This window comes from Terrapene carolina, unplaced genomic scaffold (assembly GCF_002925995.2).
Source record: "Terrapene carolina triunguis isolate 2854851 unplaced genomic scaffold, T_m_triunguis-2.0 Scaffold69, whole genome shotgun sequence".
NCBI lineage: Eukaryota > Metazoa > Chordata > Testudines > Emydidae > Terrapene > Terrapene triunguis.
Genome location: NW_020664420.1, coordinates 38,076,118 through 38,148,206, shown reverse-complemented (window position 1 = coordinate 38,148,206; position 72,089 = coordinate 38,076,118). Strand labels below are relative to the sequence as shown.

Here is a 72,089-nt window from a genome sequence, read left to right as displayed (position 1 = left end):
CAACAGAGATGACAAAGCACTTTGAGCATGTGAACAAGTTTGTGAACAGCATCAACAAGCCTATGGCATCTGAGGAAACCAACTCAAATGTAAGATAAGTCAGCTTGCTGTTCTGAAGGACTTTGATCTGTTTAAGCATCAAGCAAACATTTAAATGTTGTTTTCATTGACTTATATTTATTTGCACTGTGGCAATGCCCAACTGCCACAATCAACATCCTGACACTATGGTGCTAGATGCAGTACAAACACAGGAAAACATAGTGCCAGGCCCTGTCCCAAAGAGCTTAAATCATCTGATGTTGTAGGCCATACTTTCATAGAAGATTAGGGTTGGAAGAGGCCTCAGGAGGTCACCTAGTTCAACCCCCTGCTCAAAGCAGGACCAACCCCAACTAAATCATCCCAGCCAGGGCTTTGTCAAGCTGGGCCTTAAAAACCTCTAAGGATGGAGATTTCACCACCTCCCTAGGTAACCCATTCCAGTGCTTCACCACCCTCCTAGTGAAATAGTTTTTCCTAATATCCAACCTAGACCTCCCCCACTGCAACTTGAGACCATTGCTCCTTGTTTGGTAATCTGCCACCACTGAGAACAGCCTAGCTCCATCCTCTTTGGAACCCCCCTTCAGGTAGTTGAAGGCTGCTATCAAATCGCCCCTCACTCTTCTCTTCTGCAGACTAAATAAACCTAGTTCCCTCAGCCTTTCCTTATAAGTCATGTGCCCCAGCCTCCTAATCATTTTCGTTGCCCTTCGCTGGACTCTCTCCAATTTGTCGACATCCTTTCTGTAGTGGGAGACTCAAAACTGGACACACTACTCCAGATGTGGCCTCATCAGTGCCGAATAGAGGGGAATAATCACTTCCCTCAATCTGCTGGCAATGCTCCTACTAATGCAGCCCAATATGCCATTAGCCTTCTTGACAAATGTTGACTCATATCCAGCTTCTCGTCCACTGTAATCCCCAGGTCCTTTTCTGCAGAACTGCTGCTTAGCCAGTCAGTCCCCAGCCTGTAGCAGTGCATGGGATTCTTCCGTCCTAAGTGCAGGACTCTGCACTTGTCCTTGTTGAACCTCATCAGATTTCTTTTAGCCCAATCCTCCAATTTGTCTGTCACTCTGGACCCTATACCTACCATCCAGCATATCTACCTCTCCCCACAGCTTAGTGATCTTGCTGAGGGTGCAATCCATCCCATCATCCAGATCATTAATGAAGATGTTGAACAAAACTGGCCCCAGGACCGACCCCGGGGCACTCTGCTTGATACCGGCTGCCAACTAGACATTGAGCCGTTGATCATTACCCATTGAGCCCAACGATCTAGCCAGCTTTCTATCCACCTTATAGTCCATTCATCTAATCCATACTTTTTTAACTTGCTGGCAAGAATACTGTGGGAGACTGTATCAAAAACTTTGCTAAAGTCAAGATATATCACGTCCACCGCTTTCCCCATATCCACAGAGCCAGTTATCTCATCATAGAAGGCAATCAGGTTGGTCAGGCATGACTTGCCCTTGGTGAATCCATGTTGACTGTTCCTGATCATCTTCCTCTCTTTCAAGTGCTTCAAAATTGATTTCTTGAGGACCTGCTCCATGATTTTTCCAGGGACTGAGGTGAGGCTGACAGGTCTGTAGTTCTCCAGATTCTCCTTCTTTCCCTTTTTAAAGATGAGCACTATATTTGCCTTTTTCCAATCATCTGGGATCTCCCCCGATCGCCATGAGTTTTTAAAGATAATGGCCAATGGCTCTGCAATCACATCAGCCAACTCCCTCAGCACCCTCGGATGCATTAGACCCGGTCCCATGGACTTGTGCATGTCCAGCTTTTCTAAATAGTCCTTAGCCTGTTCTTTCACCACTGAGGGCTGCTCACCTACTCCCCATACTGTGCTGCCCAGCAATATTTTTATACCCCTAATCATCTGTCCAAGCTTCCACTTCTTGTAAGCTTCCTTTTTGTGTTTAAGCTCACTGAAGATTTCTCTGTTAAACCAAGCTGGTCACCTGCCATATTTGCTATTCTTTCTTCACATCGGGATGGTTTGTTCCTGTGCCCTCAATAAGGCTTTTTTAAAATACAGCCAGTTCTCCTGGACTCCTTTCCCCCCTCATATTAGCCTCCCAGGGAATCCTGCCCATCAGTTCCCAGAGGGAGTCAAAGTCTGCTTTTCTGAAGTCCATGGTTCAAAGTTCAAAGCCTTCCTAACTGTACCAACATTTGGGAATATATCCATATGTGCATGCAAAATTCTACATGCTGAGCAGAATCAGCATTTGTGTGTAGTTATCCAGGTCAGTTTGTGTCCCAAATGTGGATTTTTACATGCATTAATAAAGTCATCTTCAGACTTTACATGTGCAATTAGAAAAGCTTTTGACAATTTGGCCTTAACTATTTTAAAATGAAACCCGTTTCTGGAACCTTTAAGAAAGATTGAATAATTCTCACTTTTTCTTTTTATCATTCTGTTTTATCATTCTGCCAGAGCCCGCACCCCAACCCCCCTCCCTTTAATCATTCTGTCTTTGTTCCCCTCTTTTGTCGCTCCTAATGGTCACCCTGTGCTCCTTAAGCAGCTGCCGTCAGTTTCTTGACAACATCTCTTGGGATCAGTCTTATGCTCTGTGCTTTTTGACTGAGTGCTCCAGGTCTGGTGCCTCTTATCCCTGTTTGTCTCTCCTCAAAGGCAAATGTTTGGTTTGTGTCCCAATAATTAACTGCCACAAAGTTCCTCAAAACAGTCTTAGCCACTAAAAAAAATCTACTTAAGCCTCTGCTTAAAGAAAATAAGTGTATTAGGATTTTCTCAATTTTTCTATCAAATCAAAGGTAAATGACACAAAAAATACATACCTAGGTCTAAGACTCCCCTCACCTTACCTAGGTAAACACCAAATGCTCAGGAAATAAATGCTCACGTTTTAGGCTTCTGTGCTTCAAACAAGCTCATATCAAGATTTTTCTGTGTTCACATACGGGTATGTGAATTTACTTCTGGTATTAAGTGGCTCCTTTGTCTGCCGGTTATATTATTTATACCCTTTGAAGGGGCAGTTGTGAGAATGCATTAACACATTCGCTATGAGGTCATGGGATTTTGGACAGTGATTTAATCTCTCTCTCCCCTGAAAATGTGGTATTTTCCAAGTTTATTAAACTTTGTCTCTTTTGTTCGGGGAGGCAGTTGTCCTTCTCTGGTCTCTTCTTATTAATTTCAAAGTTCCTTTACTCTTGCAAATAAAATTACCACCAGCCTTTCCTACACACAGTGGCTTTCTCCCCAGGAAGGCATGGTCAGATACATGTAGTTTGATTGTTAGACAATAGGCAAATCTCTCTTTCAGAGTCTTAAAAATCCCCAGCTGCTCAATAACATGAGTAGATAGCAGATATGACTTTTCCATAGATAGTATCCCATCTGCAGTAAAGACCCTTACACTCCTGCAGTTAGGGAACTGACAGAACTGGGGGAGAGAGGTTTGTGGACCACCATTTTATTGCTGTTTACCACTAATCCTTCCCACTGTACTTTGCCATGTTTATAGGAAGAACAGAAACCCTTTGTATCTGTAAACTCAAGAGGAGAGAGGAGATTACACCTAACCTAGTGTTTCCGGAAGGATAGCACCCACCACTATACCTAGGCGGTTATGATAACCGTAATCCTTACACTCTTACCTGTATCTGGCTATTTCATATATTTAAACAAGGAACATCTGCTTCCTCCATTGTTTCATGGAGGTGTGGTGAATAGCTGGAATGGATTTTTTTCAGTTGAGGAGTGTCATTTTGTAGTAGAATTTGGATGACTGAATGCAATTTGACAAATTAAGACCATTCTTACATTTCACGTTTAGGAATAAACCTCTTTGCTTGCCATCTTCAGAGTTGCTGCATAGATTGCTAGGCATGGTATGCTGGGGCATGGGCTTTGGCCAGCTTCCCACTTGTAGAAACATGAAAGAAGTTCCACAGCCTGCATAGCTTCCTTAGAGATGAACCATAGTTCTGAATGCAAATCTTGAGGCTGTAGCTCTCTGTGCTGGCTATTCATTATTTAAGCTGGAATCATTCTGAAGTCTTTCAGGAGTAGATCCATTTTCATATATTTTTTTTCCCCATTTTTAAAGCTTTAATGTTTTCCAAAAATTGAGTGCCTCGTGAATTTGGATGCACAAGTCCCACTGAATGTCATTGTGCTCCTGAATCCCTGAGGTGTTTTTGAAAGTCTCACATTCCTGTACTAAAGGGATTTAGCACTTACTGATGTGCCACTAAATGTTTTTCATACATTCTTCTTCAATCAGCATTTTTAAGCTATAAAAAGCATTTCCTCTGATTGATTGACTCTCCTTTATTTTACCAGTTTATAGCAGAGACTATTGTAAAATATACAAAGACTTGGGGAGTAATAAAACTGCAACACAGAAAAGAGTGATATTATAGGCTTTTTTCCCCATAGCAGTAGTTTGTTGTAGGTATTGTTAATGGTGCCTCTTCCTATTTTTGATCTTTAACAACTTAGGAGGAAGCATTAATTTGGCAGCTCTTTGTTGGGAAACCTATGCTGAATAAAATTAACTGTTAAATATTGAGAGAAGAGTAATGCCCCAATTGGTAACAGTCACTGCAAAATATTTCCTCATAAACCACACAGACATTAATTTCAGCACTAGTGATAAAAAGTATTTATCTTCAATTTTTGACTGAGTTGAATGTAGTGGGAGAAGGGAGGACATAATTACACAAATATATTACTTTTGTGAGCAGCATTAATACCATGGAGAGCTCAGTTTTATTGCTCAATAAGGAGCCAAGCCACAATAACATGCCTGTGCTCAGAGGCGGATTAGGGGTTTGTGGGGCCCTGGGCCAGAGCAAGCGGGGGGCTCCTCCACACCTCTTCCGCCTGCAGTCCCCCTCCAGCGGTCCTGCTGGGGAAATGGGGTCGGGCACAGAGGCTTGCCCTGCTCCACCTCTTCCCGCCCTCCCTCCTCCTCCCCCCACCTCCCCCTGCCCAGGGATTCCCCCACTCCCCAGCAGGAGTGCCAGGTGGGTGGAGCAGGGCAAGCCCGTGACCTGTCCGTGACTTTTACTAAAAATATCCATGATAAAATGGAGCGCTGCGGGCCCACACCACCTGTTGGGGCTCAGAGCTCCAGGGTCCCCCCGTGGCTCAGAGCTGCAAGGCCCCAATGCCCCCCAACGGCTGGGAGCCAGGCAGAGGGGGACCCCACAGCTCCCAGTCACCGCAGGCTGAAGTCTCAGAGGTCTCTGGAAGTCATGGATTCCATGATTAAATCATAGCCTTAACTATGTATGTTATCTATCACTTAAATCAGCCTCTGTACCAGATGACTGGCAGATAGCTAATGTGATGCTGAGGTTGGTTTTTTTTTTAAGTCACCAGAGGCGATCCTGGCAATTACAGGCCAATAAGCCTAACTTCAGTACCAGGACAATTGGTTGAAACTATAATAAAGGACAGAATTATCATACACACGGAGTAACATGATATGTTGGCGAAAAGTCAGTATAGCTTTTGTAAAGTGAAATCATACCCCACCCGTCTGTTAGAATTCTTTGAGGAGGTTAACAACCGTGGACAAGGGTGATCCAATGGATAGTGTATTTGGACTTTCAGAAAGCCTCACCAAAGGCTCTTAAGCAAAATAAGCAGTCATGCGACAAGAGGGAAGGTCCTCTCATGGATCAGTTACTGGTTAAAAGACCGGAAACAAAGGGTAGGAATAAATGGTTGGTTTTCACAGTGGAGAGAGGTAAATAGCAGGGTTCCCCAAGGATCTGTACTGGGACTATACTCGGAAATTATCTGGAAAAGGGGGTAAACAGTGAGATATCAAAGTCTGCAGATGATACAAAATTACTCAAAATAGTTAAGTCCAAAGCAGAGTGTGAAGATTTACAAGGGGATCTCACAAAACTCGGTGACTGGGCAAAGAAAATGGCAGATAACATTCAATGTTAATAAATGCAAAGTAATGCACCTTTACTCCCAACTATATGTACAAAATGATGGGCCTAAATTAGCTATTACCACTCAAGAAAGAGATCTTGGAGTCATTGTGGCTAGTCCTCTGAAAACATCTTGAAGGATAAGTAATAAGGCAGAAAATATCATAATGCCACACTATAAATCCATGGTACACCCACACATTGAATATTGCATGCAGTTCTGGTCGCCTCATCTCAAAAAAGACCATTAGAATTGTAAAAAGTACAGAGAAGGGCAACAAAAATGATTAGGGGTATGGAACAGCTTCCATATGAAGAGAGAATAAAAAGACTGGGACTGTTCAGCTTGGAAAAGAGACTCTTGAGAGGGGATATGATAGAGGTCTATAAAATCATGACTGGTTTGGAGACAGTGACTAAGGAAGTGTTATTTACGCCTTCACATAACACAAGAACCAAGGACCACCCAATGAAATTAATAGGCAGCAGGTTTAAAACAAACATAAGGAAGTATTTCAACACACAGTCAACCTGTGGATCTTGTTTGCAGGGATGTTGTGAAGGCCAAAAGTATATCTGGGTTCAAAAAAGAATTAGATAAGTTCATGGAGCATAAGTCCATGAATGGCTATTAGCCAAGATGCTCAGGGATGCAACCCCATGCACTGGGTGTCCCTACACCTCTGACAGTTGGAAGCTGGGACTGGATGACAGGGGATGGATCATGGGATAAATTGCCCTGTTCTTTTAACTCCCTCTGAAGCATCTGGCTTTGGCCACTATCAGAAGACAGGATACTGGGCTAGATAGACAATTGGTCTGACCCAGTATGGCCGTTCTTCAGAATCTAGAGTACCATGTATCTAATTGGAGACGGTGCGCATCTATTAGAAGTGTTTCAGAGAGGATGAAACGATGTGTTTATACTTGTTAGTAATGATGTTGCCACCAAACTGTGACGGACTCCCTCTGTTACAGAGTGAGGGCAGTGACTGTGAATGTGCACCCAACGTAAAGAATTTTCCAGAGAACCAGACACTGATCAAGCGCATGATGATAAAATGTGCAGATGTAGCAAATCCTTGTCGCCCTTTAGAACTGTGTATTGAATGGGCTGGGAGGATTTCAGAGGAATATTTTGCACAGGTATGTCTCTTTTTATTATTATTTGAATACATCTTATTAGCTCACACACGAGTGCACGCATACCATCCACTCTGTGCTAGTCACTTTAGAGTCCATCTAATATTCCTATAGATTCAAAATAGAAATGTTTTTAATCTACTTTTCTTCCAGTACTAGGATCTCGCTGTTTCATACGAGAAAAGCATGCCCACATCTAAACCTTCAACTATTCATGACTAAGGCTCCGTGTTTGTCACGGAAGTCACGGATTCTGTGACTTCTGCAGCAGCCCCGTGTGGCTGGCCCAGGAGCTGCCTGAGGAGCTCAGGCAGCCCCCAGGTCAGTCGCACTGGCTGCTACTGGGCAGTCTTGGGGCCCCCCCAACCCCCAGCAGCAAGAATTTTGGGGGAGGTGGCTCAGGGTTGGGGCTGCTATTCACCTGGTGGCAGCTCCTCTCCCTCAGCTCCCCTAGCTCCACTTGCAGCCTCTGCCCGCAGCCAGGCACTGCCCCCACAGCTTCCATTGGCTGCAGTTCCCAGTCAATGGGAGCTGCAGAACTGGGGCTTGGGGCAGCATGTGGAGCTAGGGAGCTGGGGCCGCCGCTTCCCAGTAGCTGGGTAAGGAGCCTGCCCCAGCCCCACCAACCCCCTCTCAGCACCCCCCACCCCGGGCCGCAACTCGCCCCCGAGCACCTGCACCTCCTTCCCCAGCACCCGCAGCACTTCCCTGGGCTGCACCCCCTCCCCAGCACCTGTGGCACCTCCTGAGTCTCCCCCCTTCCCCTCCCCCCGTTTTAGCCATGGGTATTTTTAGTAAAAGTCATGGATAGGTCATGGGCCATGAATTTTTGTTTATTGCCCGTGACCTCTCCATGACTTTTACTAAAAATACCCGTGACTAAACGTAGCCTTATTCATGACCTGCCTGTAGCACCAGTCTGAGTTTAGTATTAGGTTTGCAATATGAAACTATTTGGAGAGCACTTTTATACTTCAATTGTTCTACTTTCCGTCTCAGTCCACCCAGTCCAAGAGATAATTACTCATCATGTTACAATCACCAATCCTGTTTCCACAGTCCAACCATTCTCCCAGATGAAGGTAGTAGAGTTGAATTCTGTGTCTGCAGGGACATCTTGGTGTGCAGTAGAGGATACTTTTCCCTCTGTCATACTTGAACTAATCTCAGCATGGGGTTATGCAGTACTATGTGATTGGAGGTGTTATTTTTCAGATATGATGCAAGACCAACCACATGTGATCACTAAAGTTTCCATGGTAACCTTCATAAGAATAGGGACATGAGCCCTGCTTTCCTTCCTAACTTTCAATGCCATTATGCCTCCTCCAGACATTTCCTGCAGTTTCCTAAAAATGAAATACTCTTCAGTTCCTCCTCCAAAGAACTGTGGACTATTAAAAAGCTGTTGGGTTCCACTCCACTAGTGGCAACATTTCAGCGGTGAGAGAAGTGATCTCTCATCCCAATCTCAGTGTTGGCTTTAGCGTAAAGCACTTAAATGACCGCTGTAGCATTGCAAAATATTATTTACCATGTGTGATTTCCCAAATAGTGTGCTCTAGGAAACTAAGAGCTGCACGGGAGACAGATGGTTGATACATTTCAGCTGTCAAAATCCAAATGGGAGATATGGCACGGTTATTAATGGAAACCATAGTGACAGTTCTCAGAATGTTTTGGCGTTCTGCTACCACTGAGTGAAGCCTCTGGATACTGTCTAACCCTAACTCTTAACATGGACTTGTGTTGATTTTAAAATATTATAAAAAAGTACCATGAAATAAAGATGTTGTTACAATTTAATTAGTACTTACTATCATTATGAGGTAGCAGCTGACTCTAGCTCTAGGTACTTGTCTGATTTGTCTTATTTTTATAATTATAAAAATAAATACTATTAAGTATAATTACACTTAAGGAAAAGGGCAAAAGAGAAGAGGGAAAAGATTTTCCTATTCGTATCTCTTCTGTGCACCATGGACGGAGCTCTGTAGTGGGTCTCTAGCTGGGACTATGGAATAGGGCATGGTGGCTAGGTCAATACAGCAATGACAGCGGGTCCACACAATGAAAGTGGCAGGGTTAGTAACTTTATTATAAGTAGATTTGTTTTGTTTTGTTTTTTCCCCCTACCAAAAAATAAACATGATCCTTGAACTAGTAGATTTTAATCCATTTTAACCAAGGACATGGCAATTCCTCCCCCCACCCCCAAGGAATCAGTCACATTAAACTACTAGTTAGCAATTTTTGTGTTCTGGTGATTGGCTAAAGAACCACTTATTGTTTTGGTCTACTTACAAATTCACCTAATCCTCCGCTTGTCTTCACCCTAGGACAGCAAAGGCAAAGCTTTAAAGGCTAATATTAGCTTTGTTTTCTACAGACAGATGAAGAGAAAAGACAGGGTCTACCAGTTGTAATGCCAGTATTTGATCGAAAGACCTGTAGTATCCCCAAGTCTCAGATATCCTTCATCGATTATTTTATAACAGACATGTTTGATGCCTGGGATGGTAAGAAGTTCTACATTTTCTTCCTTCTCTGTTGAAGAGCAAATCCCTGTTACAAACTCGATATTATTCTCTCACGAATTATCTCAAGCCCTGTTCCTTCTACTGTTTTCCATTTCAGTAACTGTGTTAATCCTGAGTATGCAGGAGGATCTAAATATTAGTTGTGTAAATTGCATTATTTATACTGAAATTGAACTTTATTGTAGATAATTTCAGAGAATCAAGTACTTTTAAAAATAAAACATTTTATTCACCTTGTTTAATGATTTAAGATGAAAATAGTTTTTTTTTTACCAACTTTTTCCTTTAACCGAATATTTCTTCTCGGCCAATGAAAATTAAGATAGCTCTTCCTGTTCATGCACCAGCATTACTGATAAATCAGCCCAGTCGTGCTGTTGTTGTTGTTGTGAAAACAGCGCAGAATCTTGCCCCTAATAACACTACTTAGTAGTAGTGCAACAAGTAGAAGGATGGCAAGGTTACACTCAAATCACCTGCCAGATTATAATAGTGTAAACATTAGGCCAAGTAAGGCTGGTGCGATCCTTCTGAACACTGCTGTACAAAGCTGAGCTATGCTCTTGTTCCTTCTGTCCATTGCAGCATTTGCACATCTACCTGTTTTGATGCAACACTTGGCTGTTAACTACAAACACTGGAAAACATTAGATGAGTTAAAATGCAAGAGTCTCAGGCTTCCAGCGGAGAACAACAACTGAAGCAAAGAGAAGAAAACCTCTTGATCTACCAGTCACACTGTGAATCATTTACTACATTAGATACAAGAGGCACTGTGTCTCCTTTAATATGAACTTACAAACTCTGCAGGAAGGAGAAAATATTTTACTCCTCACTTAAAATGCTCTAAATTCTACAAAAATGTTTTTCATCAAGGTATGTAACTGGAGATAAATAAATGGTCTTTGGAACTATCCTTTCGTGGCAGAACAGGTATTTCTAAAGCTAATTTGTAAAGTTTGTTTTAGTGCATTTGTTAAATCTTGTAACTGGTGCAATTTTATTTAGTGACTAAAATATACTATGTACAAATGGCTCTCATACAAAAGTGTAATCTATTCACCTGTGAAATGCAAACAGGTTAATCAAAATAGAGTAAAAACCACCACAATTTGGCATAAATTTGCCCCCCTTACCGTAAGTAAAACTTTTAAAGAACTTTATTTCTAAAGAGAAGCTCTAGAGTAGAAAAAGTGAGGCTTCATAAATAGTTTCAAAACCTACTGTTTTTAGAGAGGAACACTGGTCTAGACTGCCTACAAACTGTAACCGTTTGTTATTAATCAAACATAGAATATAATTTTACCTCTGGCATATTGCACAGATCAACCTGTTTCTCTCCTTTCCCATATAAACTCTTGATTGTTATAATTAAATCAGTCTAATTTAATTACATTTGTTATATAGAGGGGATTTATCATGGTTCATATAATTGGTGCGATTCACTCTTTTCTCTGACATCATACAGAGGTTACCAGGAGACATTTTGTCATATTTTACATATAAGCCAATACAGCGTGGGATTGATCAACAAACTTTTTAATAAAATGTTGTTTGTACACATGGTCACTAAGATTTTATTAAATCTAAATTTTATGGACACAAGGCCATATGTTATATATCTCACAAGTATGGACCTGTAGCTTTTTAAGAGTTTTCAGGTTATAAATTATAACAGCATTATAACTTGTGCTTTCCCCCCCCTCTAATAGAATATGCTGTTTTATTAGATGATGTAAAAAGTATTTCAAAAGATGTAAATAAGTTAGAAACTGAACATAGTATTTTCATTAGTTTTAAAATATGAAATTTATGGTAACGCTTCCAAAGCACAAATGCATATTTTTATACATCTCATTTTAATCACTACTTTGTGCAAACCCTGAGTTCAGATTTTAGACTTTAATACTAGCAAAACAGCTAACAGCAATTACTGATTTTTAACACTGTGCACTCCAAGCTGCAGTCAAGAGTTGCAAGCTGTGACTTTATATAAAGAGGTAGCGCATTGCTCATAGAAAATAAAGGACTTTGGACAAGCTCTATACCTCTGTTTTGTGCTGTATCAAGTAGTAAACCAGGTAAAAAGAAAACAGACCTACTGCTATGGAGGAAAAATGATAATGATTGTAGTTTACTGCAGGAAGCTTACATAATGTGCCAACATTTTTTCTATGTTTTGTACCAAGTTATGTAAACAAATGGAAACATCATACAATTTCCATGCAGAGAAATGTATATAAGCTATATTTTTGTTAGAATTGTAATAGAACCTTACTTTTGTCATAGCTGAGGCAATTTGCTGTGTATTATAATGCTGCATTGTGTATATTTGAAGAATGGTGTTTTTGGTGAACAGTCTATAGTCATTATCCCCATGATGTACGACTACACAAAGTTTTAGCTCTGATTACATTTTTTTCCAATGGATTTTTATTCAAATAAGTTGACTTCTAGGTTTTATACTGTAAAATGTTTGCTCTTCTCATTCTTTCATTTACGAGCAAGTGTTCTGGTAATGGTTATATCTTGAACCAATTATATGCTAAATGACTTGACTCTTGTTGTAGTTTCTGTTGGAAAGGGGGAAGATCTCCCATGAAACTTCAAAGTGTGTCACCTGAACTCAGTTTGTTAAATACAATATCAGTTTTCTGACTACAAATGTTCTGTATAAAGATTTACTTCAACTTCCTATTGTCAAATTTTATACCAATTTCAAACTCTTACACTAGTGTAGGAAATGTTAACTGTTGAAGAAATAAAGCTCAACTACAGTTCTGTTCATCTGAAACTTTAATCTGCAGTCAATATTAGTTGTAAAACTCTACACTCTTTTCCCAACACGTGAATAAACAAAAATTGGGGTTAGGCAAGGTAACTAGTAGTGGAATTATGACCTTGTGCAATAAAAGTTTTAGGCCGTGTCTATGCTACCACTTATGTCGACAAAACTTGTCACTCACCCTTGTTGGTTTTTTATTTCTTCTGTCAGAGCTTCCCCCCCTGCTGGTTTTACCCTAGGAACAAGTGGCTTGGCCCTTATGTTTTAATTGCACTTACTGCAGCCTCAACTCAGCTAAATCCAGAATTACAAACTTTAAACCTCTCTCTTGGCTATCATGCTCTGAAAATAGCTGCCCCTGATTCAAAAGGAAGAGATGATAATCGAAAAGCTATGGCTCTGTTACTGCTGAAAGATGCATGACCACGATGCCCTAAAGACCTGTTTTTAAAGCTGCTGGGTTTTCTTCTGTGCTTACTTCTACTCAAGGGCACTCTCAGTGTAAATGGATTTAAAACCAACTAAAAAAACTCCCCCAGATTTCTCTACTGCTGAACAAGCCATTTCCAGTCTCAGTTGAATATGGAGATTCTCACATTCTAAAGAGCCCAGAGGGATTGCCAGTGTTTTTATTCAAGTCAAATGAACTGAGATGAAGAAATGATGAAAAGACTAATCTAACTTGTAACTATACTTCATATTAAACACACACATGTTACATAAGCCATCTCAGGTGCCTTAATCCCCACTAAGGTCACAACTACTGTGAGCTACCAGCATCCTTGTACTACTCAGTTGGCAAAAAAGAAAAACAGTCACTGGCCATTTCTTCTCATCCCCTACTTTTGTGCATATTATAAAAACTTAAACTACTAAAAATCATCCTACCTCACAGCATTTGTGTTTATCAATTTCTGCACACATTTAAACCCAGACCACCAGTCAGAAAAGCCATCTACTTCTGCCTTTAAGTAAGGGATTATATAAATGAAACCTCTAATTATTCTTCTTTAGCCCTGCAGTGAGGTTGGCTCTGTGAGAAAGTGTAAATCCCAACGACAAACTGCTTCAGTTATGATTCAACCAAGAATTTTAGCCTCTATCATGCTGATCTCCATCCAAGTTTCTTTAAAAGAAAATTATGGATGCTAACAATCAATTATAATTAATACAATTACTTTCAATGGCTTAAAGAACAAACATGGCACTTCTGCTGAAGCAGCAGCCCACTGTTTCAAACATGCAACATTCTCTTTGGGTTGTATAGAGTAATAGCAACTAATAATTCAAAGAAAGGGAAAAGACATCATCTTTATTGTATGGCATTTAAAAGGGAAGGATAACGATACACGTTATTTTCAATATTTAAACTTTTCAAATAGCAAAATTTCCTTTACACACATACCTAACATACACACAGCTCAGGCACATCTACCTCTTATTCAACCAAGTTAGAACCTAAGCTGCAAATCATCATTTTGCTCTAATTTCTGAAATAACGTTAAACTGCGCAGTCTAGACTCTCTTTCTCCATCTTTCCACAAAATAATAAGGTGGTCAGCAGAGCATGTCACCAGGCCAAGTTCACTAAAGTACAGGAACATCTGCAATGAAAACCATTAACATGGTCATGCTGCACATGTAGATTTAGGCAAGTTGCTTATTTTCAGCTTTGTGAGAGACGGATCATCGGGGATCCCACAATATTTCTGTTTAAATGCAGAATAATGTTTTCCACATATGTGAGATTTCATACAAAGTTTTCCATATCATATGTAAACTCTTTGATACTAAAATGTGAGGCAGAGATAGCAGAAAAAACAAGCTGTGTCACAATAATAATCTCTGGTTCTTGTAGAACATTTTTCATCAGTAAATTTCAAAGCATTTTAACAAAGGTCATCCCCATTTTACAGATAGGGAAACTGAGGCCCAGCAATGAAGTGACTTGCCCAAGATCACCCAGCAGGCCAGTGGCAGAACCAGGAAAAGAACCTAGGTCGCTGGACAGTGCTCTAACCACTGGGCAACACTGTCTCCTGCATCACATCAGGGCCTATCTCAATGGGCTGGGGGACCTACACACCACTAGTGGTCATACAATAAGTGAGAAGATGGCAACTTCTTCAGGCAGCAAAGTGTGCCTAGCCAAGGCAAACACAGACTGACACAGGAAAGTGGCCCAGCCAGAAATGCTAAAGAATGGCAGAAAGGAAGTTGACAAGATAATTAGGGCTGACAAATGGTGCTACTGGCAAGTATACAGTGTGAAGAAAGGGAAGCCCCTGAAGACTTCTCTTCATGGACTATCAACAATCTGCCAACAGTCAAGAAGCAACAAACAGTAAAAGGAACCAGGAATGGCAAAGCAGCAGATGTCAAACTGTCATAATATGAAAACAATTCAGTTCAGCAGTCAGAGGAACGTGTCATGAGGCACAACTATCTCACAGTTGGAATATCCTGATTCCTCAACTGATTAGGAAGATTCTGTCCTGCGGAAGCATTCAGCCAAAGGAGTCTGTCACAGCCTGCCTCCTCCAGGAACAGCCATAGCAAAGTTACCAACAATGGGGACTCTCTCAGGTAGAAATACGTCAAACCCACAGCTTTGGATATCATGTTCCACTGGCAACTTTCATCATGCAGGCTAGTTTTCTATCTTAAACAGCTCCAGTCTGCTTGGAGTTAAAAATTTCCCCCATGCAAAATGCTGCAGCAAACAGATCCAGCAATCTGGATAAAGTCTATTGAAGACCAAACAGTTGCATAGTGGCATGGGGTATTTCAGTGATTGATTCACATGCACTCTCCGCAGGAAATGGCTGTGGCTTGCTGTGAATTGGATGTGGCTGGAGTTTTTAAGCAAATATGAATTTTTGCATGAAAATCAAATACAATCATAGGAAAACACTGTTTAGAGCACAGGATACATTTTATCCTTGGCTTTGTTTTGTTACAAAGATGCAAGTGGGACAGCAGCTCCTGGAGTTGCATGTTATGCCAGGAAAAACCTCACTTCCAGAATTAAAGGGCTAATAATATATTAATTGTCGTTACGTGTGGTTACACTAGACCTTCTCAACTATGGTGTAATAGTGACTCAAAAAAGAACGGTCTTCTACACAATGACTGCCCCTTCCTTATTCTCTACCTTCTTTCCTGTTTGTAAAGATAGCAGGGAACATAAGAACGGCCATACTGGGTCAGACCAAAGGTCCATCTAGCCCAGTATCCTGTCTTTCAACAGTGGTCAATGCCAGGTGCCCCTGAGGGAATGAACAGAACAGGTAATCATCAAGTGATCCATCCCCTGTCGCCCATTGCCAGACTCTCTCTTCTGGTTATAGAAAGGTCCATCCCATCAACTAGCAGGAAATTCCCCACCCCAGTGCTGACAATTATATATTTTAATTGTTTTATATTAAATCCGTGTTGGTGATTAGATGTGGGATTGAATAGGCCCTTTAACTAGGTTTTCTACCTCCCCAACCAACTCTTTCTTCCCCAGATACATAATGTTTCTTTCTTATGCTGAAATTCTATAACAAGAAATAGATACCCTTGTTGGTGGTCATCAGACTGCAGAACCATGAAGACACGGGAAGGTGCAGCTATTTAAAATTAAAATAAATCACTAACATTTTACTGGGCAGATAGCATGGAGTGATACCTGATTTAAAAAGGCAGATATAAAACATCACACTGTATACATGAGGGACATTTAACATTGCTTTCAATCAATAGCCAAAAGAAACATTTCTGTAAATGTTTATGGTTGATGAATGAAGAAAGGATTTTCATAAATCTTACAGCACAGAAGGCTGCTTAACGGGTTTTATGTATTACAGCCCCCTGGATTGGAGTTGGAGCCTGGAACCTGCATATCCAGGTTCCCAACGCCAGTTTCTGAGATCTTCTGAGGACTCAAGTAAAGGTTACTTAAGGAACCTGATAATGCAGAAAGTGATATTTTCTATGGCTTCTATTTCTACAGCTCTCCTCTTGGAGCTGTAATTGTTCTAATTCTTATCTAGATTTTGCACCAGTGGATTTGACTTCTCTCACATTGCACAATAAATCTAGACATTATTTTGCCCCAGACATCTTAGTGATGTTCTTGGGGTTTCTCTTTTTTGAGAAACTTGCTGTGAACCAAACAAGGCCAAAGCGCAGGCCTCATGCAGAGCTGCAGCATGACAATCAGATTCCCAATCTCCTGAGCCATCTAGTCATAAATTACAGATGTTTAAGAAGAAACATTACCAAAATTACAGCATTAAATAAGATTCACATTTTGTTTCTCTTACTAAATTCCACATACCTGCACGGCTGATGAATGCCCAATCAAATCACCAATAAGCTCCAAGGAATATGACGTAGTGCTTTCTTGCATCTTTTTAGCAGTTTGGCTTGCTTGTTTGTTGGCCCTTCCAAAGCCCCACATGTTGAGAAACCCTGGGACACGTATAAAGGAGAAAATCCTTCTTTCCATTTTGGCAAAGGCTTGTATTAATATTTGACTAATTAAACACTATACTTACTTAGAGGACTATGGGATAGTCACTTAACTCAAAAAAGACAACAGATGATGTGTAATAAAACATTTCTGCACCTGCATTAAGATCACACACTTCTTAAATCAGTGGGTAACAGAAACTTTAGATACTGTCCCCCTTAGTAGGCCTGTCATGGCAGACAAGTTAAATTACCCGCTTGGAATGTAACTGGGATGAGACAGTGAAGAAGGTTTAGCACAGAGAGAAGCTGCCCAAATGAACCCATGAGACAAAGGTGTATAGTGCAGTGCTATGAGGCTTACCTCTACTCTGTGCTGCCTAAATTCATTGGTTGTCCTTAAATGGAACGGAAAGGGAGGAATGAGGCACTGATCTCTCTCCTCAGTGACGTGCACAAACGCATCCATGTTTGTCAATAGCTAACAAGCTCAAGTTTCTGTTCCTGCACTATCCACCTATATATTCTCCTTCCTACAGAAAACTATCACCCAGAGGGACTTGAGGACCAAAAAGCTCTGTTAACTGCTCCTCCAGGACTGCTCTCACCAGCTGCTGCTGCTCCCAGATATCCAGAAGCAGCTGCAAATTCAACTTCCCTAGGTTATGAACTTAAGCAAGAAAGGGCAGGTAACTCCATAATTCACAACATGGACATAATCTCTAGCCTTGCTGCTGCTGTTTTCCCCACATCCTATATGCACTCTCTCTTATCCAGGCTGATTCTCTGTAGGCTAGTACTCATTTATGCCCCAGTCTCCAAAAGACACTGGGTAAATTGTGTAACTGTATTGACAGAATTGAAAAGATTGGGTGTCATCTATCTATAGACTGAAGACAGGGCTGGATTGAGGGGAAAGCAACCCAGGTGACCGCTGGGGTGCCAGGTGTGGGGGACGCCGGGCTCGGGGTGCGGGTTTTGTTGTTAGCGACAAAAGGGAAAATAGAATGTTTGAAGTCAAATGTTTCAGATATTCCGTATGTGAATTCATTTTTCACTAACTTCCTAAAATGTTCTGGACCTTTGTAGAATCGTGTGGAACCTTCCAGACTTTCTGAGAACTACATTTTCCTTGAATCTCCTAGAATGTTGTCAGCCATGCCCTCATGGGAAAATAAAGGGCAGGGCATCACCAGTCCGTCATTGAAATATAAGAACAAAGTGAAGTGAGAGCCCAGGTGTGACACTGTGAACCTTGTTTTATTGTGTAATTGTGGGGGGAGGGTGCCAAAGACGTTCCTCGTGTGGGGTGCAATATGGTCTAGGGCCAGCCCTGACTGAAGATGACCCCACCTATACTTTCTCACTAACCCTTCGATCAGCCCAACAAACACACTGAACAAGAAGGGTGACAAATTGGAATCCTGTATGAGAGAGACGACACAACAAATGAACAGTTACTCTCCGGGATCACTCAGAGAAAAGAATAGAGCAAGGATCAGCAACCTTTGGCACACGTAGGGTGACCAGATGTCCCGATTTTATAGGGACAGTCCTGATTTTTGGGTCTTTTTCTTATATAGACTCCTATTACCCCCCACCCCCTGTCCCGATTTTTCACACTTGCTGTCTGGTCACCCTAGGCACACGGCCCATCAGGGAAAGCCTCTGGCGGGCCGGGCCGGTTTGTTTACCTGCCACGTCCGCAGGTTCGGCTGATCGCAGCTCCCACTGGCCTCGGTTTGCCGCTCCAAGCCAATGGGGGCTGCAGGAAGCGGCGCGGGCCGAAGGATGTGCTGGCTGCCCTTCCTGCAGCCCCCATTGGCCTGGGACGGCGACCCACAGCCAGTGGGAGCTACGATCGGCCAAAACCGTGGATGCGGCAGGTAAACAAACCGGCCCGGCTTGGGCTTTCCCTGGCAGGCCACGTGCCAAAGGTTGCTGATCCCTGGAATAGAACAACTCCATCTACCCCCCTACCATGTAGCCCCATGTAGCATGTGGCATCTTCACCTGCTCCTGATTATAAAAATTATGTACCTCCTATATGAGAACATAAACAATCTTACATCATATAATACATCATGTATTGCATCACAACTGAGCAACAGCTCAGATTTTGAATACTGAGTATAGAATATTCATAGTGAACTGTTTCTAATCAATACAGAGAGTAAAAAAAAAAGTCTTCAAAAATTAAAAATAAGTTAGAATGACTCTCTGAGGAAGCTGTGATCTGCTGGTGAATATTCTATGAACAGAGAAACAAGCTTAAATATACTCACTCAGTTTCAGCAAAGACCCTAAGGAAGAACAAATACTAGAAGGGGAGTCTGTGTGGTGGATCTCTGCAACCAGATGGAACCCCAGTGACTTCAACAGGGCTCCTCACTGTACAGGGGGCTACCTGGCCAGAGCTCAATGCAGGAACTTTGTAGGTGAGGCTATGCACACCAGCTGACTGAAAGTCTTGAGATCTTTGCTTATAAATTCCGGGGGAGAGAGAATAAAGGAAAAAAAGCTTTCTGTGAAAGCTGCCCCTACTGCAAGCATGTCATAGTTTCGTTTTTTTATGCTATGCTCAGGAGCTTCTAGTTTTGTATGGTCGACTTTGGGGTCCACAGGTGGGTGGGGATTTGTTTGTTGAACACCATTTTATAACCAATTCTCTCTGGAGCTAGAGACAAACCTGTTGGCACAGGCTCAGCTGGAAGCTGCTGCTTTTCACGTAGCTCCCAAATGCGAACACTGCCATCTTCTGAACATGATATCAACTGCCTGTCCAACCAAATGGGGAATTACATTGAAACAGAACCAGCATGGAGACATATTAGCACAAATCGACTTCTAAAATTTCACTGCAGGTACAATAAGTCCCCCAAGATTCTACCCAATTTTATTACCAGTAACTCTTAAGAATTATTATTTAACATGATGCTGAGAGATCTCTTGCAAAAGGACAAATTATAGTGAACTCAGGAAAATTAGTATAAAACTATACAAATTTGCAATCCCATCTAATGCTTTTAAAAACGTACTGCTTTATAAAAACAAATGCAAGCTTTGCTCTGCAAAGACTAATGCATGTGTGTAGTCTTAACAACTTTAACCATGCAAGTAATCCAATGGAGTGAGTCTACTCACTGCTTAAAGCTAAGCACAGAGCAAGTGTTTGCAGGATCAGGGCCTTATTTTACCTTCTGATAGACATCTCCATAAAACAATAGTGGAGAACGGCAACATAGCTATTAGATAGAGATATCTACAGCAACCAGCTGTCTTGTCTTAGCTCTATTTTGATGGATTTGTAACTCATCTGTAAATATTAAGCTCCTGCTAGACACTTGGCACTAAATGACAAAGACTGGGAGTGATTATTTTCTGTTCAACATTTGTTCATTAAATTAATTAGGCTGGTTTTGAGCAACAGAAATGTTTAAATGAGTTTGGCATGTGGCTTTGTTTTGCTTTATTAAAAGCAAATGTGAAAAGATATTTCCATAATGTAGACTAATTATTTTGCTAGATTTGAATTTAAAAAAGCAAAAGGAAGCTGTGTACTAAGCATGCTGAATTCTATTATTCCACATCAAATTATAATGGTGTATTTTCAAAACAGAAAACAATGCTATTTCTTATGGCAGATCAAGCCAAAGATCAGGTACCCTATGCTGCCTTGGGAAGTTAAATGTAGCTTTGCAGGTTGTCCCTAGCCACCTTTCTGAGCCTTGCATTTCTTTACTGCATTACAAAATTTACCATGACTTGTACCTGTTTGGAAGTTTTGCAATGTGCAATACAATGGAGTCATGAGCAGTTCTCTGGCAGGCAATCACACGCTTCATTTGAAGGTTATAGACATATATGCCCTTCCCAACAGCAGCAAACACACACTGGAAAGAAAATTCAATAGAACATCATACAGATACAGACATAAAACTATTACTTTGTGTAATAGATTTCCAGTGGTACTATGACATTATAAAGCCACTGCTACCGGGCTCAACCTATTCTTTTAACCTGCATTAATGCACTGCCTTCTGCAGTATAAAAAATATCAAACGATTGGGAAAGCTTTGACACTTCCTGGATGAGAGAGGAAGATTGCTTAATGGGTAGGAGATCTTACATATCATTGCAACAAAATTAGTACAGCATAAAAATGTACTTGTAATTATATTTGAATTCCTCTGTATGCTGAATTCCAAGTTGGCTACAGTGATATAAAAAATTCACAAAGCGCAGCAACTGTTTCTTTTATGGAATATTTTTATTCAAAAACGTGTTAACTGATTGTGATAGGGTGTGCTGCCCACACGGGTCCTGCAGGGAAAGCTGCACAGATGAGTTACTGCAGGGAATGGACCTTGGCTGCTGTGTAAAGGGTCCCTGAGCCAAAACCTGGAGTATAGGTTGGGCCCGGTGGCACTGTGAGACAGTGAAGCAGAAGACTGCCTGAGACTGCTGGAGAGCAGGAACCTTGATGCACTCCTCCTGGAAGGGGAAACTACAATAACGACCTGGCCAGAGGGCTCAGTCATGCAGAGGACGCTGCGGTTCCTGGAACAAGAGAGGGGTTGTAGAGGAGAAACTGATGGGGTATAACCACTGGAAGGAGCATTGGCCTACCTGAGTTAATCCCCAGAACCACCAGGAGGCAGCACAGTCCACCGGTGAGTAGAGAAACCCATCACAAATTGATGGAGAACGTGGGCAGGATGGTCACCTCCGACACAAGGGATCAGGAATGGACTGTGCCTCACAAGATCCCCAGGTGAGGGGCAGAGAGACACTATAATGCGGTTGAACCCTGCAGCAAGGGTACATAACAGAGAGAGAACTGCTAAAGGAAGGCAAAAATGAAATGCCCACAGTAGAGACTTCCTTTGCTGAGGGAAGATGTCCCCTACTATGGTGCATGCCGGAATTTCTGCTCCCACAGTGGGTAGATAAGAAGCAACGGCGATAGGTCCCTGTTATGTGGGGATAGATATTAGAGAACCAGCAGAGACTGTGTGAAACCCAAGTGTATTTACAAGACTGTATGGTGCAGGTAGCTTGTCAACAGCAGCAGCTGTACAGAATCCCTCAGGAAAGAAGCAGGAGGAGTTTTAAGGGCCACGAATGGGAAAGGTGCTCCAGGACTAGGAGGCCAGAGGCCCAACCCCAAAGTGTTATGGCTGTGGGAGCCTGAAGAGGGCATGCCCCTATTTGGAGGGAAGCAAAGAGCCTTACCAGGAGACAAGGACTAAGGAGAGGGCCCAGAGAACACCACCCAATAAGTGACTGGGTTGGAGGAGGACCTGCTTTTGGTGTGGGGGAAAGGGCTATATAAAGAGGCATTGACCCTCACAGGGGAAAGAGAGCCCAGAAAAGGGCAAGGGACTGAGGCAAGAGAGAAAAGAGACAGAGGCCCGTAAGGAGCTCATAAGAATAGTGGAGAAGCCCAAGAGGCAGGTAAAGAAATGTGAGGGGAAGAAAGAGCCTCTGCATTAATTACTGTCCTCCCTGGAGGCCTAACACTGAGATGAACCACAAAACAGTGAGAACTCAGAGCCTGGGAGCAAGGAGGACCAGGGGAGAGAGAAGCTGTTAACTGCAGAGCAGGCCTGGGTGGAGGCTGCACAGGACCTGCAGTTCTATCAGGAGAAACTCAGAGATGCTATGGAAGAAGGAGATAAGTCTCTGACCATGAGCTACAGCTTAAGACAAGAAAGGGATGACCTGAGAGCCCAGCTACGGCAGGCACAGGTAGGTGATTTAGAGTAGAAGAATACCTGCCCACCCCTGGTTTGCAGCCTTGAGGGAGAGGGTGTGTGATGAGGTGCACTCCCACACTTGCCTTGCAAAAGCTGAATTGGGCCAGGTGGATCCAATCATCTAATTAGGCTGGGGGGGGGGGGGGGGGGAGAGCTTTAGGTGGGACGCAGCTACTTACAGAGAAGCTCACCTGTGAGGGACAGGTGGAGCTTTTGTCCAAGAGAGGAAATTAGAAGCAGAGGGGGCTGCAGGGAGAAAGGAGGGGGGGTTATAGAGATGAGTTACCTGGAATTATTCCCTGGGAGGATGGAGTAAAGAGACTGGCAAACCCAGAGGAGGGGCGGGAAAGCTAGGAGGGTTGGAAGTGGCTCAGGGAAAGGCAACAAGGTCCAGGGAACAGACCTTGGCTACTGTGTAGAGGGTCCCTGAGCTGGAACCTGGAGTAGAGGGTAGTTCCCAGCTTCTCCTGCCTGCTGCTGTGGAAGTGGCACTGAGGCAGTGAAGCAGAAGACTACCTGAGACTGCTAGAGCACAAGAACCTTGATCCACTCCCACAGAAGGGGAAACCACAATAGTGACCTGGCTGGAGGACTGAGTCACAAAGGGGACCAGGGTGTAATGGCTTACTTTCACCTCTGAGCAGCTCCGACCAGCGGTGAGTAGAGCAACCCATCACACCTGCCTAGGCCAATTCTAGTTTAAAAGTACATGTAGAAAGAAGAAACTCTAATAAGTAAGTTTAATATCTCAAAGAGCAAGAAGAACTTGTACACAGGACCAATTTGTATAAACTACAAACACTAGCAACAGCTCTGGAGTTGTCCTGCACAAAAGAGATTATTTATGCAATTTCACTGCTGGCTTTATCACAAATGATTTGACAAACTTTTCTTTCCTCAGTAAAGTATCTGAATGAGTTTGCAGGAAAACAATATTTTCTGAGGTATCTTAATACCATTTTACCTGAACTATGGGGTTTGGGCCAGTTTATTTCAACAATTTTTTATCACTATTATTCTTTATTTATGTTGTGGTAGCATCAAGAAGTCTCATTAAGGAAAATGAGCCCCAGTGAGCTGGGCTCCTATAATGAAAGACGGTCCCTGCCCCACAGAGCTTCCATGTATTGCAAAAGCTGAAAGCACTATTGTTACAGCATTTATATTATCTTAGCAGAGTGTAGGGATGCTGTACAATTACTAAAACATAACTGTACAGTTCCCCCTCATTATGTAATGATGTCTGGTTTGCATAATCACTGTATTCCACTTGGATGGCAGCCATTATTAGCTATAGGGCAGTATTCTGCAGAATCACTTTACAATTATTCTCAATAAATGTACTGTGAATAGACAGATCTGTCTGGGAACTTTTTCCCAGCATTCCCAGCTGGTCTTGTAAATTTGGCAGAACCAAGCAATTAGACCTAAAGTGGCCATTTTGTACCTGTTTTACCTTCCTCTCTTCCAGCTGATGAGTACTGAGATCCTCTTATGTTTCCCCTCCAGCTTTCCCACTCTTGTACCTCATAAGACAGAACATTCTCGCAAACTACTATAGTCCCTCTGGGTCCCATACCCAGAAACAGTTGCCCATATAGAGATGCTTCCTCACTCAATCCAAATAAAGCAGAGATAAATAAAGAAAATTATTTTAAAAACAAAACATCAGACTGCATAACAGGGAAATACTTTTGTTTAAAGTATTTAAAAACCCTTTTGACTATTTCTTTCAGGCCAAATCTTACTCGCCATGTGAACTGTGCAATTGACTTCAATGAGGACTAGCTCTGATCCTTCCTCTAATCCATTTCCTCCTCTCTACAGGCCAGCAAGGTTCTCCTCATTTCCACAATAACTATGCTAGATTTGGATTTATATTGGGTTATCTCAGCCCCTCCCTCCCAATTTAATTTTGAAATTCAAATATATTGTCATTATTCTGAGGTGAGCCTTGTCAACCAGTAGGGAGGGGAGGAGATGAAGAGTGTAAGGGGAAGAGCCAACAGGGGTTTTTTGGGAACAATTTTTGGGTTTTTTTGTTAAACAATTTCCCTTTCAGCAGTTTGCAAGCCCATCTGGGGGATTTTCTCCTTTCACTTAAAACTTGATTTAACTAAACATGCCCTAACAATAACAACTTGAGGATGCTTTATTGCATACAAGGTAATCATGTCCTGAACTGAGTTTCTTGGAAAGAACGCACACCCTTGTGTTATCACTGATACGTTATAATAAGCTCTGCAGTTCTTTGCGACCTTCTCAATCAACTACATTGGCCAAGTCTCTTGGAACAAAGGCAGGAACGCTTTTTACTACCTTGTATAGACATGTTCACAGTCAGGAACAGACTGTAAATATGCCCTTTGTTTAATTTCGTTTATTAATTTTAAAGTGCCTACAGCTAGAACTGTCTGAGAGGCAAATTTTGAGTTGCTGCTCCAAACAGTTGGAATAACTTCATTTCACTGAAACAGGCACCTACCTTGTTTGGTTTTTAAAACCAATTTAAACACTTATTAAATCAGCCTTTGACAATTGAAAACAAATTAAATTGTAATTGTTCACTGTTGCTGTCTGCTAGTTCTCAGGTTGAGTCTATTGACTCTCTGTACTGAACTACTTAGAAATAGCATTTGGAACCACTGTAACCTTGTTAGTCCAATGAGAAAAACATTAATACTATTGACTGCATTAATAAATAATACCCAGTTCTTAAGATAGCTGAGTAAATTTTAAACAAACATCACTTATTGCTTGCTAGAGTAAACTGAAAATGTTAACTTAAAACAGTCTGCTTTCTATTATAAAGTAAACTTCATTTTTTATTTTTGTTTGCTTTATTTTGTTTAAAATTTTTTACCTCTGCATCAGATGTTAAATGCTGAATTGAAACTTCATGTTGGTTTTGTGATAATTTAATTTCTTGTTGTGCGACTGTGTGGAAAGAGGGGTCCCATGTGTTGCACTCGCATACCTGACTTATCCAATCCAATGCATCCCAGACTATCAGCTCACCCACATGAGAGCCAGTCACAAAAGTCAAATCTAGGCAAAAGCACAAAGCCACATATTATAAATAATCCATTTTAAACTAGGAAGCCGCTCTACAAAAGCAACAGCTAAAAAGCTGCTAGATAAAACCTGTTTCTAAGGTAGTGATTGGCATTTGTAGTATGTATTTGGTTAGGTAAAATCCTCTGTCCTTTCAAAGAGGTGGTAATCTGATTTCCTCCCTTATTGATATCAAATTTAAATACATGTTTTGCAAAACAAATCAGAAACGAAAACATTTCAACTTCTGTGATGTATACCATGACAAAGAAAGGCACCACCAGCAAAAGCATGTACAAATGCTAAGGGTTTTTGTCTTCACCCTGCATCAACAGACACTTATACTTTATTGGTGATTCACTGGATCATCCTCTCTCAGACAGAACATACAAGTTATTTCTTGGTGTTGAGAAGGGACTATGATAACCTAGAATGTATGATAGATGGTGGTGTAGGATGGGCATTGTTAAGCACAATTGTAAATTGGGTATGTTGTGAGACAAAATTCATACACTGTTGGGTACAAGGACAGAGAAATCTAGGATGGAAGCACCACCCAGAATGCTCATTTGGACCTTTGTGTAGGTTGAGTTTGAAGGGTCACTGGTTGGCTGCTGACTAGAGAGTGCCAGAGAACTAGACTATGATCAGGAAGGGAAGCATTGCTGGGCTCTTAAAAGATTAGGCTTTCCCTCCTGGAGTAAGAGAGAGAGGTTAACAAAAGCTATTCTGTTTAATCTGGTTGAATAAAAAGCTTAACAGTTTCTCAAACCCAGAAATGGGAGGTGTAGTCAGTCAGTAGATTCTGAAGAGATCTGCAGAGCCCTCAGAGTTAGGGAAAGCAGCCAGGATTGCCCAATATTTACAGGTAAGTGTCCTGAGAGAAAGAGAGGTTACAGGAGGGGAAAAGGCTGTACTAGCAACCCAGACATATCAGTGTTGAACAATGTGTCCAGGGAGGGGTTGGGTTGTGGCAGCTGGTTCCCCCATTTGTAGCTTTAGTGGGTGGGGCTGAGTTGTCTACCATTATCATGACATCATACAGATGAGGCACTTCCTGCAGCAGCACTTACAGCACTTAGTGGGTTGCCTTTTTAAACCCAGCATTGTTCAACTCCTGGGATCAGAACCAATGGAATACTGTGGGAACAAAAATCCCATAGATCTTGCTATTCTAGAATCTAAGCTTTCATTTTCCCAGTTTTTCACAACATTGCACCATGGCCTCTGGCACTATAACCCCGATGCAAGAAGTCGCTATGCCAAATCCACAGGAATCCTGGGCACAGGTAGAGTTGTGGGGAAGGGCCAAAGGAGCGTGGGAGAAGCAGGAGAGGGTGTACCAAGGCCAACATAGGGGCTACTACAGCAGGGGCGAAGTTAGGGCAACTATCACGCCTACCCTATCCATCAGCAGGGTCTCTATCCGCTCTTGCAGCCTATGTACAGGGAAGGCATACTAACTCATCTTGGTCCCTGTGCCGGCGCAGGGATGAATCTGGCTCAGACTCCCGAGTTGTTCGTTTGTTCAGATGGGTTTGCGTTAGGATTGAACATTAAGCCAATTTAAAGCAATACTAAAATCACAACTTGATTTTTTTTTGTAAGATTTGAGTGTCCATGATGTGCTGCAAACTTTTTTTAAAAAAGCAACCTAACATTTCCTTCAAACTTTGTAATGTCTAACAACTTACCACAGTCATCTAAGTTAAGCAATTGTAGGAGGTCACGGAAGGGAATCATAGAATGGTGTTTTTAAACTTCCAATACAGCAACAAGATAGCAAAAAACAAAATACAAACCAAATTCTATTCCTGTCACTGACATAGGTTGTGACTTGTCCAAGACTAAGGAGGACCCAATCTGGCTTAGCTTCCCCATCCATATAATAGTGATAATGGTACTAACTTCACCGGGATGTTGTGAGGATGAGTTAGTGTTTTTGAAGTCATTTGATGATGTAAGGATTTCATAAGTATCACTACATATAGTTTTTAAATTTGACTATCTTCACAACTCCATTTGAGAGTTCCTCTAGTGGTTAGAAAGCTTTGTTCCAGTTATGTGTCTGGCCATAAGCAAACTAAACTTCATAGCTGAAAATATTCCACTAATAACTAGAAATACTAACTAATAAAGCATCAGTCTTACCATTGACACTGACCAACGAGAGGATATTATCTTGATGGTCAGCCAGGCGTTTTACTTCAAGGACATCCCAACCTTCAGATCCCTCAGTGGAAACTACCAACCTAAAAATTACTTAAGATAGATGGACAAATTTTCTAAATAAGCATTATCATTTGTATAGAGTAAAATGCATCTCTGTTTAAATGAGAAACTCCACTATGATGGAGTTTTGTGAGGGTTTCCCAACCCAAAAGCAGCTTTATTACAAAATTTTAAAAATAAAAATTTGAAAAAATCCTTGTCTTTTAAAATAAAATATGCACCCTTTAATTTATTTTCCAGTTTGTTTTTATGAACACAGCAGTTTTTCTTTGGCACATCAGCCCCATTTCCTCCCCCAATCTCTCTCCCCCCACCTCCACCCCCGATCTGACTGCTTACACTAAAAATAAAATTCAAATAAAAAAGTTCAAATAAAAATACTTTTGATCAGAAATGGTAAAATTCCACCTGATTCCTAATTTTGAAACAAATAGTAAGCCAAAGAATCTCACCCCACCACAGAAGTGCTGCTTAGAGTGGCTGAGACATAACTTTGCAGAGAACAAGCAAAAGAAGTTGTTGGGTTTTTTTGTTTGTTTTTAATAAAGTGCAGTGGCTGTCCAGTACGGCGCACCAATTGCATTTTACTACTTCACTTGCAAGGGGACCGGACATTGAGTGTTACACTCTACCAAAAAGTTGAATCAGAAGCATTTTTAAAACACCAGTTTCATCAGTTGTAATATGAAGTTAAAAAAACAAAAACAAAATTAAATAACATAGTCAGCAAGGCAGACCAGACTCGGGAAACATGCAGGTAAATATATATTGGGGGGAAAAACAAGGAAGGAGGCAGCTGGATAGAGTGGCACCTGGCTCCAATTTTCCTACACAGTTTTGATAAAATGCTTCAATCCATGTGTTCTTGCAAGCTACTGCATATAAGAAAAAAAAAAAATCTAAACCTCTTGAATATATAGAGGGTTATGGAGATTAAGTTGAAATGTAATATACTCACTCAACTCTTTGCCAACAGCTGCTGCAACACAGTTTTTAGGCAATTCAACCAAAGCACTGATATCTTTAAAAACATGCATAAAGAAAGGAAAAAATGTTATTCTCAATACAAATATAATGCAGTTAAAGAAGGGCTATTTCTTCATAACTCTAAAAATTGTGGATTTTAATATAAGAAAGGTCGGTTCCACATTCTCAACACACAGTTGAGGCAAGCTGATATCACTTATGTACTGGCAACACAAATACACTGTTAAATCATAGAAAATTTATCAATTCATATATATTTCAAAACACTTTAACAGTACTTTTTTACAAACAATGTTCATGTTTAGTAAAGACCATGGGCTAGATTCTCACCTGGTGTAAATTAGCAAGGCTCCATTGGCTTTGATGGAGTTATGCCAGTTTACACCTGCTGGCTGTCTAACCCAATATGTTTTACTTCCTAACTTAAAAAAAAAGTTAGAAACAAAAACCAGGAGCATTCTGCCACACTACACCATTCAAATTATTTTAAACACTGTTGGCCTGATCTCCAGAGATGCTGAGTCCCACTGAAATTAAAGGGAGCTGCAGATACACAGCACGTTTGGGGGGGGGGAAAAATCAGACAATATGACAAATCTCTTGTAACGAGGGATTTTGTCACCATTACAACTGTAAAATGACCTAAGTGCTTGCAGTCTTGTGGAAAGTGTTGGACAAATTTAGAACATGGGAGTTGAGGGCATTCAGCACCTCACAGCATCAAACCCTTCCTCAGAAACTGTCCCATAAACGAAGAACAGCAGTGGTTTGTGACTGTGTCCACCAGACAACACTATATACACTTTAATAGGTTTATAACTGTTTTTTATTAGTCCAATTACAAACTGTTGGCATTGTTTGTAGCTCTATACTATACTTCATCTACAGATATGATTGTGTGATTTGGGTGCATTTTTAATTAGCATTTCCCTTTTTATTATATGCACTGTATGTAAAATATAGCACGACTGATTTTTATAGGTAGTTCTGAGTCCACAAATAATGTAAGTTAATATATAGTTAGATTTGTATGCCTTTACTCCCAATTTCTATTCCACATCGTGTGTGTGTGTATATATGTGAGTGTATTTTTTTAATTATAAAAAAATTACACACTTACACCTCTACCCCGATATAACGCGACCCGATATAACAAGAATTTGAATATAACGTGGTAAAGCAGCGCTCCAGCGGGGCAGGGCTGCGCACTCTGGCGGATCAAAGCAAGTTCGATATAACACGGTTTCACCTATAACGTGGTAAGATTTTTTGGCTCCCGAGGACAGCGTTATATTGGGGTAGAAGTGTGTGTGTATGTATATAAAATTAGTGTCTGTGTGTATTCACATAGAGAGGCAGATAAAGCATATTTGTATAGTTTTATCTATTCTAATTTTGAAGATCTAGGATTACACACACTTATGTAGAATAGCAACATACAGATAGATAGTACTCCTATGGCAATTAAGTTAGAATAGGGAAATTCATATAAATGCAGTGATTACATATACAGGACATTTTACATGGATATCTGCTCTCTCTCCAGATAAAATGGAGATTAGTGAGATTCTACTCTAATCTTCAAAACAACCTTATGAAGTAACTAGCATTTATCTCTTTCACATGGGGAAACTGAGACACAGAATAACAGATTTGTCTGAGGCCACAGAAGGTGTCCGTGTCAGACCTGGAACTAGAAGTCCAGAGTTTCTTGCTTCCAGTCCCATGCATTAACTGCTACAGTATGCCCAACTCATAGCTTTTGAATTTTGTGAGATAAAACAAAGGCAGACCAGCTCAAGTATTAGGATAGGTGATGTTTCTCGTCTGAAAACTAAGCCTATCTTTGTAATCAGGCCACTGAGGCAATGTTTAATGATGTAACTGTTATAATTGCAATGTATTTCATAGATACATTGGGGGGAAATGAGTTCTGTACCGTATTTACAGATATTACTGTGCCAGACCATAGCTCTCAAGGTCCCAAATGTGTGACCCTTCTCCTCTTCCTCCCTCTATACCATCTCCTTGGGTGTTGTCACACCTTGTATGGTTTCAGCTACCATCTTTATAATGAAGACTCTCAAATCTGCCTTCTCCCTCCTCAGCTGTCTCTCTCACAATCTATCACATCTTAACCTGTCCCTCAGACATGTTCTCCTGGATATCTTACTATGAACTTAAATTTTACATGGCTAAAGTTACATCTAATCCTTCTTCCCACACCCTGCTTTTTCTGTCCCCATCAACAATATCACCATCCTCCCACTCAGGTCCATAACCTGGGAGTCACTGTCTAAGCCTCGCTTTCCCCTGGTTCACATAGCCAAGGTTGTATCCAAATATTGCATTTTGTCCTCCACAGTATTTCTAAAATCAGATATTCCATTTCTATCTAAAACCCGTATGCAAGTCATCCTCTCCTATCAATTACTACCACCACCTCCTCTCTGGCTTCCCTATTTCCCCGTCCCCTCTCACCTACTATGATCATCTACCTGGCCATAGCTCTCCCTCTCTGAATCCCTTCACTGGCTTCCTCTGTCCCACCACATCTTTGCCCTCCCTTTCAGACCCTCTGCTACGGTCTGCCACTGATGCCAGCCTTGACCATTTACTTATCTCCCACTGCTTCTCATCTTCTTCCATGTTGCCACTTATGCGTAAATGCCCATCCCAAACTGATCTCTCAGGCTACTGCTTCCTCCTCCTTCAAACCCCTCCACAAACAGCACTACTTTTGTGCCATCTACATAAGAGGTCAAGGGGCAACTGGGTACAGGCATACATTTCTTATGAAAAAAAATGTATGTAATACACATTTAAAATTGTGCGGAGTCAATTGCTTCCCCTTTGCCACATATCCTTCTTGTCCTCAAAGACTATAAGGGTGAAATCACCGACTTAATGGGGCCAGGATTTCACACAAGCTTTTTTGGGGTAGGTTCTATGTCTTCCTATCCATTTGAATTGTAGCGAGGTCAAGGAGTTCCTTGTCTGAAGGGAGTTCTCTTAGGTGCTAGTGCAATATAAAGAAGAACTAGCTTTATGCTGAGTGAAAGACACAACATGAGGTTCAGAGCAAACTGTTTGAAATGCTGTACAGTTATCTTTAACATGCCCAAAGTTCTCCAACATCTCCCCTCCAGGAATAAATAGTAAAATACAAGCAGATTGTGAGGGCTGGACGTAATACTAGGTTTGAAATGAGTGGCTTGCATCAAAACTTTGAGGTAGGAAGTTAAATTGTGTATCTGTGTAATTCTCCTGTGTATATAGGGCTAAAATATTTCTGTGCTCCTATTTTATGACAGGTATATGTAGCTATTTTGGCCCCAGCTGTGTACCAAAAAATTCCAGTATACTAGCTGCCTTAGGAACACTGCTGCATTTTAAGCTTTTACAAACATATTTGGAAGACTATTTAACAATACATTGATTTACTAATAGTTCAGAGCAGTATGAGTTTCTAAGTTCATATCTGATTATATTTACTAATCCTATTCAAAAATTTCCTTTTGTTTATACAAAGGATTGAATCTTGTAATTAAAACCCTTGAACCTATGTACTTACAAAAAGTCTAGTTCCCTCACAGAGGTATAAATCACTAGTCTGTGGATCTGGCCCTCTGCAAGGGAAATGTGTAAATCACTAGTTGAGGATCTAGTCCAGCAAGTCAAAGTTAATGTACAATTATTGATACTTGACATTCTAAAATTCATATAGCACAGGAGGTTATAAGTATCCTTAATTCTGAAATGATTAAGTTGACATTTTTAAAACTAGACAGAGGGCAGCTTTAATATATAATGTTATCTTTAGAATTAAAGAGAATTTGCCAGGTTTCATTTTGCATCATTATACAAATCCATTTTACTTACACTTTATCTGCTATAATGAGCCATTTCCATTTTTTACCTGCATCAGTGAGATGACTGGTCTTACACAAGAGATCTAATTTTCTGTTCCAAACACATAGATCACTCCCTCCAGATAACCATACATCCAGTCTTTGAAGAACTGTCAAACACTGCAGAACAAAATCAGATATATTGCCCTTACAAAAGTTCTTTGGGGAATTTTTCAGTGAAATGATTATCTGCTTTAGTTAGGTAAAACTGCAGATACTATGAAATACATTAAACTCTTTCCTGCAGAATACAGAAATCACTTGTGAAACATCACCATTTTTACTAACAAGACTGTAGGGCCTGATTTCAGAGGTGTTCATCATCCAAAGGTCCCACAGAAGGTGCTGAAAGCCAGACAAAGGGTGAAATCCTGGCCCCCAGAAATCAATTTCACAGTTTCAGATGTTTACATCTGAAATTTCACAGGGTTGTAACCCTGAGGCTCCTGACCCAAAAGGGGGTTGTTGGGGCAGGGGTTTACAAAGCAATTGTAGGGGGGTCATAGGATGCCACCCTTACTTCGGCTCTGAAGGTAGCACCCCTGCCAGCAGCAGCACAGGGCAGCCAGAGAGCAGCAGCTGCTGGCTGGGCACCAAACTCTAAAGCCAGCACCATAGAGTGAGGGTTACAGGATATGGGGGGTGGGTTGCCGTACATATGGCTTTTCCCAGCAGCCTCCACCGGGGTCAGGGACTGACAGCCACCCTCACTTCTGTGCTGCCTTCAGAGATGGGCTCCCAGTCAGCAGCCATGGAGCTTCCTGCAGCTGTGGGAGGTTCTTGGAGGTGGGTCTGACCCAGCTCTGGGAGCAGCCCCTACAGGGGAAGAGGAAGTATCATCCTACCCCAACCTGGGCTGGGACTAGCAGCTAGAACCCAGTCCATGGTAGGAGCCTCCTGCCTCTCCCCTACAACAGCCAGTTTTCACAGGGGAGATCAGACTTCGCAGTCCATGGCTCATGTTTCACAGCTATGAATTTGGTAGGGCCCTAAATATAACTACTAATGCAGCTTGCCACTCCATATGGCTGAGATTTTTCTAGGGCTGTCATTTTTGGCCCTGCCCCTCCCCGGCTACCCAACTGCAATACATCTATAATCACATGGTTGTCTGAAGCACCTGATTTGGGTCCTGACTTGGATCCCAAAGTCTATCATGGAGCAGTGGAAACATCCACTCCTGGGGGCTGTGGAGCAGCATGATCTCCTGGGGACAAAGTGATCTTTACACTCTACCCTCAGGAATCTCTTAAAGCATGCAATGTGAGAAAGTTTTCACTCTTGTTTGTTAATAAAGTCAATGATTTTGGTTTCTATACAGTATTTGGGGCTTAAAGGTACCTTTCTATGCTTCAGATTACTAGTAAAACCAAAGTGATTTCTCTCCTTAAATGAAATTTGCTCTGTTTAAGTAGTGATTATTGGTGCATAGCATCATACTGGAAACTATCATTTTCTTTATAGGTTTTGGTTTTTTGTTCTTTACCAGATTTGCATCTGCAGGAGATGATGGAATTGTATTTCTGTGGAATGCTCAGGTTAGTTTAGTTTTTTGAATGGGGTATGTTCTGTAATAAGGATGTGGATGGGAGTGGGAATGTGGGGAGCTGATTTTGCTCTTGAACTGATCTAAATCAAGAATCAGTCCATTGAAGTTTAGTTGAGCTGTGTCTAGCATAACTACCACATGCCAAACAACTGAACATGAACAAAATTTTCCTGAGGAACACAAGTGGGAGAAGGGAAATGGCAATTGTAAACCATTTATAACTCAACCAAACTTGAACAGAATTTCAAAGGACAAGCAAAAGGCATTACTCCAGCCCCAAAGCTTTATCTCTGTCCAATTTGAAAGATCTGGTTCTAACACCACCATTGTTTGCAAGTCTCAAAGTGACAATCTTTTATAATGGAATAAATAAAATGGTTGCTCCCAGCTCCTTCCTTTTATTAAAACCTTTGTCAGTGGCTAGATCTCAGTCACTCCACTATCTTTGAAGTAAATGGTCTTAGCTAACTAAAATAGGTTATTATTCATTTTAAAATATTCTGTCTTGACATATGTCACACTAGCTTTCACTACAGATGTATTTTTTTTTTATATATATATATATATATATATATATATATAATATAAAAATTTCTCACACACATGCCTAAAATACACTTGGACTTTTCTTTACCTTTACAGTGGAATGGAAGCATGACACCTTCTGCACTTGCCTGCCACTATTGCAATCCCAAACCTGAATTCATTTATTAAGGAAACAAAAGGTCATAACATGTTTCTCTGTTTAGTTTATAATTGGATGACAGAGTTTGAGAAATAAAAATGTAGCGACACAGCGGTTTTCTAAATACTAACCTACTGTTCAAACTTTAGACACTCTGAAATGACACTTACACTTGTTTGTTACATTTTCATTATTTTTGTGATAGGGACCATGTCTACTTCTGTATGTGAACAGAGGCTAGCACAACAGAGCCCCAGTCTTGACAAGGGCCTTTGGGTCCTACTATAATATAAACAATTGCCACTCTCTCTGCTGCCTGGCTCATAGTTTCCTTTAAAATCAGTTAAATCTTAGGAAGATTTAAGGATACAATAACTGTCCTATCAGCAGATGCCGTTAAGATCAAATTATTTTTTTCTTCACAAGCCCCAGATGAAGGAAATGCTGCAATAGCTGTAATTTTGTGCGTGTGTCCATGTAGCTCAAATAACTTTTCTCCAGTCTGAAAAAAACAAATACAGCACATTAAAGGTAAAATTTTCAAAATCTACTAAATCCCAGTGCCTAAGTGACTTCTGAAAATGGGGACTTTAGGAATCTGTCACTTAGGTGTTATTGAAAATGTTACCAAGATGTATTATACCTAAATAAACCTGTTACTATGAATGTAGGGGAATACTATGAAAGACCTATACATTTAATAACTGGAAACACTTGAACACCTGTTAAGTTACATTCTGAAATATTCATCTTATGTATTTTAATGGTTTCATTTTTAGCTTAAACGTTAGCCAATTTACTTCATTATACTCTACTGACATCACTGTATTTCTCATTTGCTGGCAAAACAAAATCTGAAGGCTTTTTAAAAAACATCATTTGACCTACTTGAAACTACCTTTATTAATAAAGGTAATCTGACTGTTACCATTTACTGTATGAAACTCAGTATTGTATCTATTGTCTACACCCATAACATGAGACCATTTTAGCTTAACTACCTAGCATGAAAGTTAATTAGGGATGCAGAGACAGCTGAAATGACACACTTGTGGATTAACAGTGTCATATTTGTGGGTTTTTTTATTAAATACAAGTCATTTCAATCATGTAAGTGTGCAGAAGTAGAAAAATAGAACTCCAAAGTTGGACACCCACAAGTTTTGCATCCATAAATGCTGTGTGCGCATTTTCACATAAATTTCTTGAATACTGATTCTCTCACACACCATTTTCTGTTTCATATTAGAGTGTTATGAAATGTCTTCCATAAGAAATGTTATGCTTAACTGAAACTCTTCAGAAAAGGAAGGAAAGTTACAAGTTCCCCTGTTCCTATTGTAAGTTACACTGTTGAAAAAGTTATATATAACATTTACAAGAGGTCTTCATAAAAAGTTTAGTCTGAGACTTCTCTCTGCCTCACTTGAAGCTTAACATTCAGATTTTAAACAGTTCACTGATCTGCCTTTCAGTCTATTAAATATCTAAGCTACTTACAAGGCATCCTCTAAAGCAATTCTAGCAGGTAACCTGCAAGATACTTACCTTCACATTTTCTGACGAGATTGTATAGGGAGAAAACAGCATGTTTATTATTATTGGAAGTATCACCTCTAAAATGCAGTATTCCTGTGACAAGTGTTATTGTTCAACAAAATACTTTTAAAAGCTGGAGTGAGACCTGTATCATGGCAAGCAACGAAGAGCTCTTTCTCTCTTATTAACTCCATGGAGGTGACACTGAAGTCAGTTCTTGTATTAGGCCCCAATTCTGCAAAAATTTGCACATCTGCTTAACTTTACGCTCTGAGTAGCCCTATTTTAATTAATGGGAGTAGGCAGACTGCAAAAAGTTATGCTCATGCATAAGTAGTGCTTAACTTGTGCCAAGGCTTCCAGGACTGAACCAGGGCACCTCTGGACTTGGTAGTTCATAATACCCCGGCACCTCTGGGCTTGCAGTGTCAGTTATGAAAGTAAAAAACATTGCTTGAGCCCCAGTACCTCTTTCATTACAAATTAAGCACAGTGCATAAGTCTTTGCAGGACTGGGGCCTCACCATGATGTCTGATATTGAGAGGTTCAGCAATCAACATCTTAACAGCTACTGAAAACATTTTAACTTGTGCTTCCAATACTTCATCTTGCACTGAATATTTTCATACACATTTTTACTTCTCTTTTCAGACACTCAGTTTCACATCCTGCTTTTCTGAAGCAGAACAAAAATAAAAACCAATTCAAGGATGTTTCAATCAGACATGTCTATAAAACTCTCTTGGACTGATTCTGCCCTTGCACCAATTTTACATTATGCTAGACACAGCTCAACTAAACTTCAATGGACTGATTCTTGATTTAGATCAGTTCAAGAGCAAAATCAGCTCCCCACATTTCCACTCCCATCCACATCCTTATTACAGAATATAACCTATTCAAAAACTAAACTAACCTGAGCATTCCACAGAAATACAATTCCATCATCTCCTGCAGATGCAAATCTGGTAAAGAACAAAGAAAACAAAACCTATAAAGAAAATGATAGATACATTTCCAGTATGATGCTATGCACCAATAATCACTACTTAAACAGAGCAAATTATTTCATTTATAAAGAGAAATCACACTTCGGTTTTACTAGTAATCTGAAGCATAGAAAGGTACCTTTTAAGCCCCAAATACTGTATAGAAACAAAATCATTGACTTCATTAATAAACAAAAGTGAAAACTCTCACATTATATGCTTTAATATTCTTATTGTTGAGAATATTCTTTAATGTGTTCTAAGCATTTTGTCACTATTCCAAATAGTAGCCTGTACTACAGAATCCAGTCTTCTTACTGCTTAGGTTTAATATTGGCGATGGGGGAGGGAGATGGGTCATATCCAATAAAGCCAAATCATAGTCTATTAGCCTTCTTATTTAACCAAGTAATTTAGAGAGCACTATATATAACAAGTTGCACAGCATGAGGGTTAAAGTCAGGCCAGGTGTACATGAATCTTACAACATCACTTTTTTTTTTTTTTAAAAACTAACTGTACAAAAGAACTCGCAAGGGGATTGTATGTATGCTGCTATGCATAACACCTGCTGAAATCCAGCTAAAGATCTTACCCTGCATCTACACTAGGAAAAAGCAGTTGAGTTTTGGTTCTGTTTTACCTAAACCCAATTAAATTTGACCTATTTCTTTACCTAGAGAGCACCTCAGTAAACATGCCTAAGCCCTGTTTACAGTCTGTGCAGCTGCACTATTGCTAGATTGCAAGTTTTCCTAGTATCGATGCACCCTGTTTTAAGGAAAGTGATCAACCTCCGGTGACTGAAAACAAATTATATGATCTGAAGACCTCTGCATCCTCTTGACGGGGATACACCTACATTTGAATTTTTAGTTGTTCTAGCCCACAGCCCCGGATTAAACACAACTAAGCAATAAATATGTGTGCTCACACAAATGTTTGTATAGCGTTTTTACACTAGAACTTGAAGTCCTCTCAAAAAGACTTTAAAAAAAAAACCCTAAAAGGTGATAGTGGTGAGAGATGGAGATTGGGGGGCGGGGGGTGGAGGTAGTAAAACCATACTAAAACCAGTCATTTTGGATGTATTGAGCCACTGTTAATTAAAAGCAGACCACCACGTACCTAGGAATAATTGTTAGGGTTTTCATAGGCAAGGCCAAATGTCTGCAGTTGCAGCTTTGCTAATCAAAATTTAAAAAATTAACAAACCAAAAATTTGGGGTATTTAGAACCAAGGTTGCTAACAAGTTTTTTATTGTTATGACTAAAAATATTAAAAATCCTTTGCTAATAAAAAGTTATTTGTTAAAACTTTAACCAAGGGTTACTATGGTAACCCAGTAAGGGTTACCGTAAACTGTGTTTTATGAAAGTTAGCTATAAAAATTAAGTAAAAATAAACATCTCTGAGCACTCCAAGGGAGCTTTTCTTCAGGCAAGGAGGTGCCAATTTCACAAGAAAATTCACCATCTAGTCTTGTGTCCTGTATCTGGTACAGGCAATTATCAGAGGTTTCAGAGGAAAATACAAGGAACTCTATAATGGACAAATAAGGAATAATCTGTCTATAGAGGAAGTTTCTTTCTAATCTTAGGCACTAGTGGTTGATTTATATTTTAAATAAGGGTTCTATCCCTTCTAAACTTTTACCCAATAATATGAATGTTCTAATTACCCATAAACTATCACCTTTTTTTAATCCTAGTCCATTATATCCTGCCACAAGGTCAGTCTATGTTGCCTTTCAAACTTAAATATTTCTTGCTCTTGTATTAGACAGTCAATAGGTAGGCCTAATGTAGCTTCTCCTTACCATCATTGTTTGATATACCTCTATCAATCTCCCCTTATTTGGAAGTCCTTCCATGCCTCTACGAATGTTGGTTTCCCACCTTTGGGTACCTTCTATTTCTGCTATAGCTTGTTTGAGATGTGGTGGCGAGAACCAAACTAGTCAGCCACTCACATTTTGGACATGAGCACTTTAAATATGGAAACCCATCCTTCAATTAATGATGGGATACTGACACTTGAGCAAAGATCTGGAAAAAAACCTGACCTTTGAAGGAGAAGGCATGTGTAATTCATGAAGTATAAAATGTACAGGGTGGGTGGTTCTGTTTGTTTGTTTTTGTTTGTTTGTTTTAAAAGGATTTCTTTTTAAATATAAAGATATCTGTAGGATGGCTGGTTCTACAGTATACATTTTGTTCACCAAGCTGGAGTTTCATGGGTCACCTGATTCTTTTCCAGTCATGATCACCATCCTCTATAACCTTGTCTGCTTCCTGGAGGAGCAAGGAATGGTCAAATGAGCAACAAAGAAAGCTATTCTTAAAATGTGTTATGAACTCGGTTTAGTTTAATATGTCAAATGCTAGGGTATTACATGTAATTTTATATCAGTCCATTTTTTTGGAAGACCCTTGCTGAGGCTTACCCTTCTTTAGTGATCTTCCAATCAATATGACTCTCACTTCATGTTCAAAAAATAAGAAAGAAACAAAGAAAAAAGCAGCTGTCTGTTAGGCTGATACAGGATTTATTTAGTATCTTCAAAAACCAATCTGAGAAAATTTTCCACTCACTGGTTTTAGCCGAGCCACTGAGAAAACAAGAAAATCCTCCTGCAAAATTCTCAATAAGATGATATTATCTAAAGACCTGAAGCGTGAAGCCTGGCTTACAACAGTTAACAAAACCACAATGGGATAGCTTCAAAAATAAAAACATTTCAGAAACTGAATAAAATACTAATTTTATTGGGGGTGGGGGGGAAAGCAGGTGAAAAATTATCAGCTGTTTAGCAACTACTATATTCATGCCAAATAAAAAAAAATGAAATAACTATCCAATGAAGCAAACTATTCTAAACAGTCCAAACTCTCAGAATATTAAACACCTATAAGACATTAATGTAATTTATTTCTTATCCATATCTGACTTGTTATCCTATCCTCCAACTTACTCTTCCATCTGTTTTTTACATTGATTATTTTGTTTAGTACCGCAATGTGTTTGATATAGTGCAACGAAAACAGTCCTCTCCTGAAGTAACAGAGGATTTGTTAGTATCAGCAGGTGCCTCTACTCTGTCTCAGGATGCTCCAGCATTTCTACTATAAAGCCAGATTTTCAAAGATTAATGAGATCTATTCAGTGTACATATTCTGAAAATATGTACTGTGAAGAAATATTAAAATAACTACTCTGAAATTGCTGTAATGACTACCCAAATCACCAGAATAGAACCTTACGGTTTTATTTGAATCTTTGTGGCCTATTTTAATGCTACTTAGAAAAATCAATCGTAAGCTGCATGTATTTCCTTATCTATAATAGTTCTAACACATGCTTAATTTAAAACATGTATCCTGCGGACCTAAAGAAGTTTGTCCCTTTTGTAAATATTTTCAAAATTGTCAATTCTGTGAAACTTTGGCAAGCATAAGAGATTGTGGGAATTTCACATTTGGATGAATGCAGCTGCCTGATCAGCAGACACTAGGAGGGAGAGAGTCTTCCCCCAACAAAGTGCCTGTACCCTTAAGGAAAGTGCTTGCTATTTTAGATTTCTAGGCACTTTGCAACCCTTATTATTGAGCAAAGCTTCAAAGCTCTAGCCTAGAAGGCAGTCAAGTATTATTTCCCTTTATTGCATAAATAATTTAACTGAGAGATGGTACAAGATCACTTCAGGCAAAGGTGGGAATAAAAGCCAGGTCTCCACAAAAATCAGTGCCAAACCTTTCACTCACCCACACTGCTTTCAGAATGACCATGCCAAGTCCATGTGCTTGCCTCTCTGGTCTGTAACCACTGGTCTAACCATGAGATGACACTCCCTTCCTAGACCCCAAACTTCACCCCAAACAGTTAGACAAGGTAAATTAGAACTGGGCTGATAATGAAAGCATTAAGGAGTACATGAATGAAGGCATGAAGCTGAGAATGAGAAGAGGAAAAAGGATTGGGAGATGCAGAGGGAGTTGAGAACAGGCAGGAAGAAATCAGAGGTGACAAGGGATAAGGAGGTTATGTAGGACTTTGAAAGGGGCTTCTAGCTCCTTGTGGAACTAGAATGAGGTACTGAAAAAGAAAACCAGTGACAGCTTGCTGGGTAAAAGATGACAATGATCAGAGCAGTGGGAGAGGAAGACTATTTTGGCAGCAGCACTTTGAATAGACTGATGGGATGAAAAGGTCAGAAGCTAGAAAGGAAGTAATCCTTGCAGTAACCAAGATTAAATAACGATGCACCAAAGTTTCAACAGTGGGTATAGTGAGAAAAAGATGGATTTAGGCAATACTAAAATTATGAGATATGGAAGACTTCCTAAGAGACCAATATACACCTCTACCTCAATATAACGTGACCCAATATAACGCGAATTCGGATATAATGCGGTAAAGCAGTGCTCCGGGGGGGTGGGGCTGCGCACTCCGGCGGATCAAAGCAAGTTCGATATAACGCAGTAAGATTTTTTTGGCTCCCGAGGACAGTGTTATATCGAGGTAGAGGTGTAGTTGGAGAAGAAAAGAGGTTGTGGGCCTAGGAGATAGGGAGGGTATGATAAAGGAAAGGCAAGTAATTCGTTTTCAGATAAATCAATTTTGAATGGACATTGGGACATCTTAGAATTGTCAAAGTATTGTATACCGCTTGGGGTATTTGATTACAAAGAGGATACTGAAGAATTGGAAAAGGTACAGAAAGGGGCAGCAATAATGTGAAAGGCAATCCCAGGATCTGTGTGCTTTACAAATCACACAACGTCCTCTAAAAGAAGGAAGCATTAGCCCCATTTTACAGATAGTTCCTCTTTGACCTTGTTCAAGCCACATAGTCGATGTGGCAGTTATAGGAGCAGATCCAGAAACCTGAATGTTCAAGAAGCAAAAGTTGCAGGGGAATGTTTACATTCAAAGCAAAAAGTGATTTCACTGAAATTTAATGTTTTACTGAACATATATGCATTAATTTAGATCTAAATTACATGATATTTAATTTCTGGCAGAAAAATGATTAAAATATTTCTTAATTTCCATAGACTTCCACTTATGTATTCCTTAGGATGTAATACAATAATTAAAACCTCTTACCTGCAATCATCTATTTGTACTAGAAATCTCACTATATCATGATGACCTTTCAGTACAAGGAGCTCAGTGTAGGGATTCTGTATTTGTTCTTCACCTAAGCTCTGCACGGACGATTTCTAAAAATCCATCAAGAGACATCAATCATGAATATGCATCTGAAGAAGTGAGGTTTTTACCCACGAAAGCTTATGCCCAAATAAATCTGTTAGTCTTTAAGGTGCCACCAGACTCCCAATCATGAATACTTCACTTTGTATGTATATAATTCATTTTTAATTAAGTCTTCAGCCATATCTACCATAGTGTGTGTGTGTTTGTGTGTGTGTGTATAAAATACATTCACAGATGGATCATTCATATAAGTAAAATTTAGCCCCAAACATGAATTTAACATCACTATCTGTTCCCTTGATGGAAATTATAACAAGGGATTGCCTTCTATTTATTTAAATTAGGTAGATTATTTTATGGAATGTACTTTGAGTTATAGTACAACATTTAAACTGATTTTAAAAAAACCTAATAAGCAACAGTCCCTTGTTGTTTTTAGTCATGGTGCTAACTAAAGAAAGCAACTGGTTATTTAACAGCTATTGTCTTGAATCCACTTCCTCTTCCAATAAACTATGCCTTTAAATGTCTCATTAAACTGCATTTTTTCTGTGAGGTCTCTCAACCCTATATGATGTCCCCTCTTACCAACAGTTTCATTTTAAAAACTGATAGACAAGTTTAAAACAAGAAGAAATGCTTTTAGACATGCAATACATGTTATCCCTTTGGACCTTATCAGGCCAATAATTAAGGCCAATAGCTTAGTAAGATTCAAAAAATGGCTCAATTTCTATAAGAATAGCATCTGCAGTTACACCATCTGGGCTAATTACAAGGGCTATCACTCATGCTCATGAAATAAGCTGATCAGCAAGACCCTATCTCCATAGCATACTATTGCATTACTAGATGCATGATGTTGATGGCAGTTCTCTAACTTCTCCTTTATTTAGTATAATCTACAGCAGGGGAAGGATAGCTCAGTGGTTTGAGCATTGACCTGCTAAACCTGGTGGTGTGAGCTCAATCATTGAGGGGGCCATTTAGGGATCTGGGGCAAAAATCTGTCTGGGGATAGGTCCTGCTTTGAGCAGGGGGTTGGACTAGATGACTTCCTGAGGTCCCTTCCAACCCTGATATTCTATGAGCCATTGGCTTGCTTCAGTATGGCAATTCTTGTGCTTCAAGCTCCACCATTTTTGGAACAACTCAGTAGGGTGCAATTCTTGTTTTATCAGGTGTCATTGCTAGATACCTTGAAACCTGGTGGCAACTCAGTGACAGAGTACACTCTCAGTTACAGCTTAATTTTACTAGTAAATGTCAACATCTTCATACCTTCAGGACTGCCTCAATATTCTTTTGAGACTCAGAAAGGACCTATTTTACAGCAGCACTAAAACATCTACTGGACAGACTAATGTGTAGCTTCCTTAGATAGCTATCTTTGTCACAGACCAATCACATGACTTGCCCAAGGTCACTTGGCAGAGCCAGGAATAGAGCCCGGGTCTTCCAATTCAGTGCTCTATCCATTGGACTACAGATCTAAGATTTCTACATGCCTGAGACTCAAGAAGCTCAGTCTCACCCTTCCTTATGGCCATTGTGTTGCAGTTTTAAAAATTTTATTAAGATGATGTTAAAAATAAATTGTGAACAGAGTTTGAGCATAGAAGTTTCTGGTTATCAGGGAATAACATACAGATTATCGAGGGTGCAAAGTTTGGTTTAAGGTAAGGTGGCATGAGGAATACATAATCCGCAATATCCCCGATTGGGGGTAAAAGGTTGATGGGTCAAAGTACAGACATTGAGATATGAGGGTATGAAGTTCATAAAGTGGCTATGTTCGGGTGTGGATAATAATGAGTGGATATGATGATGAGGATGGACTGACCCTCATTTGGTGAGATTTAGTGTTTAGGGAGTTTATGGTTCCAGTTCATATGATCCAACGGAGAAGGTCACTTGGTCCCTTTCTCGTAGTGTGAGAACGATGTCACTCTGGCTTACGCCTCCTGGTACTGTCGGTGGCCGGTGATGTGCTCGATGTAGATGTCCCTGGACCATCGGATGGCGTCTGAGACCATGAGGCGCCGCATGAGACGTGCGTAGCGTCGACCGATCCCGCAGGTCCGCAGCACAGGCTCGTTGCAGGGGTCCCAGGCGCCCAGGGCTCCGACAATCAGGGCATCCATCTGCACCTCATAGCCCTTCGCTCTCAGGGTGTCAGCCAGGGGGGCGTACTTTTCCAGCTTACGAGCTCGGGCTTCGCGAAATGCCGGAGTCCTGTTCTCAAAGGAGACCGTGACGTCGACGAGGATGATCTTTTTCTGGGCCTCGTCGGTGAGGACCACGTCAGGTCGTAGCTGGCTGTCGGTACCAGGGATGGTGCAGTTCACAGCGATCTCCCCCAGGTGTGGCGCGATGGCTTTCACCAGGCGGTTCTTGATGGCGTTGTGGCGCAGCTGCCAGGCTCTGGAGTGGGGTTTGCAGCTGCACAGGACGTGGGGCAGGGTCTCGTTGGAGTAGCCGCACTTCCTGCAACGCTTGTCTCGGTTCCCGTGGCGGATGGCTCCGTTGAGTGGGACGCAGTTGAGCCGGGCATGGTGGATGAACCGCCAGTCGGCGAAACGGGTGAAGCCTCCCCCGGCGAGGAAGTGGTTGCTGGCGTCCCACTTGCTGGTCAACTCAAAGGCTTTACCCTGGTCCGGTTTACGCTTCAGGGTTTCCATGTCCAGCGAGCGGATGGCGGCCTTCAGAGTCCTCTCCAGCAAGCCCCTGGCCGTCGGGGCGACAATGGTGTTGTCGTCGGACCTGATCTGCGGCACCCGGACTCCCAGCTCCTGGCGCTCCTCGCACCACTCCCAGCGGCATCCGATGCACTTCCCCAGGCGACGTGTGGCATTGCGAGTGCGGGACCACAGTGAAGCGATGTCACGCCCGTCCCGTCCGAATTCCCCATCCAGGGAGCCGCTCAGGAAGGTGGCGATGTCTTGGTTGGAGGGGGCTCTGCCGATCCGTTTCTCTGTCGCATCACGCAGGGCGTTGGCCGCAATGTTCCTCACTGTGGCGTCGGGACATGTCAGCAGGCGGAAGGCGTGGGTGATCACCGCTACGTCGCACAGGTCACCCATGCGGGGGACGTTGGCGCCGCCGTGCCTGTGGGCGATGTAGACCAACTCGCTGCTGGCTCTCTGGGGAAGGAACAGCCACTTCTTCACCAGCTTCCGGATGATCTTGTCTGCCTTGTTGAGGGGCACCTTCGCCACGGCGGATCCCCTTAGGGTGAACGAGATGCGTGGGATCAGGAAGGTGTTCAGGGCGTTTATCTTCTGCCACAGTGCCAGCAGGGAGGCATCAATCTTGGTGGCGTCCTGCAAGATCTCCTGAATGGTGTCCTCGGGTGTCTGCCGGACACGGAACCCTGTTGGCGTGCCCAGGTGCTGGTATGCCTGCCCCTCTGCCAGGGGGATGACGGGCTCACCCTGGATCTGGAACCCCGTTGTCTGCACCAAGTCCCTTTTGCTGCCGTCAATGTGCAGAGTTGCGCACTACTAACTATCACTGAACAACACCCAATCAGGGCTCAGGAGGGACACGGAGCAAGACAGCATACTAAAATGTCTTAAGCTGCCATTTTGCAATCCCCAATCTTTCATTTTTTTTAATCAAGTCTTTGCCTTTTGAAGGTTTTCTGTGCAAGTATTAGAACTCTTCCAAGCTCCATCCATTAAAATCTCATTCTGAGATGTCAGAATAAGGCAGCAGCAGCAGTAGATTTGTTTTCTGAACAACTGAATGTGCTTTACTGGACTACTTGGGTTTGATACCTGCTTTGGTGAGGTTTGGCTATACCTGGGGTTCTCAAACTGGGGGGCAGGATCCCTCAGGGGGTTGCAAGCTGGGAGCCTCCCCCCAACCCCTGCTTTGCCTCCAGCATTTATAATGGTGCTAAATATATTAAGAAGTGTTTTTTAGTTTATAAGGGGGGGTTGCACTCAGAGGCCTGCTATGTGAAAGGGGTCACCAGTACAAAAGTTTGAGAGCCACTGAGCTATATCCATAAGTTCTGCTGGGTTTCTTGATTGGAGAAAAACATTAAGGGGTAGTTCTCCTCTTCCAACTGCTACCCACTCATGGCATCATAAGGTACCACAGTTAATTAACAGTGTTGACCTTTTAAATTGTCATTATTGAGAATCTGAATCAACACCCCCACTGGGAGCACTTGAGACCTTTGAGCTATTGTTTCAGTCTATGTGCACACTCAGGCATATATCCCTGCATTGGTTTTGTACATAGGCAGGAAATGGAGTTATTGATGGGGGGAGAAAGGGAAGGGTAGAATAATGAAAACACTAAGGCCCCAACCCACAAAGGTGCTTAGATACCTAAGTCTCAGGTTGAGGTGCCTAAGTCCCTGTTCTAGGCTCCACTGTGAACCACAACTCTCACCAAATCCTGTAGGCACCTAACCTCTCTCAGGGCACTTCTTTGCTACCCGCCGGATCGGCGGGTAGCAATCGATCTATTGGGAATCGACTCATCGCGTCTAGTGAAGATGCAATAAAATCGATCCCTGATCGCTCTGCCGTCGACTCCGGAAATCCACCGCGGCAACAGGCGGAAGCGGAGTTGACGGCGCGGCAGCGGTCGACTCGCCGCCGTCCTCACAGCCAGGTAAGTCGACCTAAAATACGCAACTTCAGTTACGCTATTCACGTAGCTGAAGTTGCATATCTTAGGTCGACCCCCCCCGCCCTGTAGTGTAGACCTAGCCTAGATGTTTGTTCCTCTAAATCATGTGTAGGGCCCAAGCCCATATGCATTTGCATGCTATGTTTCCACCTGCTGAATCAATTCCCATTCAAAATCTAGACAGAGGAATAAGTGGTGCCCACCTTATAACTTTTAGGCCAGTGGTTAGAGCACTAGTCTGGGAGGGGGAGGACCAAGGTTCAATTCCCCCTTCTCTGCCAAAGGAGAAGAAATGATTTGAAGAGGGGTCTCCCACCTTTCAGGAGAGAGCTCTAATTACTAAGCTATAGGATAGTCTAATATGGGCTCCTTCAGTCTCTCCTGTTGAATCTGTTCTACTATGGACAAATAAGGAAAGAATTACTGGAGTGGGAGACTGGACGCTGGGTCTCACACCTCCCAAGAAGGTGCCCCACCCACTGGACTAGAGTCATTCTCTCTCTCTCTCTCTCTCTCTCTCTCCAGTCCAATGACTGTTTCATTGTGGATAAATACCTAGAGTCAAGGGTCATTTATGGTAAACTGCTCAAGCCCCAAATACCCTTTTTTAGGTGTACAAGTCCAATGACTGTTTACATCATCTCCTGTACTGCAGAACCATTTTATTTCAAATCCTTCTTATGTGAAAACCCTTTGTTCAAATTTCAGTTACACAAAAAAAGCTCCCCATCCCATCCAACACCCTCTCCATTATCCAAATTAATGCCATGTTCCCCAGTACCATACCGGTATTATTATTTAGTATTTCTATTACAACACAACCATTTCAGGATTAGGGTCCTCTTGCATTAGGTTTAGGTTAGGCACCTCCACTTCCATTAATTTCAAGGGGAATTGGTGCCTAAATACCTTTAAGGAGCTGAGCCACAGGGCTGGTTCCAAAGACCTTACAGTGTCAAAGGAGCCAGGCTTTCCTTTAATAGGGACTCAGAGTTGTGCCCTGAAGAACTTTTTAGTAAGAAGGTATGTGTTACACACGCTAGCGTTTTGGGTGCCTTTCAGCCTCCGCTAGATCTGAAATCCTGGCACGTTTTCAGGCTTGAGCTCTGCCAGGGCTGAGAGGGGGCTGCTTGTTTCTTTTGGAGTATAGGGAAGCTGTGTCAGAGCCACAGCCTTGAGAACCTCTGCAAAGAGAAAACTGATCTGATGGGATCGTGCCCTCCTCACCCAGCCTGCCCCTGCCCCCATTTGCTCCCAGCGTGAGCCTGCCCCTATCCACCGCTCTCTGCAGAGCCTGCCCCCCTCCCCATTAACCCCTTCCTGCAGAGCCTGCCCCATCCCCATCCATGCCTCTCCTCACAGCCTGCACTGCCCCTATTCGCCCCTCCCTGCACTGCCTGCCCCTGTCCCCTCCCCCTTCGCCCCCCACCACGCACAGCCTGCCCCTCCCCCAACCCTTCGCCCCCTCCCCGACCTGCCTGCTCCTGACCCCGCCGCGTTCGCCCCGCCCCCATCCTACCCGTCTTCAGTTCACTCGTCCCTCCCCCAGGGGCAGGGCTGCTGCTTTACCTCGGAGAGTCCCTGCGGCTCCCGGCCGCCTCCCATCAGCCATCGCAGCATCGGGAGTCCAGCCGGGCCGGAATGAAATCAACGGCTGGGGAGGGGCACCTCGTCCGAACAGCCCCCTGAAGCTTGGATTTTGTCCCTCGCTGCCTCCCGTACGTGGGACGGGCAGCGCCCTGGAGCAAAGCGGCCGAAGCTCTGTGGCTTCCGGTGGCGTCTGCCGCGCTTAGCTCCAGAGCCAGGCAAAGGGCTAAGAGTGCCGAGCAACTGATCAGCCCTTGCTCCATTGTTCCCTCTTAGCCCGCTGCTCTCCAAGCTAACCGATCAACATCTTTTCAGTCTCTTCATACAGGACTTTTTCCGGGCCCCTGATCGTTCTCATCACCTTTTCTGACCCTCCCCCCTTTACTTCTGCAATATCCTCGGGTGAATTATATTGCACACACTCTTCCAAATGAGCCACACCACTGATTTATGTAAAGGCATATTTTTTGTATTCTTCACCATCCCTTTCCTTATGCATCCTAACATCTGGACTGCAGGTGTACATTGAGCAGAGGTTTTCAATGAGCTGTCTACAGTGACATAACAAATCCCTTTCTTGAATTGATACCATTCATTTAGGCCCCTGTAAGGGGTATGAGTAATTTTTTTTCCCCTCCAATGTTGATAGTTGGCAGTTATCAACATAGAATTGAATTTGCCATGCTGTTGCCCATTCATCTAGCTTGTTATGATCTCTCTGAAGTTGCTCACTGTTCTCGCTGGCCCTGACTAATGTAATCAACCTTTGTCGACATTTACTGTTATTTGAGGTACCACAAATTTCCCATATACCACAGTTATTCCTACTGTGGGTATCTCTGATACTATAGTATGGTAATCAAATGCTGACCAGTTTATGCATTGGAGGAAAGTGTATTTGGGTCTGAAATGAGGCATTATGCCTTGTAAAAAGTAAAGTTAACTAGTATTGGTGAAACCTGAAGGAGTTCAAAATGAAGGATGGCACCTGATCTTTAAATGTTACGTAACTATTTTATTCTCATAATTATGTATGTGCCAGTTGGTAGAGTGTCAACTTTAACTATAGTTCCATAACTTTGGTGAGTTTTTACCAATCTTAAACCATTGACCTCAAGCATAATGTGAACTCAGTATTTAAAGAAAAATGGCTTGTTATGCCAAATTGATGCTCCAATTTCAGTGGGTCATCCCGCAAACTAATCATTGGAACTAATTACATAAATTAAGTATGTGAGTGTTTGCATAGGATCAGATCCTAAAGGTGTCTTGATAAATTGCTTGACCACACTTTGGTTCATTATTTCATTATGAAATATACTCATCGTCAGTCAGGTTTATTAATATGGTACAGGGGAAAAGGTTTTATATGATACTAGTGTCCTAAGAACAGTCCCGTGCCGCAATGTTACATTCATCTTATGCAGAAGGTATGCTCCCCAAGTTACACATTACAGCTGCTATTATTTATATGATTTTACAAGTTACATATTGTTTACACATCACTAAAATCCAACCCATCCATTTCCCTCAGTTCCCTAACTTGCTATTCTGTTCCTTCCTTATGTTTGTTTTTGGATACTAGCATTCCAAGTACTGGTTCGTGAAGGTACTTCCTTAGCTTGTACTAAGATATAAAGCAAATGTATCTTGATTTTTGACAAATTTCCTACCTTCTTGTGCCATTGCTTACTTCAGCAAATGCAATGTGTTAGGGAATACTTAACGTAAGTGAACAGGATTATGATATACGCTAGTTTAGGCTATATCACTGTTACAATATTTATGCTTCATGTTATTGGTGCTTAATACAATATGGTGCATATAATAGATATTATTAATGTGATATATATGTATACACTAGCCAGCATATATTGGGTAACATGGTAGATTGGTAATGCCCACACATTACTAGTCTCCAGCAGCTACTTGGTGTCTTCTGTGAAATGGCAAGGGAAGAGCAGTCTCAGCCCAGCTCCTCTTGGGGAGGCATGCACTTCACAAAAATATCACAGGTGGCACTAATTGCAGCCCTTATTGACAGTCTCAGCAGACTAGGGTGACCAGACAGCAAGTGTGAAAAATCGGGACAGGGGGTGGGGGGTAATAGGTGCCTATATAAGAAAAAGACCCAAAAATCGGGATTGTCCCTATAAAATCGGGACATCTGGTCACCCTACAGCAGACAATTTAAGATAGACATAGAAATTAAACTATTTTACCCATATTGGCATCCCCTCCAGAGATTGCAACAGGAAGGGGTGCTCTCACTGCACTAGCCAACGAGGTGGTGAACTCTGCTTAACCAAGCCAGGGAGAGGAGGGGGATCTCCCTTCTTTCTTTTAACAGAGGAGAGGTATGCTTCCCTCTCATCCCCTCCCCCCACCATCCCCTGCCCTTACTTTAACCTCTACCTCTTGATCTATGATGGACGCGTATTGAGGAGGCAGGGTGGGGAAATTTTCCCTCCTGCTGGCCATGCTGTACAGTACCTGCTATGAATAGATACAAAGCTTTGGCCTTTATGGCTGTCGATCTGGTGCATTTCATGAGCGTTACATTCTTTTTTTAAAGACCATTTAATAATAAATCCTTTAAAGCAAGAACTGGAAATTTTGTCATGCACCTAAATGCAGATGTAAATTGAGCTAAGACCTTGTATGTTAGGCCGTGAATATGTTGGATCTGATAGAATAGTGCCTTTTGCCTTATAGCTTTCCTGACTTGGCTTTTGCCAGATCCATAATCAAAATTCTAATTTTGGGCACCTTTTTAATTCTCTCCTTAAACTAATACACATTCTATTGCCCAATCTCTCAACTCATTTTCTCCATTACACTAATTTTAAATAGGCTGTGAAATTCTTTGCTTCTTTTCTAAAAGGCTTCTTGCCACCAGTTTTTGTATTCTAAACAGCGAATTTGTAGTACACTTCATGGACACCAGGAAGCACCAATGTAGAAGAATATTAAATTGAACTTCCTGTATGTATTCCTAATGGCTTTTCATTCATAATTACAATATTTGTAATGAGTGTCCTAGTGATGACATAAATCCACCAGAATGTATTCCATTGCCTGATTTAGATGCAGATTGTTGATTTAATGACTTATTAGCATCCGCCACAGTCAGTCAACAGTGGATCATATTAAGGCTCTATACAATATGAGCATGGCATTTTTATTTTCTCACCACGTTATCCATGAAACAATTATTAATAATATGAAGCTGTTCATACAGTCACGGATGAGTTTAATTGATAAATGTACAGGAACATATATAAACAACATGCACATGCATATGTATGCATAACTATATCTACACTAGCACCTTTGTCCGTAAAACTTTTGTCGGTCGGGGTGTGAAAGGTTCACCAACTAAAGCGCCGGTGTGGACAGCGCAATGTCGGCGGGAGACAATCTCCCACCAACAGAGCTACCACTGCTTGTTAGGATGGTTTAATTATGCCAGTGGGAGAGTTCTCTCCTGCCAGCATAAAGCGGTTACACGGGAGACTTTACAGCGGCATAGCTGCAGTAGTACAGCTGTGCCGCTGTAAGATCTGTAGTGTAGACATGACCTAATATATACACACAGGAGTATATATAATATAAGAACTGAGACAATTATTGAACAAATTGTGCTGCTTTTTCAATTTGTGAATTGTCTGCAACTTTTTCATATTTATGTAGTTGAAATTATTCTCCAAATAATCTCTACAAATACCTTTTGTCTTGTAGATTGTGTGTGAGCAGTTTGAAGCAGGTACATAGAAACATTTGGAATCATGCTTATTTTTGAAGAGCTTAGGGGGAATTTTTGGGGAGCAGCAACTAGAAATATCTTTGAGGTTTAATCCGTTGCGTTTGAGCTTCAAAATCGGTGCCTAATCCAGACAGTTCTTATACCTTATTTCTAAATAAAAATATGAGGTGAAAAGTGTCTGCAAAAATTTCACACTCCACTAGTATCAAATACAATCCAAAACATTTTACATGTTAAAAAAACCCAAGGTAGACCAGTTCAGCCACACAAATAGGATATTTTAATGGGAAGAATAATGGTTACATCTCAGTCTGGCCAATGGATTTCTTAATTCTCCATAAATTCCACTCTATGCACAACCAGTGTTGTCTGCCCAAGAGGGTCCCCTTTTTATTGTTTTATGTATTCAATTTTTGTCATCTTGCACTTGTCATAAATCTCCAGGTGCAATTACAATACCAAGTTTAAAAACATACAAAATCAATTATTCAAAACAACTACATTAATACATGCCACTGACAAAAAAGAACTCTCCCACATCTGTAAAAAGAAAATAATTATCTCTACTTAATCCACCTACCCAGGAAGAGCTTAAATATTCTATTTTACGTAGGTTCTTATGCTGCACTCCTCACTGTAGTATCAGAGCACCTTCTGGTTGTGGATTAGGCAATGTTACTAACATCTGCCCTGTGTTTGTTCTCTCATCCTCTCTCTAGGGGGAGCAGTGTGTGCAGTGGAGTGTATTGTTTTGGTAGGGTGTTTGTTTGTTTATTTATTTTTTAATATATATGTTTGTTAGAGGAGGCAAGGTCAAAGAAATGTGCCTGGCACTTGGAGTGGAAAGCAGTGAGGTTTGTCATGGTTCTTAGTTCTTGTGGGAGTTCATTCCACAGTTTCAGACGAGCTCCTAAGAAAGTTCTGTTTCCTGTACAGATGAGCTTTCCACTTATTTTAGAGCGTTCCATTGTGCTAGAGGAGCAAAGTTGTCAAGCAGAGTCTTCAGATATCCTGGGCCCAGGTCATGGAGCACCTTTAAGATGAGGACCAAGACCTTGAATTTGATTCAAAATTCTGTGGGAAGCCAGCATAGAGAGTAGAAGACAAATTTGATGTTCTAGTGGTAGCCTGTGTTACTGGGGAGACAGGCTGCAGCATTCTGTACTAGTTGGACTTTCCTAAATGCTGAAAATTTCAAGCCCAGGTATATCACATTGCTGTAGTCTAGCTGAGAAGTAATGAAGGCTTGAAAAACTGAGGCCAGGTCATTATCCACCAGGATGGGTCAGAGTCTTCTAGGCAACTTGAGATGGTAGACAGTATTACTTGCCTATGCTGCTATGTGAGAACTCAGCATCAATTAGGAACCCAAGAGTACTCCTAAACTACAGACTGAATTGACAAATTGTGGGTGTGAACCTTCAGTCAAAAGAGATGTCACTGTGGCTGCAAACTCTTCAAATTACAGTAAAAGCTGTTTTATCCGGCATGTGGGGGAACGGGGGGTGCCGGTAAATGAAAAATGCCAGTTAACTAAGAGGGAGGGAGTTTGGGTGCAGGGTTGGGGCGTAGGATGGGATGTGGGCCTGGGCTCTGGGAGGGAGTTTGGCTGCGGGAGGGGGCTTGGAGCAGCAGGTTGGGGCACGGAAGGGGGCGCAGGGTGCCATATCCGGGGGGGCACTCACCTTGGGCGACTTCCTGCAAGTGGTGACCTGTCCCGGGTGCTCCTAGGCGGAGGCGCGGCAGGCGGCTCCACGCACTTCCCCTGCCCCGTCCTAGTTCCGCTGGAAACCGTGCCAATGGGAGCTGCGGGGGCAGCGCCTAGGAGCAGCCTCTGCCTAGGAGCAGCCCGGACAGGTTGCCACTTGCGGGGAGCCGCCCAAAGTGAGCGTCCCCCGGATCTGGCACCTCACACCCCGTCCCTCACCCAAACTCCCTCCTAGAGCCTGCGCGCCACACCCTCTCCCACGCCCCAACCCCTTGCCTGCCCTGCGGCAACCAGACTATAAACCGGGATTTCAATGAAGATCAGAAATGCCAGTTTATAGAGCTTTCTGGTTAGTGAAGTGCCAGATAAAACAGCATTTTACTGTACTTTCCTCTGCCCACCAGCATCAATTCTGTCTTGCTCAGGTTCAGATTCAACCAACTGTTCTTCATCAATGAACTGGTCTGGTCCAAGCACTGGGCCATCTTGGTGGTAGTGGTATGGTTGTATGTGGTGAATGATAGGTAGAACTGTGTCTCATCTGCATATAGCTGGCATTTGAGAGCATGTTACCTGACCAAATCATCTAGTAGATGCTTAAAGATGTTGTCATAACTATAAAGGGAAGGGTAACAGCTCTCCTGTGTACAGTACTATAAAATCCCTCCTGGCCAGAGATTCCAAAATCCTTTTACCTGTAAAGGGTTAAGAAGCTCAGGTAACCTGGCTGACACCTGACCCAAAGGACCAATAAGGGGACAAGATACTTTCAAATCTTGGGGGGGGGGGAAGGCTTTTGTTTGTGCTCTTTGTTTTGGGGGTTGTTCGCTCTTGGGACTAAGAGGGACCAGACATCAATCCAGGCTCTCCACATCTTTCTGAACAAGTCTCTCATATTTCAAACTTGTAAGTAAACAGCCAGGCAAGGCGTGTTAGTTTACCTTTGTTTTCTCAACTTGTAAATGTACCTTTTACTAGAGTGTTTATCTCTGTTTGCTATACTTTGAACCTGAGGCTAGAGGGAGGTCCTCTGAGCTCTTTAAGTTTGATTACCCTGTAAAGTTATTTTCCATCCTGATTTTACAGAGATGATTTTTACCTTTTTCTTTAATTAAAAGCCTTCTTTTTAAGAACCTGATTGATTTTTCCTTGTTTTTAGATCCAAGGGGGTTGGATCTTGATCCACCAGGAGTTGGTGGGAGGAAGGAGGGGGGATGGTTAATTTCTCCTTGTTTTAAGATCCAAGGGGTTTGGATCTGTATTCACCAGGGAATTGGTGAAGAGTTTGTCAAGGCTTCCCAGGGAAGGGAATTAGCTTTGGGAATGGTGGCAGCGGACCAGATCTAAGCTGGTAGTTAAGCTTAGAAGTTTTCATGCAGGCCCCCACATTTGTACCCTAAAGTTCAGAGTGGGGAAGCAGCCTTGACAGATGTTGAAAAAGACCAACAAGAAAATTGAACCTCATGGGACTCCACTAGTGAGGGGTCTGGTGGTGGAGGTACAGTTTCCCATCACTACTTGTTGGGTGCATTCCTCCAGGAAGAACGCACACCATTTTGGTGCATTCCCCTAAACCTTTGCCACCTCTCTCAAGTGGGACAGCAGCAGTATTTCATGGTTGACAGTGTTGAATGCTGTAGAGGGGTCCAGGAGGATGAGAATGGATATCTGCCCTGTATCCATTGACATCAGGAGATTAATTATCACTACCAGTAAAGCAGTTTCAGCTCCATGTCCTGGCCTTAATCCAGATTTTGCCAGGTCTAGAACATGAGCTTCAGCTAGATTAACTTGTCATTGGCCTTTGGCTATCTTCCCTATGACCTTGCTTCAGAATGGGAGGTTTGATTCTGGGAAGTAGTTGGTTAGAAGTGATGTATCTACAGGGGTTTTCTTCACTGTTGGTTGAACCATTGCATGTTTGAAGGAGGAAAGGAAGATTCCTTATCTGAAAGAAGTGTTGACTATTTTGGTCAGGAGTGGCACCAGTTGCTCATGACTTTTTTCACAAACCAGGAAGGGAATAGGTTGATTTCACAAATAATAAATATTATTGGGCCTTACAATGTATCCTGAAGATCATTGTACTTGAGGGAAGCAAGTTCACAGCCTAGGGGCCCTCCTTATAATACCCAGACTCAAGGGGTGAAATCCTGGTCCCATGGGATAGGGTTTCAACCTAGATGTATAAATCTTGAGACTGTAATCTTAAATACTTCAGTCGATCTTACCTGTAAAGCGATAGTACAAGAAATGAGGTGGCCTCTGGGGTAGCCCAGTCCAAACCTTTAAATAGCTTTATAGGGAAAACATCAACTCCTTGAATTGCATTGATAAGTGAAACAAAAGTCAGTGCAGTCTTTGGGGAACCAGAGAAATATGTTCCATGTGTGTCAGGTAAGCAGACAAATGATTACAGGGGCAGAATTGAGGCCAGATTGTAATGCTTTTTAAAATTTGGCCAAAGTTTACACATTTCAGAGAAAGTGCTCTGATTCATACCAAAGGCCAAAGGGAAGAGGGAAGCTGTTTGTGAACAGGAATAGAGGGATAGGAGGGAGAGCGAGACGCAGCAGAGAGAGACGTGTGCAGTCAACTCCAGGCTGGGAAGGAGGGCCCAATGGTTCCTACCCGTTCACCAGCCTGATTCTGTGCACTGTGGTAAATCAGCCATCAAGAAGTTCCCACGTTGTTCCCTTAGTGCAATGGAATCATATTTGTAGTTAGAAGGGGGGAAATAACCAAAAATGTATTATAATTATGATTATAGAGTTCAAATGAAGTATGTTTCCTATTTTGCACCTAATGCTGCATAGCATGCAAAACTGCATACAAATTAGACTTAATTTACTGAATAGTTTTGCTTTTTCCATTAAAAATGAGATGTAGAAAATGAAGAACAAGTTTTCTGACATTTTATCTATAATTTTCTCTGTAAAACGGACACAGCATAATTATAAGTATGTAATGGTAGGCTGATTGGGTCTAATAAAAAACACAAACAGAAACAAGATTCAATGTGTGCTATTGCCAGGGGCTGAGGTGGAGTGGCAGGAGGTTTCTATGGAGGGAGAGGTTAACTTGTCTTTAAAAACAGACCAAATCCTTTAACTCCACACAAAGCCTTAATAAATGGACCCTGAGCATAGAAATTCTGCAGTAGGCCTGAGGGATTGGAATCCTCCACCAGGTCAGAGAACCCCTGGCCATTCCAGCAGCAGCTACACAACCCTCACATAAATGTTTGGCCTGTGGACCTGAATTGTCATGGACTCATTGGCTACACTCTACCTCACCAACTCCCTATGTGGTGGTGTGGATTGAGGCCCTGCGGATTCTATTCTGTTCTGTATAGATTCTTATACTACATTTATCATCATAGTGTCTAATCACTGCTCTGCAGCCCACTGGTATGGAATCTCCACTGCATGGGTTCTCCACAGCTTTCCCCACTCCGTTCAATGGACATGGGATTTTTCTACCCTTTTTGTGTCCTTCGTAAGTAGGTCTGATACATAACTACACCTCTACCCCAATATAACGTGCCCTGATATAACATAAATTCGGATGTAACGCGGTAAAGCAGCGGCTCCGGGGGGGCAGGGCTGTGCACTCCGGCAGATCAAAGCAAGTTCGATATAACGCCGTTTCACCTATAACGCAGTAAGATTTTTTGGCTCCCCATTATATCGGGGTAGAGGTGCATTTGGAGATGAGCCCTGACTAATTTGATTTTCATAATTCCTTGCTTTGCTTTTGCTTGACTCTCTAAAGGGGTAAACCTCAAAAGGTTCAAAGGTTCAGTTTAGTACAGATAAGCAATCAAACATACAGATGATTTTTCAAAATATTAAAGCTTCACAAGTAGGAAAAAATGAGCTATAACCAGGAGCGCCGCCAGCTTTTTTGCCGCCCTAGGCGGCGGAAGGTCCCGCCCCCGAAATACCACCCCAGACAGAGGTGGCGGAAGGTCCCACCCCCGAAATACCGCTGACGACCGGGGCGGCCGAAGATGCAGTCGCCACCCCCCAAATGTTAGCGCACCTAGGTCGCCTAATGGGTTGTGCCGGCCCTGGCTATAACTCTCCTGGTGATAATGGGCTCTCTCATGTCATATCTATTTGGGCCCCCTTCCATTTGGGCCAGAAATACCAAAAGCAATTGCCCTTTTAATAGTAATTTATATTACAGTAGTGCTTCAGTCACAATCGGGGCCCAATGTGCTATATAAACATAGTAAAAGACAGTTCCTGCCACAAAGACAATGCAATCTAATGAAAGAAAAGATGCCACGAACAGTGGGAGTGAGGGTAAGAGCAATAGAAAGAGATGTTACATAGATTCCATTTGTGTGCACAATTGGCCTCTTTCAAGATTTTTTTTTTTTTATAATTTGTTTTAACTAGACCTGGTTGGAAAAATTCCAGCAAAACATTGTTTCATTAGAATTTGCCAATTGGATGAAATTAAAACATTTTTTGTAGAGATCCTTTGAGTCCACTGAAGTTCCAACCAAACCCAGGCAGGAGTCTGGTAGAAACCTACTTGGTTTCTTGCCAGATTTTCAGCACGCTGTCTGGCAGGCTGTTGGGGAACCTAGGGCTTCCAGGTTCTGGAGCCTCTGGGCAGCTCACTGTACAGACTGTCCCAAGGTCAGAGATTCCAGGTCTCCCAAGGTCTGTGGCCTTGGGGATCTGCCTTGGGGCAGATCATCCCGTGGATTGCTTCAGAGCTGAGGGCCCCAGGCTTCTACATTCCCTTTCAGAGAGAATTTTGAATTTCTGGTTTTGTTCCTAATCACAATAAAATCAGATTTTGAAATACTAAAATCCTCCACAAAACAGAATTACCTTTCTCCACCCAGCTATAGTTTTAACATTTAAATATGCAAAATATGTTATTGATTTCCCCATCTGGTTTGAGTCATAACCAAGAAGTATGGAAGTGCATACAAATGGAAAGATGATGATGGGGGGGGGGAAGTTATCCACATTTTTTCTAACTACAAAAATGTTCAAGTTTGGTTATAATTTATGGCAAAGTTTCAGGTCAGTTCTTATTTTAGCTGGATCATTTCACACATCCCTAAATTAAAACCAGACAAAGGCCTATTTTTTTAGCTATTTAATGAATTAGAAATCTGGTTGATCTGTTTCTATTTTTAATGCTTCAATTTGCTGAATTATCTGGTTTATTTGTGCTTGAATGATCATTTTTCTGCCTCCAGGAACCTAGCAGACTTTTCTGTATTGGACCTGTGGTGTAATCTACAGAGTTTTTGTGCATTTTATGAATATATGTGCATATTTTTGTGCCTCTTATATTTGTGTTTTTCCAGTCACATTTTGCCATGTGAAGGGAAGCAGCATAATGATATATATTATCGTACTGTTATGTTTGCTTTTACATTGCGTGCTTTTTGAGTTCCTACTTCTGCTCTATAGCAAATATGTTTCTACTGAAAAATTAGAAAAAAGCAGTGCTGTAGCTATGCTAGGGATTCTGAAAGTGCTTACTATATTTTGTGTAGAAGTGTAGAAAATAATTCTTTAGAACAATTGACAGGCAATTGTAAATTGCCAAATACTCTGATGTTGATTGGATTGTGATGTCAACATAAGCCCCCAGATGGCATTATAACCTTGTTTTTCTAAGTGATTTGTTTTCATAATGCATGGATCTGATTTCGGTTGTTTAAAAAGAAATTCTCCTCACTCTCATGTTAGATTTGAACAAAGAAATTACGGCAGTACTCTGTTCTATTTATTTTTAAAGTTTCCAATTTGTATATGTTTTGTGGTAATTCAAATGCAGTAGCCTTGAACCCAGCCTTCAAACCTGATGGATGTTTAATGGAATCATGGAAATTATATTATGCTCCAAATATTAAAGTCCATAAGCTAATGATGTCCTGCAACAGCTATTCAATAAAAGATACCATTCAATTTTTAAAGATCATGATTACAGTAAAATTAGTTACATTTCAACAGCTTTATGAGAAAAGTGTAAATCCAATTATGACCAACACTTTACAATAGATGGATATTAACTGATGCTGTGTTACAAGAGAGTCTATATAGTATCACATATTACAGCTACATGAATACCAAAAGAATTCACTAGGGTTCATTTTACCTTGAAGAATACCTTCCCCCAAAAAATACAAATGGTTAGCCCCTTAATGTAATGTGTTGTCTATCTCTGTGCCATTAAGCAGTCAAAACTGATTTAAATTACTGTTCAAAATGCATTGATATGTAATAAAATTACAGTTCAAAACAAACAAAATGGTGTTTTGCAAGTCTGTCAAACTGTACTTGGGGAACAGACAGACGGATATACTATCATCATAATCAGTCACACTCCTCCATACAACAACTAATGCCACATTAAGATTGTCACTAGGCAGGAAATGTGGAGTTAAGGTTTAAAGCTCAACCTTACAGCTTCCCAATTGTATTTTAGTCTTAATATGATCTGCACAGTTGACAGAGCATTTCACTATGCACTTAGGGCCTGATCCAAAGCCCATAATAGTCAATGGGAGTCTTTCTATTGACTTCAGTGGGCTTTGGATCAGATCCAAACTGTAGTCCACTAAAAGACTACCATTGATGTTCATGGATTTTGGAGCAAGTCCTTGTATAATTCTGCACGAACGAGTATAACCAGTGGCAGATTTAGAGTTAGTGGGGCCCTGTGCGCAGCTTCATTTTCAGAGGGCCCCCCCGCCCTTGGGACCCCGCCAAGAAAAAGAACATTCTTTCTTATCTCGCCCATCTCCCTGCCGTTTTTCATTATTTTCATTTACTTCCCATTACTTGTAATATAGGAGGAGGATGAAGAAAAAAAGAAAGTGATGTACCTTGATTGGGGTAGGGGGTTGAGGTGCAGGAGGCGGGGGCAGGCTCTGGGAGGAAGTTTGGGTGCTGTGTGCAGGCTCTGGGCAGGGGGTGGAAGTGTAGGAGGATGGGTGAGGGGGTGGGCTTTGGGAGGAAGTTTGGGTGTGGGCTCGGGGTTGGGGTGTGGGAGGTGGTGAGGGGGGTGGGCTCTGGGAGGAAGTTTGGGTGCAGGCTCTGGGCTGGGGCAAGGGATTGGTTGTGGGAGGAGGACAGGGGGGCAGCGTTTACCTTGGGTGGCATGGCTCCCAAAGCGACCGGCACACACCCCTCTGGCAGCAGCTCCTAGGCAGGGGAGGGCCAGGGGGTCTCCATGTGCCGCTGCCCGCAGGCACCGCCTCTGCAGCTTCCATTGGCCGCAGTTCCTGGCCAATGGGAGCTGTAGAGTAGGCGCTCGGGGAGGGAACAGCGCGTGAAGACACCCCCACCCCCTAGGGGCTTCAGGGACATGCTGGCCACTTCTGGGAGTGAAGGAGCAGGGAGGGAGGGAGGCAGAGTGGGCAGAAAGCCACCTTAGCCCTGCTGCTGGCATGTCTCTACGCGCTCCTTGGAGGGGAGGGGGACAGCGGGTCTCCGTGCGCTTCCCGGGGTAGAGGCAGCTTGCGGAGCCGCCCCCCTCCCCATCTCCCCTTCCCCCCCCCCCCCGCCAGGGGCACGCAGAGACATGCCAGCCGGCCGCTTCTGGGAGCAAAGTGGGGCCCCTGGCCATAGGATGCAGGCAGACTGCCTGCCTGAGCCCTGCTGCACCGCCAGCCGGGACTCGGGGCAGGTTGTCAGATATTTGCCCTGTATTTTGGGGGCCCCCGTCATTGGGGGGCCCCGTGCCACTGCATGGTTTGTTTCATGGTAAATCCGCTCCTGAGTATAAGATTGCCACTTAAAAGTTCATGTTTAAAGAACTCAAGTGATGGATAATCCACCACATTCCTTGATAAGTTGTTCCAATAAGTTAATTAATTGTCCTCACTGTTAAAAATTTGCACCTTAATTTTTGTTTGAATTTGTCTAGTCTCAGCTTCCATCCACTGGGTCTTTATGCCTTGTTCTGTTAAAGAGCCATCTATTATCAAAAAAGTTACATGTTTCAAACGTGAAATCTTAGCTTCAGCCAGGCCTTCTGCAGTCTAGATCTCTACCTTATTGGAGTGAGGTGGAATATAGAAGAGGCCAAATTCAGCTCTGTCACATTGGCGCACCCTCATGTCCTCAAGATTTCAACTGGTTTAAATGAGAGGATAATTTGGTCCTTTGGTGGCATTTCTGTTTCTGTGCTGCTTTTGTCAGATTTTTCTGCCTGCTTCAACTTTCTGCAGAATATAATAGTAGTAGTAGTTATATAGTAATGACTGATAGAGCTCCTTTCATCTTGAAGCATTCCAAAATGACTCCTGAATTATATACATACAGTACCATCAAAAAGCAGCCCCCAGCAGAATCAGGATCAAGCAGCCAAGCACGCAGCTGACTCAGTAGGAGGACAGGTCAGGAAAATGCCAATGGATATTTGTCCACCCAGAGTAGATAGGACCTTGTTTTTAAGGTCTCAACTTAAAACCATGGAGTTGTGACCCCATATCAGCCCTTTTTTCCAATGTGTTAAATTACTTTTGTTCCTCCTCAGCTTCATTCTTGTTCAGTGATTCCAGCATCTGGATTCTCCCTCACTGCCTCTTTACCCTACTAACTCCAACTAATGCTTTGAGCTTAAATCCGTGTCTAGTCTCCCCTTCTCTTTGCCAACAAATCCTTGAAGGTACAAATGTAAAGCCGGTCTCATTACTCATCTAGTCCCTTGATTCTGCCTAAAACCACACTATTGAAAGCACAGATCTCACTGTCACCTTGGAAAAATGAACTATAATGTGCAGGGCCTATTGTAAATGATTTTCAGACGTAGTGAGCAGTACTGGAAAAATATCTTCAGGTAAATAAGTAAGCAGAAGTCTGTATTTATTGAAAACCATCCACATGAATGAACGTTTTGTAGAGGACTGTAATTTAGATAACTGAAAAAGGAGAATAACAAACTTCTGTCTATGGATCATCTTTGAATAAACCAAAATAAATGGGCTGAGGACACTCATAACCGTTTTCTAGAGATCAAACAGGATACAACTCATCAGTTAAATGTCAGCTTATAGAGGCCAAATAGAATAATATTCATCAGTAAAGACTTCAGTTGCCGGAACTCATGAGGCACCTACTTTCCTTTAATCTGAATTTCTATCATGAGAAGTAGAAAGGCTCCTTTTAGGACTAGACATTTTGATTGCTGACCATTAACTTCAGTGTCAGTAGATAATGGGTCAAATTCTGCTCTTGGTTACATTGCAGTGGTGTAGATAGGCCCTTTTAGGTGATGAGAGGAACTCTTGTGGGCCACTACCACCCCATTCCTGGTTTGCCTCTAAGAATACCGGTGGGACAGGGAAGATTGAAGCTGTCATGAGCAGGAGAAAATGGCCTCAGAGGAGCAGCAGGAGGATTATAAAGAGCCAATTTACTAACCCTGGCTTTAGGGTTCAAGGCTGGAGTTCCATGTGAAAGTAGTCTATAACTCCATTTTCTCCTCACTAGCAAGGAACAAGGTTCGCTCTTCTTGCTAGTGTCCAGCCAGCTTCTCTCTGAGACCCTGGGGAGCTGGGCAGTCTGGATTATGTAGTTAGTCATGACAGCCATGTTTGTAGTTCTAGGTTCTGTCAAGGCCTTCTCGGAAATAGGAGTGTTGTATCTAAACAGCACCCTTCACAAAGACAAAAGCTAAGACTACAGCTTCCTGGCCAGCCACACATGAATAAAAGAACTCTTCACCACTGCTAAAATCTAGACATCCAGAAGAAGCCAGGGATCCAACAAGATCCTCACATTGTGAACCTGAAAAATAAAAGATAGCCACATGCCCTCCATCAGGGAGGCAATGCCACTTCCACCATAACTTCTAGAAGCTTCCTCCATCTTATCACCATAGTATTAGATTGAGTCACCCAAGCCCCAGATGAAATACAGCAGAAATTATGTCTTTATCATAAAAATTAGATGTAGCATAGAGCAGAATATATGAAAACCCACCTATAATTTTTCACACAGACATTGGCTACCTGTATAGAAAGAGTCATTCTGCATATCTAGCGATAGAGCCTGAGTTGTGGCTGAGGAGTGCTGGGCACACCTAAGGAGGTGAGGCACAAGCTCATGATCTTGGGGCTGCTCTGTGCTGGACCAGCTGCCAACAGTCTTAAGGGACCATTACAGCAGCCGGGGATAGCTAGGAGTCCTGGCCCAGGACAAAAGGATCCCTAGCCAACCCTCTTACCATTTGTCAAAAGGGATGTCATAGGAGTGTTTACTTTGCCTCTGTGTCACCAGAGGCTCTCTGAGCCATGGGAAATCCTCCTGGGGGGGGTGAATGCACTGGGTTTAGGGTTGCTTTGTGCCAATGGAGTTCCACAAAGTGCAAGCCAGGCTTAGGATTTAGATCCAGTATTTCTGGGACCCATGAAACTAATCACACCCTACCTCCTCCTCCTGTAAGAAAATCAGTGGTTGTTGGCCCATGCGTGGTTCCCTATTGATTCTAGGAATCACGGATGGACAACGTCAAGGACAGTTTCTTTTTATGCTATTTACACTACTGCTGTATCAGGCTGGACTACTTACTCTTCAGCTTGCACAGTAAGGGCCAGATTACCACTGGCCCCTGCATGGATGTACAAGGGGGAACGGACATGAGGAACCTTGTCTTCCCTTTGCATTCCTACTCACCAGTCAGCCACAGTGCAGATGGAAGAGCAAGTCTTGCTCCCTCCTAATGCACCTGGCACTTTCTGCCTGAAAAGGAGCGGGGAGGGTCAGGGAGATGTCAGGGCCATGACCCTGCCTGCCTCCCTCCCCTTCCTGTCTGGTGGTGGCGAAGCTGCCCTGATGGCATGTGCTGATCAGGAGCTCCCAAGGAAATTCTGGCTGCATCTAGCACACCTGAGGGCTCTAGGGTTATATGTTTTTATAGCGACCTTTTCTAAAAATTCCTGCATTGTAAATCATCTAGAGAGGAGGTGGAGAATGGGGTATAAGATGTCTCTGGAAGGAGTGGCATAGACTCATTCAATTGTGAATTTAAAAAAAATCATTTGCTAACTTATTTTCCTCTCCTTTGGGCATTTGCTGCCTCCTGCACAATTTAGACATGTTTCCCACATGAGAATTCCCAATTACATTAACGACCTACAGATTTAAACCAGCAAAATTCCCTGGCTTCAATTTGCACATGAACCCACTCATTTTGGGAGCCCACTCTGAGACAGTTGGGCCTGATTTTCAGAGGTGCCTAACACCCTCCAATCCATTTTAAGTCATGGGGAGCTGCAGGCACTCAGTGCCTCTGAAAATCCAGAGCTAATGTCTCAAGTTAGGTGTCCAAAATCAGTGGTCACTTTTGGCAGCTATGGCCTATGTTCTTTGTTGGACCTGCTTGCTGGGCTGGCGGCTTCCTCCTCCCCAACAGAACTTATTTATGCTCTATTTGATTTTTGAGCTGCTTTGTTTATTGCCATTTCCATGATTTATGCTTTGTGAGTATGAGGGGACAGATCATATCCTCTTCTCTCTGGATATAGTGGACGGTTATTGGTACTCATTGCCTTAGCTGTTCATTCCAGGGCAGATTCTGGCTGTCCCTCAGTAGCCAGAATCCCACTGCTTACACTCCATTGGCCAGCTTCCATCCACACCTGGGGTGAACTGAACTCAGTGTGAGTCTAGCCACTGACTTCACTGGGGCTAGGATTTCACCTAGGCAGTTTTCACTGAAGTCCATGAGAGTTGTGTGAGTGTATCTGAGAGCAGAAATTGGCCGCTTGAGTGCAGGGCACTTAGTAATACCATTGGCTGTGCACAGCCCAAAAGAGGCCTTGCTGTGCAGAGAGGGTGGGCTGGCCTGGCTCCCACTTGCTCACTAGTGCTGTTTGGAAGTGAGGGAAGAGGAGGCAATGGGACAGGAAGGCATATGCTGTGCAAAAGAGCTGCTGCTAAGTATGTTCGCTGGCTGTCCAGAGACATCCTGCCTGACTCAGCATTCTGCCGTATGAGCATATGCACTGCTTCCATTGGCACATCTCCACACTCACTCTCTCTCTCTCTCTCTGCCAGGCTTTGTCGTAGTTTGGGTGCAAAAGCCACAATATGGCCCTTAGGATTTTATGCTTTACCAGCCCTGATCAAGAGACAGCTTTTGGGAAGATGACACCTGAAAAACACAACAGATTATTACTCTATTATTATTTGGTATCTAAAACTCTTTTCATGTCAGAATCTTTCCTCGTGCTCCTCACTCTTTCCTTTTGCTTCAGCTATGGGCGAGTGTTCTCCCTGGTGTCAGAGACCTAAGAGGTATCACCGGCTAACTGAATGCAAAGTTTAAAAAATAAGCAAATAAACCTTGTGGAAGCCCTAGCCCAGCAGACGTCCCACCTCTGCCAGCCACCCTGGCACCTCTGTCTTCTTGTGAGTCAGACAAAGAGCCTGTCAAAGCCAGGCAGATTGGTGCATTCAACAGAAGACCCTCACTGACCTGTTCTATTCTCCCAAGAGGTTCCCTGCCCCCATTTGCTCTTACATCATTAGCACTCTTGGGGCAGACAGGGCCTGGGTCATTCCCAATTTGTGAATGCCCTTGGACCACATGCTGGGATTTTTAATTTGTTTACCTTGCGTATTAAACAGTACTTTCAACGGTCTGGTTAATAAAATCTCTGGGAATTTCCTTCAAAACACAGCTTTCTTTAACTTTTCTGATGATCAGTTTACTTGGCTTAATGATATAAAAAGTTATTGGATGGCTGTGTACAAAGGCCTAAGCAAACAACACTGGGAAATTCAATGTAAACCTCAGAGATCTTGATATAAGAACACACCGCTTTGCAAGGCCTGATTAAGGCCTGTAGAGTTGGAGCTGCCATCATGGAGCCAGGAGAAGGCATAATACTTCCAGGCATGCTAGAGGGGGATGTGTTCTTGGGGGCCCTTGCTATGCCATGAGCATCTCCCAGGCTCTATCCAGTAAGTAGCAACACCATGGTGATGCCCCCACCTTGGTCAGGGCTCCCCACTGGAGTGTTTATGCTGCCTGCGATGCTACTGGCCCACCACCACTCTGTACTCAGAGATCATCAACAGGCAAATTATGACAATTTCTTTGACTCGGCTTCCTCTCAAATTACATTGTGCCAACGTATGCAAAAAAATAAAAAATAAACCAGCTCTTTCTCCTACAGGACTGGAAGGAAGAAAAGGGAAGGGAGAGAAAGAATTGTTAGTTTTGAAAACCTGGGAGGTGCTCGGATACAAAGGTGATGGGAGAAATATACATACGTTGATCGACAGACTGACTCCCAGGCAGGAGTTTTGGGGTTGTAGGGATGGATTATCTTCTCCTACCCTTGGGCACCCACATTTAGCCCCTAGATGTAATGCTGCCCTGTGTAATCAAATGTATTCACCCTCTTTCCTCTCTTTCTTTTATTTTCTTGACCAGGAGAAAGATGTTTATATTTACTTTTCAGCTTTTTATTTCCCAAAATGTTTTTTTGTTAACCATACTCAACAAAGGGTGGAGATGTTTCCATATGATTGAATATAAAGCAAAGCATTGCAGTATATCAGTGGCTATATCTCTCAATGCTGGCTATGTGGTGTTACAAGGTTCTTGAGCTATAGCACTGGTATCGTAAATAGAGCTATGTGGAACCTGTCAGTTTTGTTTCACAGGATTTTGTGCTAACTTGCTCCTGTGCATTTTTGCACGTATAGGAGAGTCTGGATTTGAGTTTCAGGTTTCAGTGAATCCAAAAGCAAAATTCAGCTAAAACCACCCAGCTTTGCCTGATTTCTGATTGAAACTGTAGCAAACCTCTCAAGATTTGTATGGTTTACATGCAAACAATTATTTGAATGAGGTTTGCTGAAAACTCCACTCAGATTTGCTCACAGGTTGGCCCAGGTTTACCCATTGCTAGGCCCAGCATCATTCAAACCATTTGCCAAAGGGTTCAGAAACCTCAGCAAATATTTCTGGGAACCTCATCTCCTGAAGCAGGAGAGATTAGTCAAAATATAGCTCAAGTAAATAGGGTTTGTGTGGGCAACTAAGTGGAAGCTCCATCCTCCAATCCCAGGGCAGATCCCAGGATCAAAGTACATTCTCTAGCCAAAGGGCAGGAACAACAGCCACTGCTCCATACTTTAGTACTCCTGACCACTGGCATCCCCAGCACTTTTCTCCAAGCTGGATTATCTAGAGCTGGCACAGAGCCAGTCATTGCTGGGCACAGACCTGCTTTACCCCACTTCTCCTACCATGGGGCTTCCAAGCATGGTGAGCCTCACAAGAACCCCGCTGCCAGTGAGAGGGTAGTTTCACCTCTTCATCCAGTGCTATTAGCAAAAGATGTAAACAAGCAATTGAATGGAAAAAGAGGAGAGAAAGTAACTGGATAATCTTGGCCCGAGAGGCCCGGTGTTCTATTCAGCTCAGTGCATAGAACTTCCGGTGTTCATGCTCACACATGGTGGCAGACAGCTGGCCATTCCAGAGGACCAACCTGTCCACAAGTTTATTCATGCTTATATTCAAGGTGATGAATCCAGCAGCAGTGGTCCTCTCTCAAAAATTACCAAATTACCTCATAGACTTTCAGTTTGTGTGCTTTCCTGACAAGAATCTCCTTCGTTTAATTGAAAACAATTATAGAATGGTATGGTCAACCAGTCCTTATGCCAGTGCAGGGTTCCCTGAATGAATGAGTATGATTTATTTTACTGGCATGGTGGTCTAGTGACAGCACAAGCAGCTGCCTGGCTGGGTCCCTGTTTGGGAGCTGAGCTGAGTCTTTCATTCCCTGGGCTGGGAGCGCTATATGGATACCTCAGAGATGGGAAGGGAGTACCTTGTCTTGTTCTTGAGCAACCCCTCCTGGCTAACTGAAACAATGGTGTTGACAGGTGCTGAACAGGTGGTTGGGGCATAGCCAGAGAGACGTTCATTATGATACAAGGCAGGATGAGGCATTCCAGAAGAGCCCCTGAAACAATGAATTATATAAATCAGGCACTAAAATGTATCACTGATTGAAAAGCTTGTTCAAATTGCTCTCAATATGATTCATAAACTCAATATGATTCATGCAAATTCATATGTTAGGATGAGCACAAAAAATTAGAAAGCTGGAATAAGATTACTTTAATTTAAATGTAAAAGACATGGTTGTGAATATTAGGCTCTTATACTGTTAGCACTAACCCATCAGATGTTAACAAAATCTGATATGCAACAGTTTTACATATCCCCTTGTGGGAGAAAGATCAACTTGCAAACTGCTTTATAAATCAGCCACAGTGGTAGAGTTAGGCTACTGTATCTAAATGGCTTTTAGATATGCTTCCTGTTTTAAGCTACCATATTTACAAATGAAAGCTTTTGCAAACCACGTCTTTTAATATAATTTGCATATTTAGTAATACATTGATTAACATTAAACACGGATTATTGCAATTTATTTCAGAAACAGATGGGATGCATTAAGTGAAAAGCCAGCGCATTTAAATAGAACAGACTCACTGGCTGACGACTGATGAATGATGAATACAAAAACTTCGTTAATTGACAAGGGAAAAAAAGCCCTTTGTGCTGATTCCTTTTCAAGTGCGTTCCTCACTAGAGGTTCTAAGAAATTGGTAATAAAGTTAATTTAAAATGAATACGGTAACTCAAAGGTGTGCTTCAGTTTAATGAAAGCTGCAGCACAGATGCAACAAAATCTTGACAGTGGTCTCAAATGAAGGGAAATAACCTGATCTGACAAACTTCTTACATCCTTCCTAATCATTTTTTCCTCTCCCCATTCCACCAGGCCCACTTTCTCCTGATAAAGTAAGGCTGTATCTCTGTTTGCCACCAGATGGCACTGTACCATAACATACATTTTCCTCTTTGGGGCTCCCAGGAAACTCCACAGTCTGGGAGAAAACTAAACATCAGTTTCTTGATCATACATTTGGAGTGGCCACAAACCACCTGATTCTGAGCTTGTTTCCTTTAGAAAATGCTTGATCATAGTAACACACACCCCTTTTTTTTCTGTTCTCTTTAAATGGGCTGTGGAGTTCCTTAGTGAATATAAAAAGTGAGCAACAGACACAGCTAGAACAGTAGTGATACCTCTAATTGCATGTTATTAGTCTCCTTTAAGAGATTCCCCCCCCCTCAAAAAAGCATAGGGATTTGCCCTTATTTAGAAAAATTAGTTTAGTTTTATGTACAATTAACGAAAGAGCCAGCAATTTGTCAAATCTGATACACCTTAGTTAAAAGGAAGTAAGGGTTTGCAGTTCAACTGCTGTGTATGCAAGTGATGTATATGTTGTTTTTATAGTATCTGTTCAAATTCCTTCCTTTGTGGTCTATACAGAAATCAGCAAATTTTACAGAGGTTCCCAAAGGGGTAGATAGAGAATCCCAAAGGAGGTCGGCTCTATTTTCCCAGCTCTGATTGTTATGCTCTGATCTAGGATTCTATTCTCCCACTAATATGCATGTGTAGCACTCATTAGTATCTGATAGGGAAGAAAGACACCCCCACTTCCAAACTATGCAGTCAGAGTCTGTGAGTAAACTTTCCACATAGAGTAAATTCATTTGATTTGTTAGTTATAGAACAGATTACTGTATTACAGCACATTTAGGATGTTGTGTGAGTGGGGACTGCCCCTCCTGTGGGAAATGCTGAATGAGAGGGTCCTGAGGAGGCAAAATTTTACCAGGATTTGCCTTGTTGAGTTCTCCAAGGAGCATCGTTTCAGAAAAACTCAGGGTGGTGGGAAGGAAGGGGGCAAAGTTGTAGTAGCATATAGAACATTACATGTGATTATATTATACCCTGCAAATTCGGGAGGGTGCAAAAAATGGAAGACATAATGGAGCATATAGACCTATGAAAAGTTGGGGGAAGGGGCAATTACCCCCATTATCCCTATTGTCCCATAGCAAATGACACCCCTGAATTTTCCCCAAATGGTTCCAGGGGGAGAGGCCAGAGTTTGTATCCCCATAGAATGACCAGGGGGTTCAGTCCCCAAAACCTACAGATCCCTTCAGAGCTATGTGGATCTTGGGGCATCTGCTGGAGGCCTTGGCAGCCCATGCAGAGGATTTGTGCCTCCACACTTGCTCTGGCCCCTTGCATCTACTCCATTTCCCTAGCTGTGTAGTTCCAATGGTTCCCCCACCTGAGGTGCCCCACAATTCCCCCTCAAGTTGGGTTCCCACATGGAGGAGGCTCTGAGCCAAAGGCTGCATCACTTGTAAGCAGATTTACTGTTGGTTGTCAAGGAGAACAAAGCACTTCTCTCTTCAGTTCTGCTGCTGTCTTTCCTCTGGCCCTTTGGACTAAGAGAGGTCCTCTGTGGGCCCAAGGCAGAGGCCAGTGCCAGGGATGTGGTTGACCATCCCTCCCACCATTTCCTACAAAAGAAGGAAAAAGCCACATCCAGCAGGGACTGTCCATGCACAAATCCCAATGAGAGAATCACCCACTACATTTCAATATTAGCTTTTGGGGTTGTGCTCAATACAGAAATTGATCT

At 42.2% G+C, this 72,089-nt stretch overlaps 2 protein-coding genes across 2 annotated transcripts in view; one reads left to right on the top strand and one right to left on the bottom strand.

The window, feature by feature from the left end:
* PDE8B (phosphodiesterase 8B) overlaps positions 1-10,378 on the top strand; it is a 144,239-nt gene extending 133,861 nt beyond the window's left edge. The window contains exons 19-22 of the mRNA XM_029910918.1: positions 1-89; positions 6,973-7,140; positions 9,527-9,656; positions 10,263-10,378. The exon at positions 1-89 is cut by the window's left edge and continues 47 nt beyond it. Coding sequence (XP_029766778.1) covers positions 1-89; positions 6,973-7,140; positions 9,527-9,656; positions 10,263-10,378 — 503 coding nt within the window. The remainder of the gene's footprint in view (positions 90-6,972; positions 7,141-9,526; positions 9,657-10,262) is intronic.
* Positions 10,379-13,754: 3,376 nt separating this feature from the next.
* WDR41 (WD repeat domain 41) lies at positions 13,755-49,254 on the bottom strand. The gene is made up of 13 exons (XM_026649131.1): positions 49,064-49,254; positions 42,737-42,852; positions 37,554-37,602; positions 35,468-35,599; positions 35,047-35,109; positions 32,872-32,983; positions 28,924-28,986; positions 27,885-27,995; positions 25,543-25,727; positions 20,692-20,813; positions 19,610-19,698; positions 16,787-16,920; positions 13,755-14,066 (listed from the first exon to the last, which is right to left on the bottom strand). The coding sequence occupies exons 1-13, from the start codon at positions 49,112-49,114 to the stop codon at positions 13,914-13,916; spliced, it is 1,380 nt and encodes a 459-aa protein (XP_026504916.1). The 5' UTR covers positions 49,115-49,254; the 3' UTR covers positions 13,755-13,913.
* Between the last annotated feature and the right edge of the window lie 22,835 nt (positions 49,255-72,089).

What these genes read in the sequence shown, in the direction of transcription:
- WDR41 (XM_026649131.1), bottom strand. Translation starts at nt 49,114, where the DNA reads ATGCTGCGATGGCTGATGGGAGGCGGCCGGGAGCCGCAGGGACTCTCC. An exon ending in ATTTAACATCTGATGCAGAG is followed by an intron (nt 20,814 to 25,542) that starts GTAAAAAATTTT and finishes TTTTCTTTCCAG; the next exon opens with TGTGTGTTTGCTGCTGTTGG. An exon ending in ATTGCAAAACTTCCAAACAG is followed by an intron (nt 19,699 to 20,691) that starts GTACAAGTCATG and finishes TTGGTTGGACAG; the next exon opens with GCAGTTGATATCATGTTCAG.